Source organism: Ursus maritimus, unplaced genomic scaffold (genome assembly GCF_017311325.1).
Source record: "Ursus maritimus isolate PB19 unplaced genomic scaffold, ASM1731132v1 scaffold_2, whole genome shotgun sequence".
In the NCBI taxonomy this organism is placed as follows: domain Eukaryota; kingdom Metazoa; phylum Chordata; class Mammalia; order Carnivora; family Ursidae; genus Ursus; species Ursus maritimus.
Genome location: NW_024424452.1, coordinates 103578345 through 103650433, shown reverse-complemented (window position 1 = coordinate 103650433; position 72089 = coordinate 103578345). Strand labels below are relative to the sequence as shown.

At 42.0% G+C, this 72089-nt stretch overlaps 1 protein-coding gene and 2 non-coding genes across 7 annotated transcripts; 1 reads left to right on the top strand and 2 right to left on the bottom strand.

Moving 5' to 3' along the window:
* Positions 1-22145: 22145 nt before the first annotated feature.
* Positions 22146-60802, bottom strand: MDM4 (MDM4 regulator of p53). 5 transcript variants are annotated; one of them, XM_040636502.1, is made up of 12 exons: positions 59382-59880; positions 59242-59283; positions 44030-44142; positions 42472-42546; positions 37945-38078; positions 36652-36707; positions 32728-32795; positions 31899-31998; positions 29539-29699; positions 27924-28073; positions 26362-26442; positions 22146-24374 (listed from the first exon to the last, which is right to left on the bottom strand). In XM_040636502.1, exons 3-12 carry the CDS (start codon positions 44105-44107, stop codon positions 23799-23801), a joined length of 1479 nt encoding a protein of 492 aa, XP_040492436.1. In that variant the 5' UTR covers positions 44108-44142; positions 59242-59283; positions 59382-59880; the 3' UTR covers positions 22146-23798. The 5 variants fall into 5 exon arrangements, with proteins under 5 accessions (XP_040492436.1, XP_040492434.1, XP_040492435.1 ...); XM_040636500.1 differs by lacking the exons at positions 59242-59283; positions 59382-59880 and adding an exon at positions 59924-60802; XM_040636501.1 differs by having other exon boundaries at positions 59242-59880.
* A 7062-nt stretch (positions 60803-67864) lies between these two features.
* On the top strand, positions 67865-67937 carry TRNAK-UUU. The gene has a single exon. It is a non-coding gene; the product is annotated as a tRNA-Lys (tRNA).
* A 275-nt stretch (positions 67938-68212) lies between these two features.
* On the bottom strand, positions 68213-68285 carry TRNAK-UUU. The gene has a single exon. It is a non-coding gene; the product is annotated as a tRNA-Lys (tRNA).
* Positions 68286-72089: the final 3804 nt, after the last annotated feature.

Genomic DNA, 72089 nt, shown 5'->3' with positions numbered 1-72089 from the left:
ACTATGAATAAACAGCTACATTCATTGACAGCTTGCTGTGTAAGTACTAGATACCTTACAGTTTGGATCTCGTAATCTCTGCACAACACCTCAAAGAAACATAGTTAAGTCTCGGTCAAGGTCACACGGCTGCGGGCAGTGGCCAAGCTCCAAATCAGACGACCCTAAAAACCACTCCCTGTCTACTCTGCTCCCTGCCTCAGTGGCTGAGGATCTGTGAGCATGAGTAGACATAGGATTCATTCCAGAACCATGTGAAGTGACACATGGGGGTCACCAGGCAAGATTTTAGGGTTGACAGAGCCAGATGGCAGAAAGGGACATGCAGAGGGCAAAGTAGGCCACAGACGGGGCCTCCCACTGGAGGGCTGAGGGTTAGTTGTTTGTAGTTACAGGGAAGGTGGTGGGGTCAGGGGCCAAGGGCACCGTCCCAGTGGTGCTCTGAGCAACCCCTCGGAAGGAAGAACAAGGGAGGAAGAGAAGGAAAAGCAAAGAACACTTCAGAAACTGGAATTCGAAAGAAGAGGACTTTGATACAGGCTGGAATAGCAGCAGCTGCGGCCACAAAGAACATTCCCTCCCCAAAGTAAGTCCATTAGAGAAGGTTCAAAAAAGGGAGAAGAAGATGGAGAGGCCTGTGCTGATACCGCAGACCACAGCCCAGGGAACTGGGAGGATGGAAGGAAATCCTCCCCTGGCCTTCACCAGCCCCTGGGGGGGCCCTCCGCTGCGCATCCTGTGGTTGTCTGTATTTCCAGCTTTTATTTTGTTCTGTCTCTTTCTCAGCCTCTTGCCTTTGCCCAGCAACACCCCCGCCCCACCATGAGCTCCCTGTGCAGACAGGGTGTCTGTCTTTGCACCCCGGATTCCAGGGAAGTCTAGGCCTGTTATTAGAGGCCCAGTAAGCGCGTGTAGTTTGAATGAACGGGCAAATAAGATAATGTACCTGAAATCACTTTCGACAGTCTTCAGAGAGATCACGATTAAGAGCTCATTCCACAAATACTCATTGATCACCGCTCTTCGCAGGGCCTCTGCGAGCTGCCCCCGGCAATGCGTGGTGAAGTCCCTGTCCCCAAGGAGTTCGCAGGGTAATGAGGGAGAAGCCCTGGTGTAACTTCGTCTCCTACAAACTACAAGAACATAAACATTAACACAAAGATATGCTGTCAAAGAGGCCCGGGCGAGGCCCAGGAACTGCTCCCCGGGGGCCTTCGAGAAGGCTTCCTAGAGGAGGGGCTGGCTTCAGATCTGCCTTGTCGAGGGGCCTTGGCAAAGCCTGGGGCAGCTCGCTGCCTTCCCCTTCTCCTCCCCCCGCCCCCGGCCCCAGGGAGCCCTGGCCCCGAGGCCTCCGCAGCGCCCTCTCTGGCAGGGCCGCAAGCCCAGCAGAGTCAGAGGGCGGAGAAGCTGCGGGGAGCCAGGCTTGGGTCGGAGGCCTGACTCTGCCAGTTCCTGGCCAGGTGACTCGACACGCTTCCATTTTCCAAGTCTCAGTGTCCTGGGGTATAAAATGAGGACAAGGGCAGTGACTAACGTTGGTGGTGACACTTCAGTGAACTGACATGCACGGAGAACCAGGAACATAAAGGAAGAAACCTCTCCATGAATGTCAACTCCCTTTACCTCTGGGATCCGTCACACAGCAGCGCCTCTCACATAGGGCGGGGGTACTCCCCGGCCTCACGGCTGCGGCCCTCAGCCAGCCCCTCCCTGTGGTCTTCGGGTCCTGCCTGGTTCCCAGAAAAATGATGGGGGTTTAGTGAAGCCTAGACCTCCGAAACTTTACAGGGAGAGTTCAGAATCTCTCCCAGGGGGCTGGGTGAAGAACGGGTCTGTAATCAAGTCGCAGATGTCTGAAACAAAAGCATGGTCCCATTTGAGCCTCTGACCCCATGAAGCACAAAAGAGCAGGTGTAATTACCCCAGACGAGGAAACCAGGCCTAGAGAAGGGAAAAGATTTGGCCAAGGTCACCTAGGGAACCAGGGGCAGAGCCCAGACCAAGTCTATTCTTGCCTCTGCTGTCTAGAGTTAACATCGAATAGGCTTGATGTCAAGGGCTGGGGGCCCCTGCCATCAGGAGTCACACCCGAGGGGCGCCTGGGTGGCACAGCAGTTAAGCGTCTGCCTTCGGCTCAGGGCATGATCCCGGCGATCTGGGATCGAGCCCCACATCAGGCTCTTCTGCTATGAGCCTGCTTCTTCCTCTCCCACTCCCCCTGCTTGTGTTCCCTCTCTCGCTGGCTGTCTCTATCTCTGTCGAATAAATAAATTTAAAAAAAAATCTTTAAAAAAAAAAAAAAAAAGGAGTCACACCCGAGCCCCCCTACCTTATTCATGGACTGGTTAGGACTGGGGGAGACACTTCCGGGAGATGATCAGAAATGTCTGAACCCCTCAGTGAATAGATGAGCTCTCAGCTCCACAGTCCGGGAGCTCGGGACCTTGAGCAGGGCCTTCTCCCTCTCCTGGTCTGCCCTTCCTCATTGTGCAATGAAGCAGTTGTCCTTGAGGTCTCCAAGACCCATTCTCCCCGATTCTCAGGAGCTCCCAGGCATTCAGCAGAGGAGGTTAAGGCCAAAAGTCAAGCCAAGGCCTCCTTGTCTTTCACAGGACACAGGCCCCACAGATATCCAGCTGATGACACTGCTCTCTGGCCTGCCCCTCCCCTCCGTCTCCTGCTTTCCCGAACAGATCTGTCCCCTGTCCATCTGCCCCTGGTTGTTAGTGCAGCCGCTGGCTAGAGAGAAGGAAGAGGCTGTATTCATAGCATCTTTGTCCATATCTACCAAGTGTGTTGGCCCAGAGCCTCCCCTGACCCAACTTGTTCTGACACTGTATCCTCTCCAGTCTGCGCTCTCCTCCCTGCACCCATGCCCCAACCTCAAAGATGCCAAGTTAAACAGCCAGAAGCTACTCATAGCTGGACTCTTTGCTGGGGCAATGGGAGCCCTCTGACCTGCGTATCCTAGGGGGAAGACGAGCTGGGCCTCTCCTCACTGGCTGTCCCCTCCGTTCCATCTGTCCTGTGGCCACTCCCTGTATGCGAGGTTGGAAGTGGCAGTCACAGATTACCTTGCGTCTCACGTTAGAGCTGCAGAAGCCCGGAAGTTTCAATGGCTTGCTCAAGTTCACGTGCAGGAGCAGGGGAAGGAAGCCACTCACTGTCTGACAGGAGCTTGGCCGGGCCATTAGGCCACCTTGTCCCCTGACCCCCATGGCCACATCCAATATGGCGGTCGGGTAGATAGATATGCAGGAGAAGTGCTCTGTCTTCTAAGCCAGTTCACCGAGGAGATTCAGAGGAAACTCAAACTGTAAAACTGGCAGGGGTGGGAGCGCAAAGGGGAAAAAGATAAATTAAAGACCACAGCCCCTCAAGGAGGCAAGAGGGGGATGGGGTGGGGCAGGGGCTAAGGACATACATTCTGCTACAGCATCGAACAGCGAACGGCAAACAGCATCACGAATGTGTGAACCAGCACAGTCCGTCTCTCCTGCCTGGTTACTCGGTCAATATTTGCTGAATGAATGACTGCTAACAGCATGCGATTCTGTCTTTCCTGCTCTGGTAAGTTATAAAGTCCATGCAGCCAAATCAGCATTCAACCTGGCTTCCCCGCAGTCTTTGTTTTAGGACCCCAGGCCAAGGTGAAAATAATGTTTGAAAAGACGTGAGATGGTCCATTTGGGACCATTCAATTTCTATATTTGGTAGGGGAGGGGCTACGTGGTTTGGTGCTGGGATTGGAGGGCGGGCCCCCCCTCCTCCCCCTGCAGGTCTCCGGTTCCCAGACAAATCGGGGTCAGGCTGCTTTCCTACGTGGAACTGCCTTGGGACCTCACAGGCAGTGCCAGTGAACGACCGCCGTGCGGGAATTCGTGACTTTCTTGCTGAGGCCAAAAACCGTGCAGGGGAAAATGGAGCCAGGCCTGCAGCGTAGATTCTGGCCTCGGCGGGGCGCTGCTTTACCCACTGCAGATACGCAAGTCTCTCGCTAGTGCTGTGATTGGTCTGTCTCTTCTGGTTTTGAATTCTGCAGGGGAATCACACGCAGCCCCTGGTCACCACCTGTACACCCAGCATGCTGAGAGATTCTAATTTCTGAGTAAATTACCTGAGTGCAGAAGGGTCCGCCACAGGAGCTGGGGGAGCATAGAGCAGGGACAGGAGGTGGGAGTAAATGACTTGTGCATTAATCACAAAGCAATCAGTGGATGACAAGGGGCCCTGGAGCCACTGGGTCGGTGCAGCTGGACTCAGCAGAGGGAAAGGTCACCCTTGCCGGGGAACCCCCATCCATCACCAAGACACCCACTTACCTGACTTCCGTGTGCCCAAGCCTCCTGTATGTCAGCTCGGCAGAGAGGCTGTACGGCCTGATTCATTGTCCTTCATCCACAGCGTCAAGGGCCATCCCAGCACCCTCGAGCCCTGCCACCCCTGGCCGGGGCCACGGAGCCTCCTTGGCCCAGCACCCTGCCGAGGAGGAGCCTTGGCTGGTTAACCTTTAGGAAACCACTGACTCGGTTTGGCCAGCTCCCGAGGCCTGCCGACTTCCCTTCCTACGCCCTATATCTTCCCTAGTTACCAGGGTCCAAGGAGAGAGGGACTAAGTGCTCGCTGCTCTCCCATCAGCCTACTTGTTTGACCCTCCCTGGCTTCTTCCTCCTGTCCAATCTACCCTCCACTCCCCACTCCCGCCCACTTCAATCCCCCCTGAACACAGAGGCCCCCGCTGGACCCAGCTCACCTGCCCCTGCCCTTCTCTGCCTGTGCCTTAACCCTGGGATCAATTTGTTTCTGAAAGTAATTTCATTGCACATGCGCTGTGCCTTCCAAGTCATTTCCATTTGAACGGGAGCAATGTCTTGACCCACGAGTAACACTTGGCAGCGGCTTACAGCAGTGGTGATGGGTTTGGGGGAGGGAAAAACATCTTGACCAGACGGACCATTCTCTGGCCCAAATCCATAGCTCTGGATTCCGACCCTGGATTAAAATCCTGGCACGACCTTGGGCAAGTCATTTAACCTCTCCTAGCTCTTCGTCGAGAGCAGGAATAAACGCATCCACCTCACAGATGTGAGGAGAGGATGTAATACATGTATATTTTAAGATCCTGGTTACAAGGTTGAAACTACCCTCCTTAGCATGGTAAGGCTGGTGCTTCCAACACGGGAAAGGGGATGAGGGGCGGAAAATCAAACTGTCCTGAGCAGCCGAACCCCAGCAGGGCAGGTGATTTTAAAGGCATCTGGCCCTGAATATCCACAGCACCTGTGCACCCATCCCTCTGGGTAAAGGATTATTTTCTTTACATTTCTTTACCATTACAGCCATTCCTCTGGGTAAAGCATTATTTTCTCCCCCCCAGGGTCCTCTTTGGACATGTAAAAATCTTTGGGAAGTTAAGGTCACTAATATTGTAATGTGAAAAGTTTATTTTTTTAAAGATTTTATTTATTTATTTGAGAAAGAGAGAGAGCACGTGCGAACGCGAGCAGGGGGAGGGGCAGAGAGAGAGGGAGAAGCAGACTCCTACTGACCAGGTAGCCCAACATAGAACTGGATCCCAGGACCCCAGGATCACAACCTGAGCCAAAGGCAGATGCCCAACCGACTGAGCCACCCAGGCGCCCTGTAATGTCACTAGTCTAAGCAAAAGATTTTGTTTATTTCATCTGTGAAAACGCGGGGTGCCCTGGGGCTCTGAAACCAGGAGGAAGCATGGATTGTGTGAGCTATGAAAGGCCAGGTGTAGGCTTACCCATGACCTCATTCCACCCCTACAACTGGGGTAGTTACTGGTGAAGGACAACTGTTTCAAAGGTCAAATCAAGACCCTTAGGCAAATGTGGAAAGTAACACGTGTCAATGATTTCATCGCACTCGGCAGTTAATGAGGGACCTAGTGAGATGTCACAAGTGCTCAGAGAATCCAGACAGACACATACGCAAGCCATCAGGAAGGCTGCACTAAATTCACTGAACAGAGGCAAACTGGTCAATATCTGCAGGGCAGTGATCAGTTGCATTTCTGCTGGATACAGTTTGTATCGCTAAGGGCAAAATCATTTGCATTCTTATCAGTTTTCTTTCTTTCTTTTTTTTTTTTAAAGATTTTATTTATTTATTCGACAGAGATAGAGACAGCCAGCGAGAGAGGGAACACAAGCAGAGGGAGTGGGAGAGGAAGAAGCAGGCTCATAGCGGAGGAGCCTGACATGGGGCTCGATCCCAGAACGCCGGGATCACACCCTGAGCCGAAGGCAGACGCTTAACCGCTGTGCCACCCAGGCGCCCCTCTTATCAGTTTTCTACAGTTTTGCTCAAAGACAAAGGAAGACAAAGTTAATCCAGAGGGAGACCAGACAGGACAGCCAATAATCATCTTTTCTGCCCATTTCAAAGTCTCTTGCAACTTTTCCTAACATGATGATTATCTTCCTCATGACAAAGCAGAAAAGACGAAGACGGGCACAGCATGCGGGAAGGGGGATTCTATCCAGTGCCGGTCCCTTCTGAGGGCGGAGGAAGTCCGGACAACAACGTCACACCTGGGATGACTTCAGGAAGATAGGAAGGAGGTAACTCTCCCCACAAAGTTCTAGGATGTCCTTCAAAGTCTGTCCTTTATTGGAGATTACATCCTTCATATATTTATGGCATTCAAACATCCTTTCTGAAAATATGGTAATCATAGATAGTACTACCACTATTGTTGTTTAAGATTTTATTTATTTGACAGGGAAAGAGCGAGCACAAGCAGGGGGAGAGGCAGAGGGAGAAGCAGGCTCCCCCATAAGCAGGGAACCCAATGTAGGACTTGATCCCAGGACCCTGAGATCATGACCTGAGCCAAAGGCAGACGCTTAACCGACGGAGCCACCCAGGCGCCCTTACTAGTTGTTTTTAAAATGTACTTATTTGAGGAGATAAAGGCTAGCACCCCTGTTCTGTGTTTTTTTGGTTTTTGTTTTGTTTTGTTTTTTAATTCATCTGTGATAGCCGAAAGTCTAGAAACCCGATCCTGGTAACAATTCTGAAATGTTGTTCCAGGTAAAGTGGCTGAAGGGTAAGTCCTGTGCACCCGGGTCCACGTCCCCTAGCCAGTCAGAGGTCTGCTGGTCCTGGTGCAGGATGGGCAGCCAACCTGGACAGGGCCTCCAGACACGAGGCTGCAGCGAGAAGGGAGAAGAACATGAGACTTACAGACTGACTCCCCGGGGTGCCAGAGGGAGGCTGAGACAGTAGAGCTGGAAAATCACCCTGTCTGGGCCAGGCCTCCAAATTCATCGTGTGCGTTGTGCTACGTGGCTTGTCGACAGCCTTTCCCTACACCATCCTCCCTGTCCATAGCACAGAAGACTCTGAGACCCAGTAAAACCTGGTCTATGCCGGCACCTGGGCCAGAAGGACAAGCAACGGGGCATGGGACAACCTCCCTTCCCGAGAGCCAGCCCCAGTCCCTGGATGTAGGGATGCAAGCAGCAAAGCCAGAAGGAGAGGGGTTACAGACTCAAGACTGATTAGATCTGGAGAACTGGAACAGATGCTTCTAGCATGTTCCATATTAACATTTGCAGCCTGGCTTTTTCAACTCCTCCATAGGAGGAGTGGGGTTGGCAAAACCCTGCCCCCTCCCTCACATCTGACTACCCCCCTGCTGCGAAGGAACTGCTTCTAAAGGCACAGGGCCACCTGGCCCCCCAGAGCAAGACCCCTCCCCAGAGAGCCGGGAGAGCACGGGAGCTGGAGTCGTGTCATTCCAGCGAGATGGCCAGCCCATCCTGGCCCTAAAGGGGCAGGTGGGGTGAGGGCAACGAGGATCTCTGGGCACCAGCATTCTGTGTGTTAAGGGCTGCTCTCCTGAGTACCTGCTTTCTGCCGGATTAACGGGAAAGAAAATGAGCAGCAGGAAGGAGACAGCTCCCGACGGTTTTTCAGAAAAAGTGCGTTTAAACTTAAACTCAGTGTAGCAGAACAGCTGGGCTGGAAAATTGGTTGTTGAGCTCTGCAGTTGGTGTCAGGGACCCACTGACTGAGAGGGAATAAGAGCAGCTTGAATTTGTAAACTACAGGGACTGAGAACCAAGACAAAGGGCCTCTAGGGACTCCGGCGACTTCTCTTCCCCTGTGCCAGCACGTCCGGGGGAACGAAAGGGCTGAGCTAAGAAACCATGGCCAGGGCCCCAGCTGGTCACGCACTATAGGCATTGGCCGGGCTCTAGAGTTTTCGTGTTCCCAGCTCTGCCTTCAAGGAAACAACCCCAGAATCCCAGAATCCCAGGTCTAGAGGGACCAAAGATGGCACAGGAACCCCCTGCCTCAGCTCACCTGTGCCCCCAGGGAATGCCCCCAGTCCTCTGCCCAGCCTGGCCTGCTGTCTGCAGCTAGGATGGGGGGAAATGCCTCCTGGTAGACGCGGAGACCTGAATGTCTTCCGTCACCCAGCATGGTGGGTACAGTCTGTGGCACCTTAGATGGGAATGGCCCCTCAGAGATGACCTGACCCACAGGTCACAGACTACCCCAGTGCACCTGCAGGAGTTTTCTTCTTGGCCTATGTTAGAAGTACTTTTTAAGTCCAATATCTACAACAGAGACATTTCCTCCACAAATCTGGTGTGGTGGATTCTCTGGAAATACTAGAAAGGCTGGCAACAAGAGCCCCCCATGACCACATGAAAACACCCTTTATGGGGGCACCGCTCTCCAGACTATTCCAGTCCCAGCTCTCCCTACTGTCCCCTGACCCTGCTGCCTTCCTGGTCCACGAGACACGACCGGTCTCTGCAGGTATGAGTTTGTGAGGCCAGACTGCGCACACTCCAGGCGTTCGCAGTGACGGTAAGGGAAAATCTCTTGGTCTAGTGCTCATTCCCCTCCTTTGTAATGCAGCCTCTTCCCTTGCAGAGTTAGCTCACCCCCAGGGATTTCCTTCCTCTTGTCCCGTTATCTTCATCTAGTGACCTTCGTTAATATAAAAATAACCAGAGCAGCAGAGCAATTTTGTTTAATCCTCCTTTTCCTGTGGCCACGCATTTAAAGTCGGTGGTTCAGGCCAGTGGCAGGACCCCCTCTACGGTATCTTCCGGGGTTTCTGAAAGGTATGATTAGGACCTTAATGACTGGGCCACTTAGTGCTTGGGGGCCAGAGGTGCTAAATATCCTGCTAGGCAAGGGATCGTCCATAAAACAGAACGAAACAAAATTCGTCCTTGTGGAATGCTTCAAACACTGATTAAAATGGAACACCGGCTAATGTTTTCCTATCTCTCGTTCAGCTTCTCGATGCTTCTGTAAAAGGGCAGTAGTCTCCTTCAGTCACATAACACGACACTTCTCACACGGGATTGTTGTGGAGATGGACAGGACAGAAAACCAAACAGATAGCTGCCACATACTACACACACAGTAAATGTCAGCGATGACAACCAGTTTAGAAAAGGGGACGGGACACAGGAACTAGGGTGTCTGCCCACAGAGCTAAGTTCTAGTCCTGCGAGAAGAGCGAGTCTTCCGGTAACCAGCCAGGGGATCCGGGTCCTGTCGTTTCTCCTCTCCCAACAAGGAGGGGTTGCACGAGATTCTTGGGAGTCCCCTCCACCCACCCCAAATATTTTGTGGTTCTGTGTGCCTAAGATGATGCATGACATACCCTTTTGACTTTCCTTCAGGCTTTCCTGGTCTGGGCCGGCATTCCCAGGTACCAAGTTGGAAGCTGACCTGAGGCTGTATTTCCTCCCCCATCAAATTAAAGAACAAGGTTGACAGGTAAAGAGTACACTGGATATCACTGCTCCCCTAAAACCCGTGACGTTTTGAGGGAGGCTCTCATGACTGGTGGCCTCAGTTTTTCCAAGCTGCTCCCCTTCCTCAGAGGGAGAGGGAGCTTTCTTTCCGCAGAACACAGCCTCTTGTGAGGGGTACCTGCCCATCACTAGACTCTCACCCCAAAGGGATTCAGGGAAACAGCTGAGGCTCAGCAGTAAGGCAGGGGCTCAGAAATAGATCCCACCCAACACCCCCCACAGCTGGAAGGAAGGCGGCCATGATGGGGGAGTGCAGGGGAGAGGCTGCGCCTCAAAGGGAAAAGCAGTTCAGGTCATCGGAATAAACCAGGAAGAAAGGAACCGCAATAGCTTATTACTGAGAGAATAATTTGTAACTAGGTTACAGACAGTCTGAAGAGACGGAATGGAAGGTGGAAATGGAAAAAATTAAAAAAAACGGAAATAGAATTCTCGTGATGGCTGAGGTGGAGGAAGATCACCATTTACTCCAAACTTCTTACTCCAGATTTCCCTCCTGGATTTTAGAGGCATCTTGCAAATGGATCCTTCAAGCACCAGGAGTAAGAATATTTAAATAAAGACTCCTGGGGCGAATCAAGGGTTCTAAGGGCCCTGGAGCCTTCCTCTTCGATTTACGGGGTACTGGCGCCCTCTGGCGGACAATGTGGGTCACACCGGCGGGTTGGAGGCCAGAGACGCGATGGGCACTTCTGCCTGAGGAAGCTGCCGCCGCAGCCAAGACGCCCCCGCAACAGGAAGAGGCGACCTCGGGTGCCGGGCCCCTCACATGCGTTCGCTCATCTGCCCATCACGCTCTGTGTTCCAGACCAGTGAGCTGAGGCTTAGAGACACTAAGTGAACTGCCTGAGGTCACCCAGCAAGCAGCAAACGGGTAGTTCTGATTCAGTGCCGAGGATTCCAGAACTCCTGATGGTTACAAGTGTTTCTCTCTCCTCTCTCTCTCTCTCTCTCTCTCTCTCTCTCACACACACACACACACACGCACAGAGAAAGAAGAAAGCGGATGCAATTTTCACCAAAATGTGTCCCTTATTTAGGTAGCAACTCTACCCAGTTTTGACCAGTATAAAGCTGGAGTTTTTTGAGTTAAAATTTCCCAATTTGGGGCACTAGAAGTTTCACATTTCTTTAACTTGACCCAAATACATGGTTTTGTTTCCCACTAGTGATTCTTTTAACGGTTAACGATGAAGGCAAGAGTCCCAGCACGCGAGGAAGCAAGATGGGGTTCTCCAGACCCCATGCGTTCGTCGGTCAGGCGGGGCTTGATATCACTTCCCCTCTGTGTGTTGAAAATTATCTTTAAAGACATGTTCAGCTAAAAGATTTTTTGTGTGTGTGCACACCTGGCCCTAAACCTGAAATGAGTCCTTGCTCCTTTCTCACTTCTTTTCTCTACCCAAGACGCTTCGCGTGTGTGGCAGAAACATTTCAGTATCTGCTTGAGATCTAGAAGTCCGGTAGAACAAAAACCCGTCCTTAACAATTCCCCACTCTTCCTCTCCCTCCCCCAAATTTCAATCATAGTGTTAAACGATAGCAATGACTCTCAGAATATGGTTCCTAAACCAGCACCACCAGCATCGCCTGGGAACCTGACAGAAACTTGGACCTACTGAACGGAACCTCTGGAGATGGGGCCTAGCAACCTGCTGGCAAAGCCTTCCAGGTGGGTCTGTGCTTGCTGAGGTCTGAGAGCTACTGTTCTAGAACAGGGTTCTTAACCTAGGGTCTGGAGGAAGTTTTAAGGGGTCTAAAACTTCCTTGGGTTTGCATATAAAATTTTATAGATAGATAGATAGATAGATAGATAGATAGATAGATAGATAGATAGATAGATGATAGATAGATATCTATATCTTTTCTCTGAGGAGGAGGTCCAGGGCAGTCACCTCTTGACCCCAAACAAGTTATGAACTTCTACTCTATGAATTGTTTCATGGTAGACATCTCCCTGCCTGCACCCACAAACTCTTCACTTTCCTGTTTCTTTGCCTTAAAAGACACCTGGCTTTCCCCCAAAGAATCTTGTGGTCAGGGGCACCTGGGTGGCTCAGTCGGTTCAGCATCTGCCTTTGGCTCAGGTCATGATCCTGGAGGCCTGGGATTGAGTCTCCACTAGGGTCCCTGCTCAGCTGGGAGTCTGCTTCTCCCTCCCCCTCTGCCCTTCCCCCTGCTTGTGCACCCACTCTCTCTCGCCCTCTGTCAAATAATAAAAATTAAATCTTTAAAAAAGAAGTCCTGTGATCATTTTCACATACCCCATGTACCTTCAGTATAGGAGACGGGCCTCCCCTGTACTGTACCCAGACCATTATCCCTCCACACAGAAATCTCTGCTCTTTTGAGACTCAGACCCCCCCTTTATTGTGTCATCTGCTTACCTTCCAGATATTTCACTCATTCACTATAGACTTTGGATTCCTACAATCCTGCCATCATCCTGGGTGGTATCGATGTCATATGAATGACCCATCCAACACCCCAGCCTCACAGGACCCTCTCTCATTGACCACCTCAGCATCAAGAAATCTCCCGTCCATGACACCTGAATTGCTCACTCTAGGCCATGCTGGGCCTTACCCTCTCACCTAGGATGGCTCCACCTTTGTATCAGTCAGCTCAAACTAAGTCAGTGTGGTAACACACCCCTAACTCTCAGTGGCTTCCTAGAAAATGTTTCTCTGTCCACTGTAGGACAGCCACAGCTCTGCTCCCTGTTCTTGTCAATCCTGGAGCCAGACTGAAGAAGCAGCCCCCATTCTGGGGTGCAATCGCCTCACACTGGCTAACGCCCCCAATGGTCCCTAAGCCTCTGCTCAGAAGTAGTACACTTGGGGCGCCTGGGAGGCTCAGTTGCTTAAGCGTCCGACGCTTATTTCAGCTCAAGTCATGATCTTGGGGTTCTGAGATCGAGCCCCGCGTTGGGCTCCATGCTGGGCATGGAGCCTGCTTAAGTTTCTCTCTCCTTCTTTCTCTGCCCCTCCCCCTCTCTCTCCCTCTGAAAGAGGGAGGGAGGGGAGCGGAGGGAGAAGGAAGAAGGAAGAAAAAAGTAATACACTTCATTCCCACTCATATTTCATTGACAAGCCTGGTGTCATTGGGGCAGGGAGCGTAATCCTCTCCAGAGTGTGGCAGAGAGAAGCGGCAGATGTTTTGACGATTCAATCTACCACGATCTTTGAAGTCTTTATTAGAACACCAATCCGTCTCAGAACCCAGCGGCCTGTCCTTTCTGCTCTCAGCCCACTCCTACCATACCATTCTTTCAACTTCGTTCAGGCTTCCCACTTCCCATGAGTCCCCTCCCAGAAACAACTCGATGATAGATAACCTTTATTGAATGCCACGTAGGTGCTGACTTAACATCTATTATCCCATGACGTATCTGCGACTTAGAGAAGCTAAATAACCAGCGTTCGCTTTCTTCTTCCTGTCCTCCAGGTTAGAACCACCCCTTCAACTATTAGGGGAGAACCAGGTAGAACTGAGAGCCCAGGCTGGGGACATGAATGCATCGTAAGAGCCGTCTGCAGGTTGTATGATTTTTCTCCTGGAACACGAAGCGCCTGGCCTATTGGTTCTCAACCAGGGGGGATTCTCTCCCTACGTGACATTTGGCAGTGGCTGCAGATATTTCTGTCATCTTGAGTAGAGGCCAGGGATGCCACAATGCCCAGGACTCTCCCCCGCCACACACAACAGAAAATTTCCCAGCCCCAAATGTCCATAGTGCTGAGGCTGAGGAGCCCCAGGTCAGGGACGGGGAGTGTCCAGCAATGGCCTCGCAGGTTTCCCTGGTCCGTTCTCTCCTATCCCCCAGAGTTCCCACTTCAGACCTTCTCCATTCTCTTCAAACTCTTACCCCAACTGCCTCCTCCATCAGACTCCACTCTCTCCTTCCCTGCTTTCGACTACACTGAACTGAACTTTCCAGTCTTCCAGATGCCATGAGCTCCTCACCTAAAGCCCCTTGCATGCCTGCTCTTATCTCAACGCTCCCCCCTCTCCCAACTCCCATCCTTCCTTGAGCTCTCAGCTTCTCGTCTCTTCAAGGAGGCTGTTCCTCAACCCTTGACTAGATCGAGCCCCTCCCTCTTCTCCATTTCCCACAGCAGCACGTGTGCTGCTAACAGAACACACATCACACTATGGGTTTAACTGGCCAGTGTCCCTAAGCCACGAGCACGAGGACCACGTTCCTCATCTTCACCACAGAATCCTCGCGGCCTATGAAGTATAAGATACAGAATATTTACAGCCCAGGTCTCTCTAGTTCCATTTGCATCTTCTCATATCCCCAAAGTCAACATATCCAAAACAAACTTGTTTTTTTCCTACCTCACCACCACCACCGTCACAACCTACCCTTTTACCTACAATTTTTACCTCAGTGAATGGCACAGCATCCACCGACTGCCCAAGCCATCCGACTCCTCCGCTTCCCTCACACCCCCAGTGACTCTTTCAGGAAGTGTGTCCCTTCCGCCTGGGTTTCCCTCAAATCCATGCACTTCTTTGGGCTTTTGTCTCAGACACAATAGTTTTAACCAGTGACTGATTCTGTGACTCTGAATTCCCTTGGACAGGTTATTTGGTTCCTCTAAGCCTTAAATACCCCATGGGACAATAAATGCCAGGTCAGCACCTACTGTTTAGTCGATATAATAATAATAAAATAAAAAAAAAATAAATAAATAAAATAAAATAAAAAAATAAATAAAAATAAAAATATATATATTTTATATAAATAAATATATAAATAAATAAAAATAAATAATAAATAAAATAAAATAATAAATGAAATAAATAAAAATAAATAAATAATAAATAAATAAATAATAATAAATAAAATAAAAAAATAAAAAAATAAAAATAATCTACTATTATTTTTTCCAGGCCCACTGCCATCACCTTAGGAATATCGTCATTTCCAGCCCGGATTGCTGCCACAACCTGTCATCCCTGCTTCTAGTCTGGCCAGCACTCTGGGCAATTCTAACAATGCAGCCAGAGTCTCCTAAAAATGCGAATGAGATCCTGTCACACACCTGCTTAAACTCCTTTAATGGCTCTCCGCTGCCTTTAGGATAAGGCTCACACTTCCCGGCTTGGCACAGCACACTGTCATCCGGCCACTCCAACACTCCAGTGCCTTTTCTCGTCACTTCTCCAGCCACAGCCCTTGCTCCAGTCACACGGAACAACGGAACGCTCGCCAACAAGCCTTGCTGTCATGGGCACTTCTTTCACTGCCCTTTCCGTGGCCCACGTGGCAACTGCCAGATGTCCCGAAGTCCATTGCTAGGCTGTAGGCAACTTGAGGGAGCTTCCTAATGCACTGTGCTATTCCCAGTACCAAGCAGGATCTGGCTCATATCAACACCAAGTAAGTAATAAGCTATACTGAATTGATTGAACTGCCATACTTTATTTTGAAGAGGAAAGAAAGCAAGTGAGTTTAGGGTTGGGAAGGTATGTGGTGAGATTATCCCTGTATCCCCAATCTCGTACCGACCTGAAATCTTTCTAACAGTACTAGATTTTAAGATACCTTAGAGAATGGATTGTGCGAATTCCGGCAAACAAGCACCAACTAGGCATTTGTCTGCTAATGACAATTTAAATCAGTTACTAGTTTCAGTTCGCCCTCCTCTGGCCTTAAGACTACATTCAGTAATGATTAATCGGCAGCACCAGGACTCAAGATGAGTAGGATGCAAAACCCAGAAAACAAAACATGTTATGCAGTGGGAATTGTTACAAAGTACCTTGAGAGGTCACAAAATATGGAAAGGGTTGTGTGGACACAGAAACTGGCTTCATCCTTGGCTCTAATGCTCCTCTCGCTTTTTTGTTTTAAAATCCAATCCCTGATGTTTCCATGTCACCCCCACCCCACCCCCAGGAGCTCCTCATACAGGTGCATAGTACTCATCGCTAGATAAGACAGCCTGTGAAGTGCGCCCCCAAAGGTGTGCAGTGTGCACCAATCCACACCTGCTCTGCAGTGGCCCTGAGCTCAGGACAAATGACCAGATGTTTCACTCACCTGAACGGTCTTCACTGTAAGGACATGACCTTTTGAAAATGTGGGCTAGCAAGCTCTTTGTGGGCAGGTTTTCTTCAATATCCCTCCAAAGAACAGAACCCTAGGGCCACAGATCAGTGGCTGCAATGAAGCTCCTCGGCGTGAACATACATTGTGCTTTTGAAGAAGAGATCTGGTGAGTTTCTTTAGCTTCTCAGGGAGGGCTATCACCCACCTCCCAATTTAAGAACCACGGCTAGAGACCTCAGCAGACGGTAGGCAGATACGTGATTAATGTGTACTTTGTGACAAGCCCTCAGTCCCTCTTGAACTAGCCCCAATTCAAAACACAAACTAGAGCCCTGCACCTAGGAGCTCTCGGTCAAATCAACAGAGGCCAATCTGTCATCTCACCATTCGAAAGCTCTCCAGCAGCAAAGAAGGTGAACAAGATGGCAAACCCCGTGGGCTCAGAACACTTAGGTACAGACTGGGCCCAGAGAGAAGGCTTGCCTTCAATCACTCTAGACATGCAGGTACGTACGATAGAGTCTCTCATACTCAAGGGCTCTAGTTGGGGAAATTCCACTTGGCCTAACTAACTAGCTCAAGGTTAAAAAAATACTCTGCAAAATCTTGAGGTTCCCTTTCAGGATTGGGGACCTAAAAATGAAATACAATACTCTAATAGGTGATTGGAGGAAAATATCCAAACTCGCTGTTGATTTTAAGTACGTAACTCCTTTTCCAAGATCTGTTTGTCCCCAAATCAGACTAAAGATTACACATAGAAACAGAAAATGAGATTTTTGCAATATACACATTTCCCCAATAATGACACCACAAAATGGCAAAATGAAAAATATTTAATACTTAAGAAGCACAACAGAATCAAAAGGTATTAAAAAGCATTACGTAGTGCAAAAACCAGAAAGATGCAGAGCCATTAACTTACTGGTGCTTAAAAGGACTAGGCAGAAAGACACACAAACGTCTCCCTTCCTTAATTAGCGAGCTAGCCACTCTTCAAAACGTTACTTGACATTGCTTTTTTCTGTCCACTTTATGAAACAACATTTGCTACACTCCTGTTGATGATGCTTACCTGATCAGACATGTTATTTGGAAACCTGCATGTTTTCTGTACGCTGGCAGTCACTTTAGGCCACCCACTCAAGTGCAAGTAGAAAATCTGTGTCCGTCCGAACCACAGCAGAGCAGTTGTAGCTCCTATCCAAACTTCACACACTCCTCTCAGAACCTAGGGACAGAACTCTTTTCTAGTCAAGAGCTTCCGACCAAGAAAAGGCTATAGGAGTTCCAGGCGTAGGTACAAGGAAGCAACATGGGCTCTGCTAGGCAGGCACAAAGGGGAGCTTGCGTTCAGCTTCCAGGACGTGAGGTATTTTGAATATATACCCCGGATATCGGTATAACCATTTTCAACATCCTCAACTTCCATACCAAACTATGAGGTAGAAAGGGGAGCATGTGTGTTCATTTAACAGGTGAGAAAAATGAGGCTTAAGAAGGTGACAACTGGGACTGCAGATGGTGGAAGGATCTTATTCCTTATCTCTATCCAAAACGCACTGAACAGTGCCTACCTATAGACCAAGGACAGAGTCCTATGCAGAGGCTTACAACTTCTACCTTGCCAAGTACCGAGGAGGCCAGAAACATTTCATTCCCCTTTTAAAACATTTTCTATTATTTTTAAAAGGAGGAAAGAAAAAAACCAAAGGAGATGTTTTGATTATTTTCAAAGGAAGTGAAAAACAAGGCAAATTATCGGGGGGGGGGGGTTTGGAGGAAGAGGGAAGGCTGGCCTCAGCTTCTTAGTGCTGAGACAACAGGGAAGCTCATTCCCGTTCCCCCGTCATGGACACAAAGGAGGCCTAAACTGCAAGCTGTTTTTTATTAGACAGTAGCTCTGGTGTCACAGCTTCCCTTTAGTGCTAGAATCCATCACCCACCCCTGCAAAAGAAACATTCCCCAGGACTGACAGGAAAAGAGGAATCGTATCGAAAGATACTGTAGTTCCAACCACCCAGAGGGTGATACAGAAGGCCTTTGGTATAAAAGCTGTATCTGGAAGCAGATCACTTTGAACTCTAAGGAAAAAAGAGCAATAGTAAGGGAAGAAGAAAGAAGAAAGGTATGACCTCAAAGTAGTTACTGTTTAAAACAAAAATGCCTGGGTTAAGACATTAGCCGCTCTAATAAATTATCAGTGTCACAGTGATGATGTCAATCTTCAAGAAAGCACGTGCCGAATTACAGCAACTGTTCTGAGAAAGGAACTGCTCTGACAGCACTACTGAACCCTCTTTAAGATCACTGATCCATTCTACCGCCAGAAATGAGGACTCTTACTTGCTGTCCTACGCTCCCAGAAGACATGAAGGATCCGGGGTGAAGGAGAACGTCTGCAGCAGCAGCAGCCTGGACTTCAGAGCAGCTACCTCTGTCTGCAGATACACGGATCTGCAACATTTTCAGTCACTCGAAAGGCTCTGATACAGACACAGTAAACCCAAGGGTTTTTACTATCTACCTCTTTTAACAATGCCACATTCGCCAATAATGGCGTTACTTGGGATTGCACATTCCTTCTACCAAAAGAGCTCAGAATGCCTGGGGGACTCGTTCCCACGGGAGAGAAGAGATCCAGTGGCTCCTATAAAGAAGAACGTAGCAATGGCGACCGAGGAAAGCGCTGTCCTCACACAGGACGTCTCAAAGCAATCTGGAGAAACGGTCCCCAAATTAGGTCAGGGAGTCACCTCAACTACTACCTCAGACACTCATTTCCAGTTTAGCTTTAGATCCTCAGTATCTCTCCTCATATGCTCAACTACAACTCCACTAATCACCATCTGGGAGACTCCGGCAAAGTAACCTCAGCATACCCTACGGCAGTGCAAAATCCCAGACATTTGTAAACATTATACATGTTGCTTTTGGCACAGGGGAGAGCCTATAGGTTCTTTATCTTTGCAGTGAAGATTCAAAATACAGCTAGTTCCGATCCTATAGCCATTTTCAGCAAAGGCATTGGCAGTCTTGATAGTATATGGGCGTACATATATAGCCGTGAATGAAGAGAACCATCAAAATAAATTCTTCAGGACACTAATCAACAATTTAAGTAGATGCTTGGCCAAATGGAAAACAATGGCTTCACAGTATCTAAAGACATGTACTTTCAGAAGTTCACACGACTCTCTGTGGGGAAAAAACCCAAGTATCTGGTTAACAAATTTCCTCCTTTCTAAAGAGAACAAAGAGAGAACACTACAATAGTTCTACAGAATCCAAGATCTAACATTCATCAATTCCTCATCAATGACTGTTCAAAGGAGCCAACAATGCACTGAACTGACATTTAAAAAAAAAGTTACAAATCATTGTGACCTTTAAAAATTAATTCTTACAAAATAATGTCCCACAAAGCATTATATACACCTAAATATACAAAAATTATTATTAACACACAACCGCATATTTCAAACGCTTGGCAGTGATTCCATCTTCTATTCCGTCTTCTATTAGAAAAGTTTGTGGCAGTTTGCAGGCTGGCCCGGCTGAGGCTGATCCATCATTCAAGCCTAGGACTGCAAACCTTTGACAGTCCATAGGTGGAGTGGGAGGAAATGGTAATATGCATCTGAAGGCTGGTCTTAAAATTTTTATAAAGTCTGATTTAAGTATTTAATACAAAAGCATAGCAAATATTAAACATATGGTACAAGTAGAGTGAGTTAATGAGACAGGAGACATTTTTAGCTACAAGCTAGAAATTCATTGTTTCTAAGGATGTGCTACTTTTGCTCTGAACTTTCTGCCCAGGATAACATGATCATAAATATTAAATGATAATTAAAATAAGATCTCTGGTGCTTGGGCACCTGGCTGGCTCAGTCAGTAGAGTGTGCGACTCCCGATATCGAGCCCCACGTTGGATGTAGAGATTACTTAAAAAAAAAGAGAAGAGGGGGCGCCTGGGGGGCGCAGTCGTTAAGCGTCTGCCTTCGGCTCAGGGAGTGATCCCGGAGTTCTGGGATCAAGCCCCACATCAGGCTCCTCCGCTGGGAGCCTGCTTCTTCCTCTCCTACTCCCCCTGCTTGTGTTCCCTCTCTCACTGGCTGTCTCTCTCTGTCAAATAAATAAATAAAATCTTTAAAAAAAAAAAAAGAAGAGAATACAAGACAAGCCAAGACAAGACAAGAGCAGAGCAGTCTGGTGCTAATGTGGGATAATTTCATTAACCCTGAATCTATGACATGATACAGCAGAAACAGTCAATTCCGCCGGCACCTACTTTAGAGATCCTTTCCTCACAATCAAGACTTCAACTCAAGCAGCTGAGAGTGAAAGAGGAGAAAAGGAGAGAAATCAGATGGGCCGCTGCGAAAGAGGGGTAAACTGGCACTGTCTCCAGAAAACCAGAGCCCTGGTTCACTCTGACTACAACTAAAAGATAAATGGTAGTATGTAGAAATCAGGAGTTTATCTCAGAGAAGTAAAATTTCTCTGAAGTTTTGTGAAGTATGTGAAGACTTCACATACAAATCACGTATTGCTTTCGTGGCAGTGAGTAAAGTACACATGTACCGCAGTGGCATTAAGAAAAGAACAAAATCAAAGATGAATCAAGATGGTTTAAAGTCTCGCAGGTAAAGAATTGCTCTCATAGCACTATTTGGCTCTTTGTAGGATCCTCGACCCCTTCTACCACAAGAAATGCAGATTCCCCCTTGCTGTCCTACGCTCCCAGAAGACATGAAGCAAAGATCCTGGGGAAAGGAAAACACCTGCAGCAGCAGCAGCAGCAGCACCCTGGACTTCAGGTTAAGCGATCGAGGACTCTCAGCTCTTTCTCTGTAACAGTTCCGGTCACAGCGCTCTTGCTAAAAGGACAATAAACCCAAGTGTAGGTTTATCCTAATACTCACAGCTCAAACACGCAGCTTGGGGTCTTCTAAGCAGAGGGATTTAGCAGTAATAACGGGGACAGTAAAAAACCCAGGTGAGAAAGGAGAAGGAAAGCTGGGTAGCATAAGAGGATCCTGTGCTGGGGAAGGATGTACCAAAATTAGCATCAAATATCTACAAACACAAATACAATTTTTAAATTTTTTCTTAAGTTTTTAAAAAAAAACTGCAGCTTTACCTAAGAGGAATCAGAGGGTGCAAGTGCAGATCCCCTACTCTCCCTGTCCCTCCTTTAAGTTATCACCTGCAAAAGCCCCTAACTGGCAAAAAATCAGACAAAACTGAGGGTTATCAAACTATTCTGAGAGGAGCAGTCGGAAGAAAACAGGGAAGACAGACATTTAACTTGCTGCATTCACCATGGTCTAACGAAACACTGAACTCCGAGGACTTGTTCTGCTTCGAGGGGAAAACCCTCATCCCTGATACCTAGAGAGAGCGAAACCCTTGTCCCTGATACCTAGAGAGAGCGAAACCCTTGTCCCTGATACCTAGAGAGAGCGAAGAGACCTGGGCTTCCTTCCCTAAGAAGGGACAATACTGGAGAAAGTGGTTTGGGTTCCTCTGCACCTTCATCTGTCCTCCCCCTGTGGGAGGAGTAACTTAATCAGTGTAAGAAATTTAGGAGTAACTTAATCTATACAAGAAAGGTTGACATTTACTGGACCTTTTCTCTTTGGGGAGAAAGTGTTAAAAGTCATTCTCTAGAAGTCCTACTTTGGCTGCAAGTCATATTCTGCAAGACTTTAAGATGACGAGCATCTTAAATCCAAGTTCCGTAAGCATCACCCTTTAAATATTTAACAAATAATGAGAAGAAAGTGAGCATGCTGTTGGGATTTACTACAAGTGACTTGGATTCTAGTAACAGCTGCATCACCAGCTATGACTCTTGTCTGTCATTGAACCTTTTAGCCTCAAGTGCAAAATAACAGGGGTTGAGTAGAAGAGTGCATTCTAGTTTTAAACTTCTAGAACTTTTAACAAAACGCCCCCTCAAGAAATTAAATATGATGCTAAAAGCAATCTCGTTTGTTATACTTCTTGTAACTGGGAAAACCTTTCCTTCTAGGGCAGGGCTTCCCAGAGCGTGGTCTGTGGACCATTTACAAGCTTGGAGAACACATGTTCTAATGGAAAGAAACCCCTCAATGGGGAAAATGAAGCTCTTGTGTGAGTTTCACTTTTTTTTTTTCCTTTTTCTTTTCTTTTCTTTTTCTTTTTTTTTTTTTTTTTTTTTTTTTTTTTTTTTTTTTTTTTGACTTGGGCTTTTCTTAACAAGCAACCCAGGTGATTTTTATGATCCATAAATTTGTTAATTCTAGGGCTGTGGTCTTCAAAATCTCATATGCAAACCCCTGGGCCTACATCAAGATTTTTTCCACGGGGAAAGCAAACGGGTATATGTGTAAGGATATCAGCTTAAAGACCTCCAATTTCCATACTGAAGCTCAGATAAGGCTTCTTCAGCTCTAACATTTTTCTTTATTTTGGTTTTCACAACTGCCATACTCCCTATTTCCAAAAGAAAGGCTGACTCACACCCATCAAGAATCTTACTACGGGGCATTGCCTCACAATGTAAAAAACCTCTAGAGGCATCAAACAAAAGAACAACAATAAAACAAAAACAAAACAAAACAAAACAAAACAAAACAAAAAAAAAAAAAACCTCAGAATTCTCAAGGGACAATGAGGACAGAGTAAAGCAAAGAGAGCTTAGGTTAAAAACTCTGCACCTCATCTATCTCAGAACTGTAACTGAGAAGGTTGTACCAGAAATGTGTTAATGCATTTATTTGAATTAAAAATAAAGTCAAACATTTTCTGACTGAAAATGAAATCTGATTTGGCTGGTGAATTTTAAAATGAGAACAGGCTTTGCTACTTTATATGACAGGACTTTTCCTATCAATTTAATCAGCTAAATCTACAGCTCCAAGGCTTTGAGAAAAATATTTTTAAGGCACATATACAATATATTGGATACGGTATCTTTTGTAAGTACTTAAATTTGTTTTTAAGATTTAGCTGTCACATTAAACATGTGCAAAAGAAAAACTAACCTAGAATGAGAGCCATGACATGGAGGAGGAACTGCCTGGAAAGGCGCACAAGGGACAGAAGCCGTCCCCTTAGACTGGCTTGTTCTAGGCTGGCTACTCAGATGCCTACAGCTCACCAGAAGGGAACACTCTGTTTGCTAATCATACCCCAAGGTATAAAATGTGCAAAAGGTTATATATAGTTTTTCAAAATTCTTTCAGGGGTATGTTAGCAACAATGTTCAATACCAGTGTTCTAGGCATACATGAAAGGAATCTCCTGCTTTTCAAGACTTTTCTTTTGGCTTCTCTGAAGTGTGCGGCCTGACTGCAACCATAAAGTGACCTATAGCATTACACAGCTTGACTAATCAAATTACTTATGTTTTTTTCATTGTTAGCTCTAATATTTTTTCTAACAGCTACCTTGGATCTTGATGCCTAAGAACATTCCCTAACAGAAAAAAAGAATAGGGAATAAAATTAATTGAAGAAATAGTAAATCTTCAAGTAACTCGGTAAGTGAATGAATGAAAGTACTTTTGTTTGTACTGGCAGTTGCTTTCTCCCAGATCCTCATCTTTAAAGAAAGAATGAAGTGATTAACATATCTTTTCATGTTAATGGAAGTCCCCCAAACTGATAATATAGTTCTAAAGAACTCATTTTCAAATTCCCTCTAAGTGTAGAAGCAAAAATGTCATGACACACAGATGTTTACATAAATAAATTAACAGATGCAGTGGGTTACGGTGAGGAGAGATGCTCAATACTGACATTTTGATACATACTTAGCCCTGTTAATATTTCCCTGTAAGTCACTGAATCAGCTATGCTATAAAAACCTTAATTACCAACTGAATCCAGCCCTGTTAATATTTCCCTGTAAGTCACTGAATCAGCTATGCTATAAAAACCTTAATTACCAACTGAATCTCCTTCTTGCAAATAGGGCATGAAGCCCCAGCCTTTTTCAATCTTCTGGCACAGTGAAAACAAGTGACAAGATGCCCTGTCCTCCCATGAATAATGTTCCCGTCTCGTGGTCTTTTCTCACACAGACTACATGGCTTCAAGAGATTCTGGCAATCCTCCATGTTTTCTGTATCTGTTCTCTGTTCAAAAAGGTTATCTGATTGTTCTCCCATACTTGATATGGTTTCTTGGCTTTCAGAACTGTGGGCCAAATCCAAGAATTCCACTGAGTTGCAGGGATCAAAAAGTTTGGGGGTTTTTTCTTCCTTTGTATATTCACCTTTAGGTCTAACAACTGGAGCTGATATGGTTCTTCGGCAATCAGGGACATCAATTCCTTCATTTTCCTTCTTTTCAGGTATGGCAGTGATATCAGACGTGGAGAGAGAATGGGTTAACTTAGAACAATCCGAGTACCAATCCTTCCTCAACGCCCAGCAACGAAAACAGTACCTCTTGCTTGGAGAGTTAAATTTCTTGCACTCAGTACACTGCCACTCATCCTACAACAACAAGTGAGACCAATTAATACTCACGCAGTGAACATGAAGCTGAGAAAAACGGAGGGTAGGCCAAATCTCATCACCTCACCAAGCTAGTGAGAGTCCTGACATTCCACATCAGTGGTCTAGCCTCGCATGTGAACAAATTCCACAGCCAGGTGTAAGAAAGTCTTAAGAAGTTTTATAATGACAGTGATACAATCGCCATTTCAAGTCAAAATCTGATATAGCTATCTTTAAGAATGTTAAATTCATTATTCTGGCATTCTGTCTTGTCTGGGTGGAGTTTACACTGCATGCTTTTCCCTGCTGCCTTCTTTGTAGTTAATTTCTCATTGTACAACTTACTCTTTTATTGAGCAAGAGGCTGAAGAATGAAGAAAAGATAACACTTTCATTCCTTCCCACTAATTAAGAAATGTTATAAAACTTGGCAAGAAGGAAGCTAAAATTAAAATGAAGTTTGAAAACCACTACATCACTTATGTTCTCTCACTGCTCTCAGGATTGGAGGTCGCTAACTATATGCCTAAACCCTGCCCTCTGAAAAATGACTGTTCTCGTCCTTGGATGCTGGTAACTTTTTTCCAAGTTCTCCATATTCAAATTAGGAGATACGAGCACTCAGTTAATTTTAAATGCCCTGCTTACTGCAAAGGTAGCTACCTGGAACAAGTCAAAGAGTATTTAATGTGGACAATTGCCTGGCTTTGACAGGATCAATGATTTGACACAGGCAAACTTGATTACTTCCAGAATGAAGGCCGCACACTTCCCGTTTAGAAGGCATAACTCAACTGCCTAGGCCAAGAGGCAGGCCGAACACGACCATTTGTTAAGCTCGGCGGTCTTCAGAGAGCGTCAAAACATTCTTGCAGTTTAAGATCCTCAGATCTCATCTGAAATGCTATACAGAATCTCAAAGGGACTTCATAAAGACTTGGAATTCATAACTGATGGTGTGTCATAGTCTAATTGGCGTCACTTTTTCTTCTTTAGTAGTACATAAAATAATAGGGCTTATTAAATTAAATGGTGTCTTTGATTTGATGAAATACAGTCTATTTGCTTAATAGGTTTTCTGGGCCCAAGTAGCCACAGAAGTCTGATTAAGATGGAAACACTTATCTCTGCTATTTGTATTACGGTCAAGAACATTTAATGAACCAATATATTCCGTTTTATTACTTAGCTATCCACAGACAGATAATTTGCAATGCACTACCATAATGGTCAACAGTGGCAGGCTGGGAGTTGGGGGAGAATCAACACCAGAGACAACCTACAATTTCTCTATCCCCAAGCAGCAAACTGTAAAATCCCCTCCCTTCCCTATTCCCCATCACCCTTCTTCCCAGCAAGTGAGCTGAGGGAAGCGCTAAAAGAAAAATGGGGAACTAGTATGAAAAGAGAAAAGCAAGGTATACGTCTGAGTCTAAATCTCGGTTGTCACACTTGGTGACAAATCCACACCTAATACCTAAGAGCTTAATACTACATCTTCATTTACTAGCCCTAAATTTAAGTAAACCCGTGTGGAGATTAAGCCATTTCCTACTCGGTTTAAGAAAGCAGTGAAAATATGATCTTTATTCTTGACGAAGAATTTGAGCTAGCTTACAGGTCTATCTTTACGATTATGGAGGGCTGTTTAGTGGGGAAAGTAGTGTAGGACTATTTTAAATAACTCTGTGTACCCACTGACTCATGTCCAAAGAATTTTGTTAGCAGGGAGAAAGGCATACAGACAGGCATTTAAGTCACCCCTTTCAGGGTGGGGAGAGGATTAGGTCAACTCATCCTCCTCTTCTCCAAATTCCAATAAAAACCTCTAACAAGATATAAAGAAGCCAACGTGTCTTAACACCAAGGAAAGCAAGACGGGGGGGTGGGGGGAATGGGCTTCTTCAACACAAGTGCACTGCTGGAACATTCACACTGGAAGATACAGGTGGTGCAAAACAGCTCTTTGACTAGCTACTCATACCTCGGAGGTAACTTCCACATCAGTATCATCACTTAGGGACTTTGAGTCCTCAAGGTCATCATTTTTTCCCACTTCAGTCACCTGCGAGGGCAAAGACATCTCATTAGTAAGGTTTACCTACTTTACACGAGGCTATCACCTGAGAGCAAAGGAGACAGAAGATCTTCAATTTAAAGCTCACATTCTGCTTCCATCACTAGCACTTGAAAAGAAAATGGTTCACATGACTCGGTGCATGCCCAGCCGGCAGCTCTACAGTAGAAGAAACGACTGAAAAATACCCAGAAGGGTCACCAAATACAAGAGGGCGCCCAAATGTATGACTTCAATGAAAATAAACAATATCAGAGTAGAAAAGCTACAAATCATTAAATGTGGAAATTTTTTATCTTGGCAATTTAGGCAGGCATTCACAAGAATAAGGACTGCATGAGAAAATGAAGTGAAAAGAACTAAATAAAATAAGGGACTGAGATGTGAAGAACGGAAAAGTATTTTATGAAAAGTAAATTTCGTATTCCAGAGTAAAACGAGTTATGGGATACCCTGGTTGTCCTATAAAAACACGCCTGTGGACCAGGAAACAGAAAGTTATGAAATGTGGGAAGTGTCTTCTAAATTTTCAAATTCAGAATTTAAAATTCTAAAAATTGAAACCCTATTTTGTGAGCTAGTAAATGGAATAAAATCAATTATGATAAAATTAGGAAACTCAGTATGGCAACTTTCTCACACAAGTTCAAGTATTTCAAGTTCCATCTCTCTCAACGGAAGTTTCCAAATGTCACCTTTGTCTTCATTCCAGCCACTTGCAGTCCCTTCTAATGCTACCCATACAACTAGTCTAGCAGGACCCAAGCATCGATCTGCCATAAACATACCAAGATATCCTTCAGGAACCCAAATTACTATGCAAATCCCTCAAATTAAAAGGATGACCCTATTTAGATCTGTGTTTTGTTATATTTACTCAATAGATGTTTACTGAGAATCTTGTCAATGTCAGGCATTGGATCTGCTGTCCAATCTCTCCTGAGTCTTGAGCACATGCTTACATGACTCTTGGTGTGCTCACAGTGTATTCAGAGTTCTCTCTTCTTTCCCCTTATTTAAACTCTAACTTATGTAAGAAGAATTCACCTGTCTATTTCCATTTAGATATGAATGACTGTGGAAGACACTGAGATGTCCAAGAAGTAAGACTTTTTTTTCCCTACTTAGAGGGAAAATGGCCATGGCCATGGCCATTTAAAGCCTGCCTTGTTAGCAAAGCAAGGTGTCCAGGAGAAACAACTCCACAGTAAGAGATCAGACAAGGAAGAAAGGGCAGCTTCTTGCTTCTAAAGAAGGAGGAGTGTTTTACCCATGCAGTCCTATCCTATTTTCAAGACAGTGTTAGTTAATTTAATGAGAACCTGAAAACCAGATATGGGAAAATATTAAAAAGTAAAAGGGGGGGATTAAGTGAGTCATCTGTGGTACAAAGGGTCAGGACACCAGATCTGAACAGAATGTACTATGTGCACATAAATACAACCAACGTGAAATTTTTCCAATCATACCTTTTTGTCTCTTACTTTCCCTACTTCTTCACTTGTTCGTTCAGTGTCTGCAGCTTCAACTTTTATTCCCACACCAAACTGCTCTGATACAGACTCATTCAAAAACCACAAGTCATCTGTGGTGTCTGAAACAATAGCAGTACCTATATCCTAATAGAAAAAAACAAATGTAAGTTTTTGTAGTCAGAGGCTTATCAGTGACACTGAACCAACAGAAATGAACCCAAAACTCAATATCCTCACACACCTCCAAAGAACACCTAGCCTCTCTCTTCAGCGGACATCTATTCATTCAACAGATATCTACTTGGCACCTTTGTATAAACTAATGAATGGATATAGGGAGCCTGGCAAGGAATTTTCTATTTTAACAGTAAATCAGGTATAACACCTGAGAAACAGTACCAACAAGCTTAAAAGCTAAAGACTCATAGTTGCTCAACTAAACAGAATGCATTCCCTAAATTTCCTTTCCAAAGGTGACACTCTGATAACCTAGAAAACATTCTGTTAACTGTGATATATTACTTCCTTTATGGTCAATAATGTTTACTGAGGGGCGCCTGGGTGGCTCAGTCGGTTAAGCATCCAGCTCTCGATTTCAGCTCAGGTCATAAGATCAAGCCCTATTTCAGGCTCTGCACCCAGCACAGAGTCTGCTTGAGAACTCTCTCCCTCTCCCTCTGCTCGCTCGCTCTAACTAAACAAAAAAATAAATAAATAACACCTTTAAAAAAAAAAAACGTTTAGTGAAATATGAGAAATACTGATGGGAACTCAAATCTTCGGTCCTGACTCTGAATTCCTAAACAACTTTAAATATAAGCTGCTTTCTGCATTCAGCTATGGATATTTTATGACATGCTTTTCTACACTATTTCTAAGAGAAAACTTATTATTTTGCTACTATTCTATATCCATTCATTTACTCAGCAAATACTCACTGAACTCTTAGTACGTGTCAGATACTGCTCTAGGTACTCGGTAACAGAATAGAGTGACGAATAATGCGAAAGCCCTGGACTTACATTTCAGGGGTAAATAGGCAAGAGATACATAAACAAAATAGAATAACCGTTTTTCAGAGTGAGAAGTGCAATAGAGAATACAAAATAAGATAAAGGAACAGAACGCCTATGGCTTGAATACGGGTATAACGCTGGAAGTAATGAAAGTCATTAGATTTTGGGTATGTTTTGAATAAAGAGCTGATAACCTGAATGTGGCATATGACAAAGAAAGAAATGAATGCTATCCCTTTAGATTTGGCTGGAATTACTGGATAGAAGGTAGATTTGTGAAAAAGGAAAGGCTATATAGGAATGTTCAGAAAAAATTAAAAATAAAATCAAGAGCTCTGGTTTGAACATGTTAAATGTCAGATCATCTAAGTGGAGGTGTGGAGCAGGCAGCTGAATATAGAAGTTGGGCATTTAGAGAAGAGGTCAGGGCTGCAGACACAGATTTGAGCAGCAGACACACGCAGATGGTACTTAAAGTCATAGCACTGAATGAGAATTCTTACAGAATGCAATGTGTGGTCAAGAGTAACCAAAAATACTACTCTTTCAAAAACAAAAAACACAGAAAGTTCCTGTTCAAATGTGACGTTTACCTGATTTGTCTGTAAATCAGTCGAGCCATTACTTCTAGGTGTATAGTTGTTCCTCAGGTTTCCTAAAAACCACCAAGGCAGCCCAGCTACATCCCACTCCTCAAACCCAAGGTCCAGCTTAGATGTCTCATCTTGGGTTAAGTTTTTTATGAAGTCTTCATCTACAGCAGTCAAATGGAAAGGACAGTAACTATGTACACAACACTAAGAATCAAAACTCACTTTGTAACATTTACAATCTCTTTATGAGACAGGTAAAAAGAAATTTCTATAGCCAGCATGAAAGAAACAGAAATCAAATATCTCAGTCACAGAGCCCAGACCTCCTCTCAAAGTTAGGCCTCATTCATTAGCAAGTAATGATACTAGAAGCAGATGATCATTTACCAAGAAATCTAAACTCTGAAAACATACAATGACATTGTTCTAGAAGGATTTCGAAATGGTCATTTACTGCCACGTTAAACATTCATACCATGGCAATAACAAAGCAATGGCAATAATAAAGAAAGACTTGCTCTAGTACACGACGCCTGATAATGGCTCGATCCATGAATTGCAAATAGTGGTGGCAGGGCGGCCGAACCTGAAGACAGAAGCAAGGCAGTCCAGACCGAATGGGCATTCACAAGGTTGTCGAGGCAGTCTCACTGCTACATATGTAGGGATGTTTCTCACGAATTCATGTTTGGATAGGTAACAGCCATTATAAAACACTGAACTCTAGGTTGTCTAAGTAAATGTATACCTATGTCCCTTCTGGATCAATGGGCTCCTTTGGAGTTATCTAAGGTCTAGAAATACTGCAAACCCAAAACACAAGAAGGTGCCACATATTCCAAGTAGAAGATCTCCTGTTGTACATCCAAATGACATTCAAGGTGGCTACTAACACAAGTCTGCTGCTACCACAATATCCCATCATCCAACCTGTTTTCGTTGTGCTCCCCTCTTTGCCCACTTTCTCACTCTCCTCTACCTCTTCCCAATGCACCAGCCATGCCGATAGCAACCACAGGTGCTTAAATGTGTTGAGGTACAAGTGCTTGAAAACTTCTGCAATAAATGGGTCCCTGTCAGAACAAAATATTACCTTATCTACTTACAAATTATGTTGAACCCCGCCCACTCAGTTTAGGGGAAAGTTCAGCTTTTTACTTATTCATTACTAGAATTATCAAAACCCATATGCCTGAGATGATGCCATATTAAAGTTATCCTCATCTCTTCAAGCTCTCTAACCTCTTGTAAAGGAAACAGAAATATCCTTGCCATGTGTACAAAGTCTATCCTTTCTACTTACACACTTTCCTGAAAATACTAAGCTCTTTATTCTCAAAATTTATAGCACAAACTACATACAGTCTCTTCAATCAGCTATTCTTAGATTTCAAATAGCCTTCTGAGTAGCAAATAAGCAAGGACCTGCATTTAAGGAAAAAAATTACACACTTAATACCATACAGACCAGAATAAGCTCCAAGGTGACTAGCTAGCTCAAAATTCGGTTGCATGATAAACTGATTCAATTTTAAACATTTAAAACAATGACAGCAGCAGCATTTTCTGGGATGTTGCTAGAGGTCTAACCTGCCATTGCTCCAAGTGTGAGCCACTTGGAACTAGAAACTATCATGCCATAAAATACCTGAGTAATTTATGATTTTATATACCTGTACAGAAAAAATTTTGGCAGATACATTATAAAGCAGAGCTTGGGGAAAACTTTCAAAATATGGATTAACTCATTTAACCTGACCAGAGCCTATCCAGTATGGATGGCAAAGATCTGAGGCCTATCATCCAAGGGCAAAGGAACTACTAGGCTTCTGAGGTCTCATTCTTGGCTCTGACAAACTAAGTCTCTATCATCTTTACAAACTCCAAAACTCCACAAAAATTAGCCTTCTCCTCAAGCAGACAAATCAAAATAAAAATCCTAACCAGACTGAATATATACAAGTATGTCAAGATTTAAAAGGCCAAGGAAGCTGATTTACTAGGTGGCAAATTGATAAATCTGTAGCGATCTTCTATTAGCATGCATGCCAAAGGACAGGTCTTGCTCCATCCCAGTAAACACAGGTGGCTAAAAGAGAACTACCATCTTCTTCCTAATTAACAACGGTCACTAGGGTAAAGAAGAAGTTTGCAGAAAAGAATGGGAAGTAAGTATGACATATGCCTCTCCTACTTCATATGCAAAGAAAGCACATTATTATTTTTTGAGTTGTCTACAGAATAGTCTCAATTACAGCCAGTGCTTAATGTGAATAAATGCCATTTCTAGAAGTCATCAACAAAAGAAAGAAAAAAAGAAATAAAAAATTAAAAAATGTATAGCCTTCATCCAAACTTACCTTCTCTAGAATTCCTGCATTTATGTTGTGAGGTAGGCAGTGTAGGAATATTGCCTTCTTCTGTTCTTTTCCTGGAACTGGAACTTTCTTCTGCGCTTTGCTGGAAAAAAAAGGGAAAGATGTCTATTAGTGCAATAAAAATGACAAGACCAGGGGATGTAGCAGTTCCATTCTGGCTCACCAGTTAGTGTGCGGCACAATGGGTTACGCACAAGAAAGAGATCTCTGGAGTTCACAACAGTCATCAAATAAAGGCAACACCTCTCCTTAACTCACTGTGAGCAGAGCTAAGAGAATCCCAAACCTGGGGTGAAAATCATCTCTGCACAAAAGACCATAATCTACTGTTAAAAACAGGCTATCAATATAAAGCTTGTAGACTACAAAATTAGGCGTAATTCAGAAAACATGTGAAACCCTCAGCATATACCAAAATGATCATAAAGTTTTCCCAGGTCTGGAGAAGCTTTAAGAATGGCCTGACATGAACTTAACTGCAAAAAGCCTGTAAAAATCAAATAAAGTAGTTTTCTCAAACACCTATATACATACACCATCACACACACAGGCACACATAAACCCTAAAGAAAACGCAACTGGAGGAACTGAAGATCAGAAGTGCTACATCCCAAAGAAAGATTCAGAGACTGGAACTCTGTTATGGGCAGAACAGAGAAGTTTCACTCTGTCCCTGGTCTGTGCACTCCCAAGAACCTTTCTTATTAAATTCTTACCGCATTCAGAGAAAGGTCTTGGGAGTCCCAGATCCATAGGTACAGAGAAGGGGCCACTCTGTACAACAAAAGAAGTCACCGTGTGGTGATTTTACCTTCAGTTGGTCTTGACCTGGAATATCCATACTGTGATCCTGTGCGAGAGCGAGAGTCTGAGCAGCATCTGGATAGCAAGTAAAACAAAAGGAAAACCTTCCCTGGTAATAACCATTCTTTCCACATAAAAAGGACCTCAGCAAACAACCCTGGAGCCAGGTTTGCTCCCTAAAGATGTACTTCTCCATGTTGGCTGGACAAAGCTCTCACCCAAAAGGGAAAAATAAAAACTGGTAAAAATGGCAAAGACCAAGACAGGCTGTATTCAAAATGTATTACCAAAATGTTATCTGGGAGAAAATGGAAAATAACTAAAACATGTTCATGGCAAACGTTCAAATTTTAATAAGAAAGTGATTCCAACCAAGAAATAATAGACAGTATTTTTTATTATCTCTTCCCACAGGTGTTTATTATCAAATCTGCCTAACTTGTAAACAACAGCAAAAAAAGTCTGGCCTTTAATTTTTATTTTCAACTGTTAGTTAAACAGGTTATGAAATCTGAAAATCTGGAATTCTCCCCACTTGCTTCATAACAATGAGCACCTCGTATAAACTTACATTCTAAAGTGTCAGTCATGATTTCCTGGTTTAAATTCCCATTACCTGAATATAGAGTAGTTTTTTTAATTAACAAGTTTTATTTTTCCCAGTTACGATAAACATTTCTTAAGAAGGAAGGGAAAGCAGATAAAGTTTTTCTCAAAGCCAATGAAAAGCAAAGAAAATAATAACCTGAGAGAAACTCTTAGTCTGAGAGAAATGTATTTCAAGGACGTGGAAATTTTTCAAACGGAACAGAAGATGAAAACTTAGCTACAAGAAAACGACAAACTGCGGAGAATTTAATAACTTAGACTGCTCATTATATGAGGTTATATGTTAACTGAAATGTTCCAAATAAGTCTACCAAGGGTTGGGTTCATTAGCTACTATCAGGTCCAGAGATAAGACACTTACGGAAAACCTCATCCTCACATAATAAAGACTGCCAAGAAAAGAATACAGATCCTACAACTGGTCTGATAATTCAGTTGTTTTGCACAAAGCAAACAATTTCAAAATTGTAATGATACAGAGCATGATTTCTACAAGCATTTTTATAGGTAAATGGAGACTGAGAAGTTCAAGAGACAGCATTTTCTGACCGCAGTGGTCTTCAAAGATCAACTAACAAGACAATGCAGATAAAGCATTTCTTTAATAAAGCAACTTGAGCATTTTATCATTTATAGTTCTAATGCCTTACTATCTTCCTTAGGTTAAAACATTTAGAAGCAGGGGTGCCTGGGTGGCTCAGTCATGATCTCAAGGTCCTGGGATTGAGCCCCACGTCAGCCTCCCTGCTCAGCAGAGAGTCTGCTTCTCCCTCTCCTCCTGTCCTTCCCCCTACCCGTGCACTCTCTCTCTCTCTCTCTCTCTCTTTCTCACGCTCAAATAAGTAAGATCTTTAAAAAAAATAAAACGCTTAGAAGCAAAAAGAAATTATCTGGGAAAACTACAATGTACAAAGGAACTTTAAAATAAAGCTTGTCATATATATTTCATTTTGTTGATATCCATGTGAAGATTTGGACAAATGATTCATAAAGAACCATCTTTACTTTAACAATGACATTTTCTCAACCATCAAAGTAAAAGGTTTAACTCACTTGCAAAGGTGTGCAATAGATGATATAGAAAACATTTTTCTCATTTGTCCTTTCAAATAAAACACATGCAACCCAATTTACTCAGATCAACAGAGATAACCAACCACAAGCACCAATGCAAGTGCAAGTCAAGAGCAGACAATCAAAATTACTTTGGGGCACTACTCTGGTTTTGAACATTGTACTACGGTTACATAAGATGTGACCATTTGGGGAATCTGGGTAAAGAATATTTAGAACTCTTTATTCATACTTTTACTACTTTCCTGTAACTAAAATTATTTCAAAGTGACAAGTTTAAGGACAAAATGTTTTAAGGATTTAATGTTCAGAGAGAAAAATGTGTTAAGAAAAATTAATTGGGGCAAATTCTGTTATGACATCAATGTGTGGCACAAACGGTCAGTCAGAAATATCTGGTCTACCAATTATCAGTGGCAACTAATCTTGGACAAATCACTCATTCTATTAAAAAAGCAAAAAACAAAAACACAAACAAAACAAAACAAAACAAAAAACCCCTCCATTTCATCATCTCCAGACCTTCCTCACGGGGTTGTTGTGAGAATCAACTGAAATGTTATCAAAATGTTCATTTTAATAGATGGCATGTTAAATGCTGCAAGTGCGAGAGAGAGAGAGAGAGAGAGAGAGAGAAGAAAAGTGAGAACTACACCCATTCAAGTTATCCAGAGAACAGATCAGAAGACAAATTCTTCTCAAAGAGTAGATCAGCAAATATAAAATCCTCTGTGTATTTCAAGCCTGCAGTGAGTATCCCAGGAAAGTCCTACAATTTCACCAGTGACTGAATTTCAATAAAGCGCCATATTATTTGCAAGACCTTCCCCCTCAACAGAAATTTACAGTTGGGTGAAGTGGGTGAAGTGGGCAAAGTGGGCAAATGGCTCAATGAAGTCAACAGGCTCCAAAATTCAACCTAAGTTCAAAATCACATTTCAATACGAAAGCACAGTCTCTCTGCTCTCACGTTAAAATCCTAAGTCTTTATTAGGAATGGATTCTTTTCAATTATTTGTTTCACTAAACTCTTGAAAGATAACCAATCTAAAAGGATTACACACTTCTTTAAAGGATACGGAAACCGAAAATCTAATTTGAAGCTCACAAAAGGGCTTCACAGAGGAATGAAGAAAAAAAAAAGTTTCATTATTTGGAAAAGAGTAAAAAAGAGGGTTACATTTCAGTTGTATCCAGTTGATTCACTGATCTCTAACACGCCAGACTCCAGACCCCAAAGCAGCCCACTTCCTGCACATACCTAATAAATTAAACTCCAAGGGCAGTATTTAAAAGACACGCAATCAAGCAAAGGGTGTTAGACAAATTGGCATTCATGTAACAGAAAGCTAAAACCATTAGGTGAAAGGTTCTCGGGGGACCCTGATAACAGATGGATCAGAGTAACACCACGTGAGCCCACGGAATCAACATCACTGAAAGGGACAAGGGACCTTATATGACTCAGATGTGACGCAACAGATGTACAAAGCACCACCTACGACACCTTCTCAGCAAAAATTCAAACTTGAAACTATGCAAGCATTACTAGTTTACCGAAAATAGAAGAAATGGACAAATACGTTAAACAACATCACAAGGATACCACTTGCAACCTCCAGAATGTGGGAATTTCTATAGGACAAAATAATCCATTTCTTCAACAAATAAATGACATAAAAATAAAAGGAGGATTGTTTTATAAAGATACTTAGAGGCATATCAACCAAATGCAACATGTGGACTTTGTCTGGATCTTGATTTCAACAAGCCAAATGTAAAAGACATTTCTGGGATAACTGGGAGTAAACTATACATACACTGGCTATTGGTAGGATTACAGAGTTATTATTTATTTTATTATTATTAATTTTGTTGGGTGTAAGAATGACACTATAGTTATGTTCAAAGGAAAAAGGTCCTTATCTGTTAGAGATTTTAAAAGTATGTCCAAATGAAAAAAATAAATAAAATTAAGAAAAAAAATATGTCCAGATGAAGCAAATGTGGCAAAATATTAAAAATTACTAAGCCTAAGAGATGGGCATTATACTAATATATTTTCTGTACATTTGAAATTTTTCACAATGAAAAGTTAACATCCTAGTAACATTCTGTATGACAGGTATCCCTCCCAGTCATGGCAACACAGCATTTCATTTCCATCTTGATCCTCCTTGTTTTCCCATCATTTGCCCCCTTGAGCTCAAAGCTGTGATACAAACTGAAGAAATAGGATGTGACGTACCTGTAGCAGCAGAGGCTAACGAGACAAGATTCTTTCTTAGCATATCATAAAGAGGGCTATCAGAGACAAAAAAAAAAAAAAAAAAAATTTAATAACGCCACGGTTTTCCATTAAAATGTTACATGTTTACCTGATACGTGATCTTCCAACTTTCTCTATAACACATGGAGAAGCAGAATGTTTTCCCCAGAATAGATTTGTTTGTAATTATTTAAATGTCAAGATATTCATGTCCAAGTGCTTGTGTTACTTTGCCCTCATTAAGAAACTAATTAATTTACATATTATTTAATTAGCTAACAGTAACACAAGCTTTCCTTTGGAGACCATTCCTTCCCACTAGGAATTAAGTTTTACAATTTTAATTGGGGAAGGAGTGGAAGGGAGTCTTACCAAAGTAACACAAATGAGCTCAGAAAAAGAGTCCTCACAAAGCTATAGAAAGAAAACACTGGCTTCTCAATTACTAAATAGTTTGACTCTAAAACAACCATATACACCCCACGCAGCTGGAGAAAGTCACACAACAGATCAGAGAAGCTCTACTGTGATTCTTTTTTTTTTCTTTAATAGAGAGAGAATGAGTGGGGTGAGGGGCAGAGAGAGAAGCAGACTCCCTAAAGAGCAGGGAGCCTGATGCGGGGCTCAATCCCAAGACTCTGAGATCATGACCTGAGCTGAAGGTAGATGCCCAACTGACTGAGCCATCCAGGCGCCCTCTACTGTGATTCTTATGAAGCCCCTCATCAACCCCAAACTGCCCAGCAAGGCACATTTCTCTCATCAGCTCACTCTTCCTCTCTGTAACAGGTGCTTCACAAAATTCTAACCTAGCCCCACCAAGCTCCTCCTCCCCAGGCCTTTGCACATGATGTTCAATCTGCCAGGAGCTCGCCAACCCTCTCCCGGAGCACCTCTCTCCCCTCACTTACCCTGCAGCTCTCAGCTCAAATTATCACTTCCTCAAGGAACCATACCTTAACCCCTAAGACCCTAAATCCCACCCCCAACACAGCATCATGCACCTCCTGTCTGTCACACCCACAGTATAATTTTACCATGTGCTGGTGTGATAACCTGATTAAGAGCATCTACTGTCCCGCTGCTCTTAAGCTCCACAGAATCTGAGACTGTTGCTCAGTAACATGTTCTCAGGGCCTCACAGGCTCCCTGACATGGGCAGGCCTTTCAATATTGATTGACTAAAGGAATAAATAACCATTAATATCCTATGGAGACTGAGTGGTTAGATATAAGCACCCAAAAAGATAAACGAACCCTCACTCTTCTTACCTTGGATCTTTCACGGAGAAGCTCTGACGACCTAGCAGTTCTCCCAAAAGATCTCCACCGCAATACACCATATGCTGCTCCTGCTGATCGTAAAGCTGCTTCACCATTATGTACTGGCCTAGATAGTGCATGACCTGCGGGACAATAAAGGTATGACGAGCGCTGTCCAGTGGCTCCAAAGAACACAAATTAATTATGAGAAGACCCGGTAAGTTCATTTATTAGAAAAAGAGAAAACATACATGAGGATGACTGTCAGTGCTTGTGTAAGGAGTCCTACAACAAGATGGTTGCCCCCAACGACTAGGTTCATCCACTTACTATCATGCTGGCTATCGAGAGACTTTTTTTTAATAGAAATGTAGTGGTCTGACAATGAGAGAAAGTGTTGAATTTACCTAGTATCCCCTTAAAAATTTTTTCACCAGTCCAAATAAAGAGGTCTGTTCTATGACTAGAAGTAATAAACTTAAAATGTGTCTGGGTCATAAAAATATTTTCCAAGTCCAGGGACACATAACTACAAGACGCTTTTGATGCACGTTCATTTAATTCTTTTTTGACATTAGCCAAAAGTAAGAAGCCATCAGCACTGTAAGTGCATAAAACACAGAATCTGGTGTCTATCAAAAATTTAGTCTATCTTGCTTTTTTCAGAGTTCACAAAAACGGAAGGAACTCAGACAAGTTCATGATTCAAAAGTTTTAAATTATCTATTTTTTCCTAATGTTTTCTCTATGCAGATTTTTTTAAACTGCTTAATAATTAAGTTCACTTAATGACAGTAAGAACTTTGTTGTAACAGATTCTAAGCAGACCAAAGCAGCTATCTTTATCTTTAGGCAGCGACTTCTCAGGAATTGTTAGATATCTGCACAGAAGATTTTTTCCAACACTGTTCCCATTATATTGGTACAATAATGCTCCTAAGCTCCCCTCTATACCAAGCAACATTTCACCCCAGCTGGGTAGGGGAAAATTAGATGGGAAAGAGCATCCACTGGAAGAAAAAGGAGGAAATTTTATATCTGTCCAACTTCCAGAAGAAATAAATTCACTCTTAAGTATACAAAGTAAGATCTTCTAAGACAATACAGCGTTTGCAGCCACTGCCGCACCATCACCATCTCTAGCTCCCCGAGCTCCTGCTGAAGAAGGGGGAGTAAGTAAGGTCTCTATTCTATGTCTTATACAAAGCACACCACTCACAAATCAACCAGTGGTAAAGCTCTGAGGAAGTGACTGACTACAAAAAGCCACTTCTAAGAGTGTGCCCTCTTCTGGAGGGGTGAAGAAACCTCATCGTTACAGCCCCAGTACTGCTGCACTCTGTGAAACTAGACGTTATCAGAAGTACACTGAACTGATTCGCAAACTTCCTTTCCAGCATCTGGTGCAAAAAATTGCTCAGGACTTCGAGAGAGATCTGTGCTTCACTGCAGCTACTGGTGCTCTGCAGGAGGCAAGTGAGGCCTAGCTGGTGGGCCTTCTTAAAGACACCAACCTGTATGCTATCCACACCAAACATGTAAAAATTATGCCAGAAGACACCTATCCAGCTAGCACGCCACACACAGAGAATGTGCTTAAGAATCCACTATGATGGAAAACATTTCATTCTTTTAAAAAAAAATTTTTTTTGTCTTCCTGCTGGTAGTTCTGAATGTTAGGTATTTTTTTCCCATGGGGTCAAAAAGTACCTAAGAAAATGATTACAAGCGGAAAAATAGGGAAAAGAAATCAGGGATTGGTAGTTTTTCCATTTTCATTCATGTGTGAATTTCTTAATATAAATGTGGGGACCGAAGGCATTCGTGAATGCAAGGCAAAACGTTTCAGTGAACAAGCCTCAGCAGCTCAACTTCATAACAATTATAAATAAACCTCCTATATTTTTCTGGACAACTTGGAGCTTAAAAATTTTTTTCATTTTATTCATTTACTTGAGAGAGAGAGAGCTCACGTGAGAGAGCAAGCATGAGAGGGAGAGTGGCAGAGGGAGACAGAGAAGCAGACTCCTCGCTGAGCACAGAGCCTGACACAGAGCTCGATCCCAGGACCCTGAGATCATGACCTGAGCCGAAGGCAGACCCTTAACCCACTGAGCCACTCAGGTGCCCCTGGATTTTTTTTTAAACAAGTAAATTTCTTACTGACAGTAACTGCATGGTGTTGGTAGCATTTTTTCACACGGTAGATCCATCCGGTCACTACTCTAAGTTGTCCTACATGCAAGTCCATGTATTTAATGTTGTCTGTCTTCTACGCTGTTCCTGAAAGTCTCCTATTAAAACGCATTAAACAGGGCGCCTGGGTGGCAGTCAGTTAAGCATTTCGGCTCAGGTTGTGATCTCAGGGTTGTGAGAACGAGCCCCACACTGGACTCCGTGCTCAGCACAGAGTCTGCTTAACACTCTCTCCTTTCCTCTTTGCCCCCTCCCACCTACCTGCATGTTCGCCTGCACACTCTAATAAATAAATCAACCTAAATAAATGAACAAATAAATAACACATTAAACTAGGAGAACCTGGCTGGCTCAATCAGTAAAGCATGCAAACCCCCCCCCTTTTTTTTTAAGATTTTATTTATTTCTTTGAGAGAGAGAGAGAGAGCATGAGAGGGGGGAGGGTCAGCGAGAGACACAGACTCCCTGCTGAGTAGGGAGCCCAATGTGGGACTCGATCCTGGGATTCCAGGATCATGACTGAGCTGAAGGCAATTGCTTAACCGACTGAGCCACTCAGGTGCCCAGCATGCAACCCTTGATCTCGGGTTTGTGAGTTTGAGCCCCACATTGGGTGTACAGATTATTTAAAAATAAAATCTTAAAAAAATAATAAAATAAAAATAAATGCAATAATCTAAAAAAATTAAAAATTAATAATGTGTACATAATTACTATTCCTATTATACCGTACTGCCTCAATGCATGTATTAAGAACCAAGATTTAAAAAATAAAAAATTAGGAAATTCTTCTTTATGCACGAGAGAGGGTCAAAATTCATAATAGCCTCATGTAAACAAACTCTGTCCAATTTTTCCCCCCGTAAAACATTCTCTCTGACCAATATGTACTTAATTTCTTCTTAACCCAGGAAAACTCTACCATGTGACTGAAGGAGATAGCATAACTCATTGTAACAACCTTACTGATATAAAATTCCATACTTCAGGGCACCTGGGTGGCTCAGTCGGTTAAGCACCAACTCTTGGTTTTGTCTCAGGTCATGAGATCATGGAGCCCCACAACGGGTCCCACACTCAGCACGGAGGCTGCTTGAAAATTCTCTTCCTCTGACCCTCCCCCCATGCATACGCCAGTGCGCTCTCTCTCCCAAATAAATTTTTTTAATTTTTTAATTGATTTTCTTTTAAGATTTTATTTATTTACTTGACAGAGAGAGCACAGCAGGGGGAGCAGCAGGCAGAAGGAGAGGGAGAAGCAGGCTCCCCGCTGAGCAGGGAACCCGATGCGGGGCTCGATCCCAGGACCCTGGGATCATGACCTGAGCCGAAGGCAGACACTTAACCAACTGAGCCACCCAGGTGCCCCACAAATAAATTTTTTGTTTTTAAATCCATACTTCAGGATGCCTGGGTGGCTCAATGGGTTGGGTGTCTGCTTTTGACTCAGGTCATGATCCCAGGGTCCTAGGAATAAGTCCTACTTGGGGCTCCTTGTTCAGTGGGGAGCCTGCTTCTCCCTCTGCCTGCTGCTCCCTCTGCTTGTTCTCTCTCTGACAAGTAAATAAAATCTTTAAAAATAAAATAAAATAAAAATCCATAATTCAATAATAGTTTCAGAATTCTAGAAATATAGTCCAAAATGATGCACTTCATTTAAAATGATAAAGGAACTATGAATATTCTAGAAAATCTAAAATGCTTCCAATTTGTTTCCTTGAGAGATATAACGGCTCAGGAGTACAATGTTTCTTAAGTTTTGCAGAAAGTTAAAAAAAAAAAAAACGCTTGTTTCTTCCAATTAGAAAAGGTTAGATTTTATCCTACTAAATCCAAGCAGTTCAGAGAGATTAACATTTTAATATAGAGTCTTCTCCATTTAAGGAATTCAATTTGTTTCTGTTAAAAAACAAAACAAAAAACCTTTAGATGCTAAATAAGTTATTTAAATGCATAAGTGTTATTTTAATAAGTGCTCAGAAGAGTATCTGACACATTTATAACGAAAAACTACTGCATTTAATTCCTGCTTGCCAGTACATCCTATAAATCATAGACAGTGTCATTTTTTAATCTTGTACACGCTTTGCATTTTAACTCTGAGATCAATGAATTCACAGTTAAATTTTATGTTTGGCTGACAACATACTTCAAAAGGAAATGTAAAGGATATATGAAGTTCAATTTAGCTGGATGGTCTTTAAAACAAGCAAACGCTGCCTCTCTAGTACCTCAGGAGTAGAATTTCCTTTCTTGGACCTGATTTCAGAACTATATATTATTCATCAGCTTCTACTTCTCAGCTGTTCTTATAACCAAGAATTCTCTTTGATGGCTTACCTCTTTAACAGTGAACATTTCACCTTGTGCACCTGCTGCCTGCAAAATCTTCAAAAGTGGCTGTTTTGGTCGTACCTGATAAAAACATAAAATAAACCTGCTATTTACATTCCAACTAGATTGGTTTCTGAAACCCTACGGAACAAGAAAACCTCCTTAAATATATTTTTTTAAACAAACCCTCATAGACACTTACCATCTAACAACACACAATCTTCCAATACATACAATAATAGCAGATAATCAGACTACTACTTGCTTCCTTCCTGAAAAATCACATTTTCATAAGACAGCACATTCACACCTACTAGGATGGCCATAATAAAAAGAAAAAAGAAAGCAAAAATAAATATTGGCAAGGGTGTGGAGAAACTGGAACCCTTGTGCACTGCTGGTGGGAAGATAAAATGGTTCAGCTGCTGTGAAAAATAGTTTGGCAGTTCCTCAAAAAGTTAAATGCAGAATTACCATATGACCCAGCAGTTCCACTCCTAGGTATATATACCCAAAAGAACTGAAAGTAGAACTCAAACAAGTATTTGTACACCAGTGTTCACAGGAGCATTATTCACAAGAGCCAAAAGATGGAAACAACCCAAATAGCACCGACAGGTGAGCAGATAAACCAGATGTGGTATAAATACACAAGGGATAGTGACTTTGACATCTCTTGCCTCTGACTGTGGAGTCTGTCTTTAGCCACACAATTTTATATTTAAAATGTTTATGGTCAAATTTCTCTCTCTCTCTTCCTCTTATAGCCGCTTTGGTTTTGTCTTAAGGCCCCCCTCATCCTAAAGTTTCCCAAGCATTTTTTAATTTTTCTTCTAATATTATTTCACTTTTTACATTTAAATCTTCATCTATCTGGGATTTGTTTTTGTACAAAGTTTGAGGTCTTCATTTGTTTCCTTCCAGAGATGGAAAATTACATCAAAACCATCTATTATATAAGCCACAGTTTCCCCCATCAAATCCAAATTCCAACTTTATCATATACTAAGGTACATAATACTAGACATTGTACAATGTTTTTATATGTGAGGAAAAGATATGGAACGAGACACACCAAATTAATAATAGTGTTGTCTTAGGGGTAAGGGACTTTGGGGGAAGAAGGGAAAAGATGGTGAAGGAGTCCCTATAGATAAAAACTTTATAGATAAACACATTATAAAATTGAATTTTTTATAAGAATACATTTGCTATATTTACAATTTAAAATTAATTTTTAAAGTAAACAAGCTTGTTAAAATGAAGTGAGATGGAAAACAAACATATAACTTGACCCCAAATTCTCCACTAGCCACCCATACCCTAAAACACAAGTTTTCAAAATGTACCATATTTTAAGCAATTTGTAAGCTCCCCATCTTTATTTAATCAATAATCAATTCAAATTTTTAGCACTGACACCATTTACTAGTTTCCCTAAGATGACATTTAAAAAATAATCCTTTCTGCTCTACATAAAATCCTATCAGTGAAGTCACCTACATGCTCCAACTCAATTTTTTAAAAGCTTACAGAAAACTAGGAATGCCTAAAAATTCTTTACCTGATTGGTTTGTTCTGGAGAGATTCTGCAAGCACTGTCAGAAGTTGAACACTGGGCAGAAGTGGAAAATGATGTCATTTTGGCAGTGAAGAAATTACCGTCTGCTGATAAATCTAAAAGGAAAAAAAAATTATGAAATCTCTTCTAAAGCAGAAAATTCTCACTTTAAGATTTACAAAATAGCAGCCAGCAGAAGTTAAAAAAAAAAAAAAAGACACGTATCAGAGCGCCCTACACAAATGCAATATATCCATATGAGGTTCTTGATAGTCTTCTGATCCCTAATCAGATCCTACAAAAAACTGAAGCACTTAATCAAGAGTCAGAGCCATCTACGCCTTCCCTCAGGTGAAGCCTGAAACAGAAACAGGTTCAGGCATGCTCCAACCTCCACAGTGACGAGAGTGAGTAAACTGTTTTAGCTAAAAGTCAAATTTACAATTATTACCTCCCCAATGGATATCAGGGTTTCAGTAACTCCTCCTCTCTTGAACAGTGCTCAAGAGCACCCCCTGGAAGACAACAGATGTAGAGCTGGGGGAATTACCAAGATTTAGTAATAGATTTAAGGTTCCAAGAGCACATCAAGAAAAACCTCTGCAACATGTTGAAACGTGTCTTGGCAAGGAACCGCAGGAAAGTGAGAGTCAAATTACTCTCTAACAGTTAAAGCAGCTTTTATTTATTTACTTTTAAAGACTTTTTTTCTTTATTTGCCAGAGAGAGAGACAGCCAGCGAGAGAGGGAACACAAGCAGGGGGAGTGGGAGAGGAAGAAGCAGGCTCCCAAAAGAGGAGCCTGATGTGGGACTCGATCCCAGGACTCTGGGATCACCCCCTGAGCCGAAGGCAGACGCTTAACGACTGAGCCACCCAGGCGCCCCAAAGCAGCTTTTAATACCTGCCAAACCCAAAGAGTACAGCAACTAAATACCTACAAAATGGGTTAAGCCAAGGTGGACATTTATCGTCAAGCAGATACAGCATGAAATGAAATAGAAAGTAAGGTTTAGTTAAAAATTTTCACCTTCTACCATCTTCCAAAAAAAAAGCTATAAGAGGGAAAATAAGATTTTAAATAAACTTGAAGTTTACCATCAGGCCTTTTTCTAGTAAAAAGGTGATAAATGATCAGTGAAATTTATGACAAGCCACATCAGGGAAAGGGTGAAAGAGGCCTGGAAAAACTGACAAACAGTCTGGCTAAAAGTAACAAGATTCCTTAATCTTGTGAGAATACTAACTGTAACAAAATACAAATTCCTCCCTCCCCCATCTGCTTCCCTCGCTACAAAATGGGTAGTCAAACAGATACAAGCATAATTTACAATTTTAAAGCAGCTAGCTTTTAATTAGCATTTCAAACCTGATTTCCCCAAACCTGCCAGTCCTGCAGTCTTCCCCATCTCAGCTATCAGCAACTCCATCCTTCCAGTTGCTCAGGTCAATGACCTTGAAGACATCCTTGATTCCTTTTTCTTTCACATCCCACACTCAGTTCATAAACAAACTCTTAAAGCTGTATCTTCAAAACATACCCAAACTCTAACCATTTCTCACCACTTCCATTATTACTGCACTAATCCAAACCACCTACCTCTCAACTACACTACCCTTCTAAGGTTTTCTTGCTCCCACCCTTGCCTCTCCAGCTCCTAACTTCCTCCTTTTGTCTGCTCAAATGTCAGTTTACCCAGGAGGCCTCCCATGACTACCCATTTTTAAAACTGCAACTCCCAACCCCCAGTATTCCCTATCTCCTTCCTTGCCTTATTTTTCTTTACTGGCCTTGTTACCAATCAACATACTATGCATTTTAATTATTTGTCATGTAAAACATAAGCAACAAGTGGGCAGGGACTTGTATTTATTCATTCGTGACTAAATTCCTGGTGCCTAAACTGACAATTACATACACTGTAGAGCAACATGATGGATACAAATACCAGTAACAGGGTGGATGGGGGTGCCTGCCTGGCTTAGTTGGTGGAGGACACGACTTTTGATCTCAGGATTTTAAGTTCAAGCCCCACATTGGGTCTACGCTTACCTACAAATAAAATCTTAAAAAATAAAATAAACAGTGTGGATGGTTTCCAAAATGGTCCCAATGAACAGCACGTCCCAAGCAGCTCTGTGACATTTATCAACAGAATACAGCGAAAGTGTTAAGTGCCAATTCCAAGCCTGGCAGCTTCATTTTTTGTGCTTTTGGAGACCACTAAAATCTGACTACTCTACTGGAGACCACATAAAAGGGCCATGTGGAGAGGATGAGTTGTCCTGTTGAGCCCAGCCTTCCAGCCATTCCCTCCAAAGCACCACATACTACAGGACATCCCAACTGCAGCTGTCACCTGACCACAGCTGCATGACAGACAAGAACCATCCAACTCAGCCCATGGAATCGTAAGAAATAAATAAAATGGCTGTTGTTTTAACTCAGTTGTTGGGTGGTTTATTACATAGCACTAGATAGTCAAAACAAATGGCACAGGCTTATGAACAGCTTACTCTGTACCAGGCACACATATAAACCCATTTAATATTTAAATAACCCTATGGTGTAGGTTAGTATAGTGTAATTATTATTATTATTGTTTTACATCTAAGGCAAGAGAAGCGTACAGATGTTACTTGCCCAAGATAATACAATTCAGTGCACTGCTAGAGTCAAGATTTCAAACTCAAGAGTTCTGAAGTCCACACTTAGTAGTATTTTTCTGCCTGTTAGACCTCAATGTACAGAATTAATCATAATCCTTTCCTTCAACATACTCATTTTTTATCCACACATGGCCCACTTTTCCTTGATTCTTCCTGATGCAATAAGCATCCATAAAGCAGTACTCTTGACAATAACCTATATTTAACTATAATATCCCCTCCCTACCCCATTCCCCTGCTTCTCCCCAACAATTATCCTTATCAACTGTTTTGATTTTCTTCCCTTCCTTTTTATGCATTTTACGGCATCAAAATGGAAAGCTAAAGAGTCAATATTTTTAGTTTAGTTGCTTTTAACTTAAAAAAAGCAGGTATAGTAATTCACTAACATTAATTCCTACTGTCGTCTCACTTTATTTTTATTTTTTAACATGTATGTTTCAGAGACAGAGATCAGTGATTCATCAGTCTTATAGCCAGTGCTCATTACATCACGTGCCCTCTTTAATGTCCATCACCCAGTTACCCCACCCCGACTCCCCTCCCCTCCAGCAATCCTGTTTCCTGTAATTAAGAGTGCTTAGTTTTTTTTCTAATTTTTATTGTAAACTAAATAGAACATAAAATTTACCATTTTTAAGTGTACAATTCAATAACATTAAGTACATTCACAATACTACACACCATCACCACTATCCATCTCCAGAACTTTTTAATCACCCAAACTGAAACTCTGCACCCATTGAACAATAAACTCTCCAATGACCTCCTTTCCCCAGGCCTTGGTAATCACAATCCTACTTTCTGTCTCTATGAATATGTAAGTGAAATCACAGTATTTGTCCTTTTGTGTCTAGCTTATTTCCCTTAGCATAATGTTTTCAAGATTCATCCATGTCATAGCATACTTTTCATTTATTTTGACTACTGTATAATATTCCAGTGTGTGATGAACATCTGGGTCGTCTCTAGGTTTTCACTATTATGAATAGTGCTACTAATATTCTTGTACATGTGCAAAAAAAGTGTCTCTTGGGCATATCTTTAAGAGAAATTGCTGGATCATAGCATATATGACTACTCAACTTTAGGAACCGATACCGAACTGTTTTCAAAGTATTTGCAACAATCCACAATCCCATCAAGAATGTGTTAAAATATCCTGTGAATCCACCTCCTTTCCATTATTTGATGTCATAAAACTTTTTAATTTTTGCCAAACAGGTATGGGCTTGATTTTTTCTGTTCACTAATGATAATGATGATAAATCTCTTCATATGCTTAGCAGCCTTGTGTTTCCTCTTCTATGAAATATCAGTTCATGTCTTCTGGACATTTTTCTAATTGATTTTGTCATACTTATTAATTTATAACAGTTCTTTATATATTTTTAACATTAGCCCTATGTCAATTGGGTGTCCTGCAAATATCTTCTCCTAACTTGTAACATCGTCTCCATTTCCTAGAAGGTGCTTTTACAAAAACTTAATTATAATAAAATCAAACTTATATTTATCAATCTTTTTTATAATAATTTTTATTTTGTTATGTTAGTCGAATCTTCTTTTTTAGTCAATGACCTCTCTGATTTAAGCAATCTTTTATTCCCCAAGGTCTCATATTCACCTATACTTTCTACTAAAATTTGTGAGTGTGTGTGGTGAAAGGATGACATTTTTTTAATGACATTTAAATTCTTAAACCATCTGGAGTTTACTTTTTTCTTTTTAGAGATCAATTTTACTCTTCTTCTCTATAGATAGCCATTTTTTCCAGCTCAGTTTATTGAACATGCATTTCTTTCCTGACTGCCAGCCACCTATTTTGTATACCAAATTTTCCTTAAATACATGGGTATTCATGAGTTCTGTTCTATTCCACTAATCAATCTCCCCCAGCTTTCACATTCCCACTGTTCAATCTATGTTCATTCAATTTAATACTGTCTTAATTCCTATCTTATAATGAATCTTGCTATCCAAAAGCAAGTCTTCTCTTCCCTGTTCTTTTTTAGAAGTGACCAGCTATTCTTAACCCCCTAAGTTTTCAATTTTAATTCCAATTCCAATATAGTTAACATAGTGTTCTATTAGTTTCAGGTGTGCAATATAATGACTCAACAATTCTACACATTACTCAGTGCTCATGATGATAAGGGTACCCTTTAATCCCCATCACCTATTTCACCCAACCCCCACCCACTTTCCCTCTCCTCTGGTAACCATCAGTTTGTTCTCTATGAGTCTGTTTTCTTACTTTGTCTCTTCTTTTCTTCCTTTGCTCTTTGTATTGTTTCTTAAATACCACATGTGTGAAATCATATTTGGCTTTCCTCTGACTTATTTCTCTTAGCATTATACTCTCTAGCTCCAACCATGTTGTTGCAAATGGCAAATACAAATGACTTCTCTTTTATAGCAGAATACTCCAATATATTGCGCATATATACCAATCTTCTTTATCCATTTATCTATTGATAGACACTTGGGCTGCTTCCATAATTTGGCTATTGTAAATAATGCTGCAATGAACATAGGGATGCACGTATCCCTTTGAGTTAGTGTTTTGTATTTTGGGGGTAAATAGTAATACAATTACTGGATCATAGGGTAATTTTATTTGTAACTTTTTGAGGAACCTCCATACCATCTGCCACAGTGGTTGCACCAGTTTGCATTCCCAGCCCCTTATCTCTTCCATATAAATATTAGTATCATCTTTACCCAAAGTTCCATAAAAATCCCTGTTGGGATTTTGAATGAAATTACACTTTACATACAGATCAAACTGTTTTCTAATCATTAACATCATATATTTCTCTATTTATTAAAGACTCATTCCTTTTAGTAAAATTTTGTAATTTTCCCTTTAGAGATTTAACATGTTTGTGTTAGAATAATTTCTAAAGTTGGTATTTTTTTTTTTAAGATTTTATTTATTTGACAGAGAGACAGCCAGCGAGAGAGGGAACACAAGCAGGGGGAGTGGGAGAGGAAGAAGCAGGCTCCCAGCAGAGCAGGGAGCCCGATGGGGGGCTCGATCCCAGGACCCCGGGATCAGGCCCTGAGCCAAAGGCAGATGCTTAACGACTGAGCCACCCAGGCACCCCTCTGAAGTTGACATTCTACTACTACTGTGATGCCTCCCTTTTCATTATGATTTTGCTTTTGCCTATATACAGAAATACAATGACTTTCATTTGTCTTCTATCCAGTCACCTAAGTTATGTAATTATTTCTGTTTGTAGATGCTTCTGTTTTCTATGTAAATGATTATATCGTCAGGAGAAATCTTAACCCCTCCTTTCTAATTCTTACGCTTCTAATTTCTTCTGTCTTACTTTACTGCTTAGGACTATCAACACAATGTCAAATACACCTGATAGTGGGCATCTTTGTCTCTGATTTTAAAAGAAGTGCTCCTAATGTTTCCCTGTATGTTTTTTTGGTAATGTTTGTTGTTCTTTAACAGTTACTCTTTATCAGTTTAGAAGGGTTTCTTTTCAACCTCATTAATTTAAAATATATCATGGAAAAGTAGTTTTTATAAAATATTCTTTCTGAATCTATTGAAATGATCAAGATTTTTTCTTTTAGGGGCGCCCGGGTGGCTCAGTCATTAAGCGTCTGCCTTCGGCTCAGGGCGTGATCCCAGAGGCCTGGGATCGAGCCCCGCATCGGGCTTCTCCACTGGGAGCCTGCTTCTTCCTCTCCCACCCCCCCTGCCTGTGTTCCCTCTCTCGCTGGCTGTCTCTATCTCTGTCAAATAAATAAATAAAATCTTAAAAAAAAAAAAAGATTTTTTTCTTTTAATCTATTAATGTGGTGCCTTTTGAATTTCATTTATGGATTTTCTAAAATTAAATCTTTACACACCTGAGATAAACCAAACCTGGTTTGGGGGTATTATCCTTTTTTGTACACTGTTGGTTCTGATCTGCTACCTTGTTTAGGTTGTAAAGTCTATATTAGGGAGTGAAATGGGTCTACAATTTTCCATGGTCAAGTTTTTGTCTAGTTTGGATGTCAGGGCTAGCAGGCCTAATAGAATAAATTGTTGAATAGTCCCTATTTTTCTACTGCCAGGGGAAAACAAACTACAAAATTGAGATGCTCTGGTCCTTGAAAGATTGGTAGAATTCACCTTTGAAACATAAAACTTGGTGTTTTGTGGGAAGATTTTTAATCACTATTTTAATTTAATAAATATTAGATTATTCAAGCTTTTTATTTCTTCTTCCGTTTGTCTAAGTTTTCAAAATTACTGGCATATAGTTGATAATATTCTTTTAATCTGTGTACAGACGCATCTCCTTTCCATTCATGATACAACATCTTTTCTTATTACCTCTTCTACTTTTAAAAAAATTTATTCTGTTGATCATTACCCAAATTCTTAAGTTGGACATTCAGCTTACCCCTTCTAATCTGAATATTTAAGGTTACAAATTCCTTCCCCCTGCCATCCCTGCAGTATTTTTTAATCTAGCCCACAGGTTTTGCTATATAAAGTTTTTATCATTCAGCTGTAGGTATTTTTCAATTTCCATAATTTTTTAAATCCCTGAGCTTGATAGCGATGTCAATGCATACTGTATTTTCTAAACCTACATTTTTGTGATTAACTCCTAATTTAACAGCACTGTTGGGAGATATCCTCTCTGTAAAACCTGTTCTTTTAAATTTTTAAGGCTTTCACCTGGTCTAGTTGGTGATCAATTCTATAATGTATGCTTGCAAAAGTCTATGTTATTATGTTGAGCCTGTTGGCTTTTTATAATCTTATATATCTACTAATTTGTTAGTCTGACCTATAAATAATTGAGAGATGTAATGAAATCTCCCACTAGAATGGTGGATTTGCCCATTTATCCCAGTGCAGTTCTATCAGTTTTGCATCATTTATTTTAAGGACTTCCAATCAGAGGCATACATGCTTTAAATTGCTATATCTTCTTGCTGAACTGAAATATTATTGTCATTATACTGTCATTATACAGGGATTGTCATTATATAGTGATTCTTTCCATCCAATTAAGATATTCGGTCCTCAAGTGCTTAAATTTAATCTAATATTAGTGAGGTCATGCCAGCTTTTATTAATTCCGGTATGTATTTTCCCAATCTTTTACTTTCTATTTTACATGCCCTTAAACTTTTGGTGTGTCCCTTGTAAAAAACATGTATTGGGACTTTGAATTTTTTAATCCAATTTGTCAGTTTTTATCTTTAGTAAATTTAGTCCATTCACTCTAATTAGTATATATGGATGTTTCCACCACCCTGATATAGCATTCTAGTTTGTTCTATCCTTCCTATGCTTAAGATGTTATTACCTTTCTTATTCTTTCTCCATCTCTCCGCTAGTAAGAGGTTCAGTATGATATCATCTGGACTTTAAATGCTAGGATATATATTTATTTATTTATATTTATATTTATATATATATATATTTTTTTTCTTTTTTTGGCCTTAGCCTTTACAATAAATATCAAGGAATAAGGGCGCCTGGGTGGCTCAGTTGGTTAAGCAATTGCCTTCAGCTTGGGTCATGATCCCGGGGTCCTGGGATCAAGCCCCACTGCTCAGTGGGGAGTCTGCTGCTCCCTCTCCCTCAGCTGCTCCCCCTGCTTGTGCTTTGCTGCTGTCAAATAAAATAAAATCTTTAAAAAAATATATCAAGGAATTACAATCATCTTTACTTCATAGATCTCTTGTAACACTTCCTGGATTTCAATCTCTTAGTACTTCAGGCAGAACTGGGCTCAATGTGGGTCTTTGTATGGCAAGGCTTCCAAGACTTCATACACCTGAGAATATTTTTATCATCCCCTCCTATTTAATTGAATGTGGTTGGGTATAAAATCCTAAGTTTCTCTTCAAAACGCTACAAACACTTTTTTGTTTTCCTGCATTTAGTGATGCTGGTCGAAACTGATGTCAATTTAATGTTTGTTCCTTGTAATCTGTTCTCTCTGAGGCTCCTTTTGCTTTGTTACTCTTAAATTTCACTATAATGTTCCTGGAAGCACGTTTTTCCTGATTTCTCATCTTCAGCATTCTAAGGAAACTTTCCCCCTGAGGACATTCTTTTTTTTAATTCTTTATTTTTTTTTTTAAGATTTATTTATTTTAGAGAAAGCACAAAAGTGTGGGGGGAGGGGCAGAGGGAGGGAGAAAGAATCTCAAGACTCCCCACCCAGCACAAGCCTGAGACCATGACCTAGGCCGAAATCAAGACTCAGATGCTTATCCGACCGAGCCACCCAGGCACCCCCACCCTTTTAATTCTAAAAGAGAATTATTTTTCCCATTATTTCTTCAAGCATGTCCTCCTTTACATTTTTTTTTTTTTTTAAATGCAGGCTCCATGCCCAACGTGGGGCTTGAACTCATGATCAGAAGATCAAGAGTCACATGTTCCACCAACTGAGCCAGTAAGGCGCCCCCTACTTTTCACTTTTAAAACTCCTATTATTTAGGGGTGCCTGGCTGGCTCAGTTGGTGGAGCGTGCAACTTCCAATCTCGGTGTTGTGAGTTCGAGCCCCACACTGGGTGTAGAGATTACTTAAAAATAAAATCTTTAAAAAATAAAAGAAAATGAAATTTAACAAAAAGATTCCTATGATTTAGATGTGAGTACTTCTACATTTATTTTCCTTACCTTTCAGTTTTTCCTTTAGATTTTCTTTTTATCCTTTATTTTTTTATTCTGGGAGATTTTCTCGATCTGGAGTTCTAATTCATTCTTCAATTGTATCCATTCTGCTATTGCATCCATTGCATTTTTCAACCCTACGATTTCGGCTTGGTTCTCTCAGCCCCTGCTTATTCTCATTTCAAGTTCTTAAGATGTTCCCTGTTTCTTTTAGGATAATTATCAGTCTAACTTTAAACTCTAAGTCCATCTGTTTTACTATTTCTGTTCCAAAGAAACTTATACATTATTCTTCTCTTGAAATACCTGTGCTCTTCAACAGTCTTTGTTATTTTTCCCTAGAGGATAGGAGATACTCTGACAGGCAAAGAATATGGGGCAAGACCAGATTCCAGCCCACATTAGCTCAGTAAACTGGAGTTAGGTAGAAAACAAGTAGTAGGGGTGCCTGGCTGGCTCAGCCAGAAGAGCATGTGACTCTTGACCTCAGGGTTATAAATTCAGGCCCCACGGTTAGGTGTGGAAATTACTTAAAAATAAACTCTTAAAAAAAAAAAAAAAAAACAAGAAGTACAAAAGTAGAAAGCCCCAAGCACCAGAAAACCACAATCACTCTCCACCCCACTCAATCACTACCCAGATCAAAAACTCATCCTTTGTTCCCCAAGAAGAAGCACTATGATAAGATCTGGGGAGACTAAGGACTTAGAAGGTAAGAGACAGAGAAGTGATGTTTAAGGTCATCACCTATTTTTCATCAGCTTCTCACAAGTATACGCTTCTGTAATGCCCTGATTCACTCTTGAGGACAGCTGGACTAGGGCTCTGAGTCACAAGCATAGAAAAAGGTAATTCCAAGGTAACGAGGCAGGGGAGAAACTAGAGCAGTATTCCAACAGTTGCCTTCCCCCTGGTTTTATCCTCCTAAAGCCACACCTGGTTGACTTCTGTCCCAGACCAAACACCGCCTCCCCATGCAGACACACACAGGTTCAAAACAGCCCAATCACCCATCTGTTTCTCACACCATTTTCCTATTACCATTCCTGTAGGGATGATTTTGGGAGGGAACCAGCAGTCATGCTAATTCAGCATCTTGGTAGGAACAGGAACTGACCACTTGGGGGGGCCTGAAGAATTTAAACATCAGTAAGGTTTTCCTACTTTGCTCTAACACCTGGTAGAAAGTGTTGTGCTATAAAAATAAATAAAAATAAAAATAAAAAAAACACTGCTTTAAGGGCTATGGAAGTTAAAAGGACACGTTATCTGATTGCAGAGTAGAGGAGGAATGGGAGGGAATGGAGACAGGAGTGGAAGGATTTTAAAATGAGAGAACAGTGAAAAGAATGGGAGGGGAAACATGAGCAAAGGCACTGTTCAAGGATGTATGTGAGAAATGAAGTCAGTTGACAAGCTCCGAATCCAAAGCAAGATCTTGTCCCTTTCCCACTTGTAGTCTCTTTTGAATGCAGCAGGGTTAGGTATTTTACTTGCTCCTTAAAAGAGGAAACTGAGCCTAAAAGAAGTCAAATAACTTGCCCGAGTCTAAAGCTTATTCTTTCCCACTATGCTATCAGTGAGCAGTTACATTCAGTCGCTCAAACCAGAAAGTTGAGGGCACCTGGGTGGCTCAGTCGGTTAAGCCTCTGACTCTTAATTTCAGCTCAGGTCATGATCTCAGGGTTGTGAGGTCGAGCTCCATGTCAGGCTCCACACCGGGCAGGGAGTCTGCTTGGTCTCTCCCTCCACCCATCCACCCCCAACCCCATGAGTGCGCTCTAAATAAATCAGTTTTCTTTATTTGTCGGAGAGACACAGAGCACGCGAGCAAAAGCAGGGGAAGCAGTAGGCAGAGGGAGAAGCAGGCTTCCCACTGAGCAAGCCCAATGCAGAACTCGATCCCAGGATCCTGAGATCATGACCTGAGCCAAAGGCAGATGCTTAACCGACTGAGACACCCAGGCGTCCCAATGAATAAACAAATAAAACCAGAGAGTTAGAGGAGTCATCTTATCTCTCTCTCCCCATTATCACATCATCAAACCTAACCAATTTTAACTTCTAAATCTTTCAAATCCACCTCTTTTCATCTCCATGACTATTTCCCCAAACCAAAAGTATTATTCCCTGCATCACTGAAATAGACTCTGAACTGGTCTCTCTAACCCCCTTCAAACCGAATTCCACACTATAGCTAGGAGGATTAAAAAAACAAAATAAAAAAACAAACCCACTCCTACAGTGCCAAGCCCTGCTCTAAAGCTTGCTACTGCTCTAAAGATAAACACAGAATCTAGCCCCAGTCTTGCCAGTCTTTCCTCTTGCACTTCATGTTCTTCTCCATGCTCCCTGCACCTCACCACACTGATCTTTTAGTTTCTCAGAGCATTTACTTCCTGCTTCAGGGCCTTTGCACACATTGTTCCTTAATTTGTAGCACTATGAGGTCTGCACAAGACTGACTCATCCCAGACCTTCTAGTCTTAGGTTAAATAATCAGTTCAACAATCATTAATAGATGATAAACCATTAAGTGAAAGGCTGGGGGAGGGGGAACTTCAAAACACATGGAGAAGGCTGAGAACACTCGACCACTGACAAAACTCTCTAAAAGGCGGTCATTCGCATCATGTACTTCCTGATGTGAAGCAAGAGGAAGCACCCAGAACCTCCTACCTCCTATGAAGTATTCTTGACAAAAAAAAAAAAAAAAACTAACCAAGCTTCTACATCTAATTGCTAACTACCTGCTCGTAGGAAAAATGGAGGGTAAAGGAATAAATAATACCAAAAGCAAATAATTAGCCAAACCCAGAATGCAGGAAATCCTACAAGATCTCAGATGGGGGGAGGGGGTGGAATATGGTTAAGTGGGGAGACCATTATTGAGGCTTAAAAAAACATACACTTAATACAGCGTGTGGACCTTGTTCATTCAAGTCCTGATTCAAAGAAACCATCTGTAAATGCCATTTTTCTCTTAACAATATAAAAATTGTTTAGAGAAATCTCTAAACAATCATAAAATTTTTAATTATGTACTAGGTAGTAGATATTAAGAAACTGTTAACCATAGTAAAAAGGCACTGTGGTAATTTTTTTAAATCCTGACCTGATAAGAAATACATCCTAACATATTTAAAGGTAAAATGACACATCTGTGATATGCCTTAAAATATCTCATTAAAAAACTGAGAAAAAATTGGGGCGCCTGGGTGGCTCAGTCGTTAAGCGTCTGCCTTCAGCTCAGGTCATGATCCCAGCGTTCTGGGTTTGAGCCCTGCATCTGGCTCCCTGCTCAGTGAGGAGTCTACTTCTCCCTGTGCCTCTGCTCCTCCCCCCTGCACCCATGTCCTCTAGCTCTGCTCTCTCTCAAATAAATATTTTTAAAAAGCTTTAAAAAAAGCTGAAAAGAACTTGACTACTTTTAAATGAATGAGAGAAGAAAGTTCTTTTTGCTTTCAAAAAAACTCTCCCTGGAACAAACTGACGGTTGCCAGAAGGGAGGAGGTGGATGGATAGGCAAAATGGGTGAAGTGGAGTGGGAGATACAAGTTTCTGGTTTGGAATGAGTAAGTCACAAGGATAAAAGGTACAATACAGGGAATACTGTCGATGGTATTATACTAGCGTTGTGTGGTGACAGACAGTAGCTGCACTTGTGGTTAACGTATAGGGCTGTCAAATCACTACATGTACACCTAAAATCAATGTCACATCGGGTGTTAACTGTATTTCAACTTAAAAAAATAATAAATAAAATAACCCAAAGGACTCTTTCTCAAGAGAGATTTGTTTATTGACAGAGAAGCCATGGGGCACCTGGGTAGCTCAGTCAGTCAAGCATCTGCCTTCAGCTCATCATGATCCCAAGACCCTGGGATCAAGCCCCAGGTCTGGCTCCCTGCTCAGTGGGGAGTCGGCTTCGCCCTCTCCCTCTGCCCTTCCCTCTTGGCTCTCTCTCTCAAATAAACAAATAAAATCTTTAATAAGAAAAAAAAAAAAAAAGAAAAGAGAAGCCAATTCCACCACTTCATTCCACAATACAGCAGAACTAGGGATATCCCAGGCAGGGCAGGCCAAAGTACCCTGGTTTTTCAGTGCATTTGAAGAGTGAAGGACTATCACACATGGGCCTGTAGAGCTGACTCAGGAGGCACTTCCACTTCCAGACTCTCACTCCCCTCACTGGGCATGTGTGCATGAGCTTATGTTACTCTTCTCCAAGTTTTCACTTCCACCACTCAATCCCCACCATGACGAATGATGAACTCAGTTTCTTCAATGTGTCAAATCCTCTTACCACTTACCTGCCAGGTGTTTTTAGTACCAAGTTTTTCAAACTATAAGTTGTACCCCAGTGAATCTTAACTGCTCCCCTCCATTAATGAAATAGAACAGAACAGAAAAGAAAATAACAAAGGTAAGTTTTGTTCTGAGGAACCTGTTTCTGTTATTGAAAATAGCCAACACAACACAGTTAAGCACCTTTGTATCAGGCACTCTTTAAAGCAATAATTTTTTTGCAATAACTCATTCAATCCTTACAGAGATCCTATTAGGTAGATATATTATTGTCCTCATTTTCAAAGGGGAAACTGAGGCACAGAGGAAGATAACTTGCCAAAAATCATGGTTTTAGGGTCCAAGCACTCTGGCTGCAGAGCCAAAGTTCTTAACCATTCCCCCCTCCTATGCGTACTGGGTCACAATATAAAACTTATTTTTTACTGGGGGTCATGGTTGAAAAAGTTTGAAATACAATGCCTTTGGATTTCAGACAGTATCAGGCACCTGTCCTTTCTCCTCTTCTGTGATCTACTTTCTACTGAAAATTCTTATTCTTCTACCTAGGTCCAAAGTCACTTCCTTGGTCAAGGCTTTCTGACACCCCAAGGGAAGCTGATGACACCAGAGCCCCTCTATTACCACTTACCACATTATATTTTTTGTGTCCTCTACTGGACTGAAATCAGAGAGCAGTTTATTCATCTGTCAGTGATGATGAAAGACTGGTTTTTACCCTGCACTCAGTCCAAGAGACTCCTACACTTCATCTTCAAATCTCTACCTTTGAAGACAACTGTGAGTGTTAAGACTAATTAAATTAAAATTTCTTGTCAGAATTTAGCAGAACTAATCATTCGTAATTGTTTAAAGCCCTAAGGACCTCTACTAAACACTACTGTCTGATTCTCTTTCAGCTACATACTTGAGAGTAATAAAAACTTAAAAAAAAAAAAAGAAAAGAAAAGAAAACTATTTTACTATTCAGATGTTTAGTTCTTACCAAATCTGTTACACACCTACACAGGTAAGTGTGTAGCAAGAGTATACTCCCAACAGTTTGCAAAACAATGTGGCAGGAAAAACCCACAACTCCATCAGTCGGGAAATGGCTAATGAAACTGCTGTACAGACCTCTAAAGCAGTACTAGGCAAGTGTTTAAAAGAAAGTATATGTATACTTGATGGAAAGCTGTCCCTGATATTATCTAAAAAACTTAAGGTGCATAACAATGCATACAAAATGATCCCACTGTTGTTTAAAAATATAAGTACTGTAGGAAAAAGGAAGGATGTTATCAAGCACTTAATAGTAGCTAGCCTGAGGAGAGAACCGGTTAGAGTTAATGAACAGTTAAACTTTACACACTTCTGTATTATGTGCCTTTTTTTAACTTCAGGCGCACGTCTGTTTCTTTATCAACTACACAAATTTGTGATCCTGACCAGTACTGTGTGAAACAAAATATTGTGAAATAAGTATTTTTAAATTAAATTATCTTTTCGAGTCAGGAAGGTACGAGGAGGGAAGAGACAAAACCTAAATTGAGATGTAGGAACACTTAACACCAGAGTACCAAGTACCTTTGACAGATACCTGTTCGGGGTGGAGGGGCTTCCTAATCAACACAGCGCTTTCCTGGTGACGGAAAAAAGCAACAGCATGTTATACGGGTGTCGCTTTAAAAGAGTGGTTTTCAAAATCCGGGGTGCACAAGAATCAGCTGGAAGGTGTACCGTTTAAAACACACAGTCCCGAGCCCCATCTCCGGATGTTCTGCTTGGGCGGGTCTGGGTGTGGCCCAGAAATGAGCCCTCTTCAAAGAAGCACTCATGTGCCTCTGACACGGATGGTGCGCAGCCCTGAAAGTTACTACCTTCAAATCTTGAAACACATCAATGTCATTCTTCCCCCCTCCCTCTCTGGCCACCTCTTTCCTCCAAAGGGCCTCAGCAGGTTTCCAGGGTTGGGTCCAGTTAAACATCGTCCACCGACCATTTCGACTCCAGGTTTGCAACCTGATGGCCGAACGGCAGCAAGCACGTCACTCCACCTCCATTTTTACCTTCCGCGGGGCCTCACGCATAACCCTTCCCCCACCAGCCCTTCTTCCGCCCGGCGCGACCGTCCCAACGCCGCCACCCATGCCTCAAGCTCCACCCGCCCGCTGCCCCAGCTCGGAGGCCAGCCGAACTGGCCGCGCCACCGCCCGCTCCCCGCTCTCCACCTCCTGCCCCCAGCCGCCGGGGACCCGGCCGCCGAAACGCAAGAGCCACACCTTAAGGCCGCTCCAAGAGTCGCTCCCCCGCCGAGCACGGGGGGGGAGGGGGAGTCAGTCACAGGCCGTAAGGCCTCAGCAGCATTTTGAAACGGCGAGTAGTGAGGGCGCAACTTCCGGCCTCCTGAACCCATCCCGTAGAAGGGCTTCCGGTGAGGCCTCCGGAAACCACGGAGGCTCCACTGGAGGGCTAGAGAGGTGGAAAGGCTGAGCTCTTCCTGCCATAGAGTAGAGCCCAGTCCGGAGAGAGAGTCGCAGGTCCTGGACGACCGAGTTGTGAGGTTTCTAGAGAAAACGTTTCAGGAACTCGTAGGGTCTGATGGTATTTACAGCCGTGTCCTAGGAGATCAAAAAATCGAAGAAGGGAGAAACCTAATGGCATAGCCAGAGGCAGCCTTTTGCTCTTCCGAAAAACGCCCTTACCTTTGTTCCTCAAAGTTAACTTACTCTTAACTCTCCAGAGGTTGTGGCTGGAAAAGGCAAACAGCATGTTACTCTTGTCGTTAATTGAGGGAGAGGACTAGAATATACACGAATAACTCAAGATACGTGGTAAATGAGGAAAGAGGTGCAAAGAACCAGGAGGTGGAGCTTTTTGGATCAAACAAGCTGATGTCCCAATTTAAAAGCACCTGCAACAAATCAGCTTGGCCGAGTTCCACCTCTGCCGGTGCCAGATGGTATTTATCCCTCCCAAGTACCTCATCTTATTTCAGAACGATTCTAAATGTTAGAGGATTTTCTGAGCTGAAGTATGTTACTTTGCAATTTCTAGTGGTTTCAGTTATACACTTGGGGGAACAGAATAAGAAGTCATTCTTCGTAATATGAATACTATTCAGTCATTTGAAGACAGTTCCCATGTTCCATCCCTAACCCTGCCCCTTGTTTTTCTGCAAACTAAAAATCCCCACACAGCCTTCAACTGTTTCTTACTTGACGTGGCTTCAAGCCACCCTGGTCACCATGTTCTGAACAAGTACTTGTTTAACTTGTTTAAAATGTGGCTGCCAGGACCGGGTACAGACCCATGTTAAATAAAATGGGGCGATGACCTCCCTTAATTTGCACATTGCACCTTGCTCTATTTCTGGCATATCCTTCCGCATAGCTGAGAGATCTAGATTCTGTAAATGAGCTGAAGAATTAATTCCTTTTTCACAGTTGCTCTGAAAGGGCCTGAAGTCAGCAACCACCTCTCTCAAAAAATAGAGGGGAGGGGCTTTTTTAGGTGAACCACTCTCAACTGTTTCTCCTCTCTTTTTTGTGCAATTAATTTTGGTGTAGTTTTTTAAAATTCCCCAATAGTGATTTGTACCTTTAAAATAGTATCCAGTTAGTTTAGGCCTCTTCCTCCTGTCTTCCGGACTCTTGGAATTATGATCCTCTCCAGCAACTCATTTTAAGATCAACAAACATTTGTTGAACACCTACTGTGTGCCAAGCATCAACCTAGAAGACTCCAAAGCAAACTCCTGGAATGTGTCTAGTGGAAAAGTCAGTCCAGATAAAGAGAGTGTGGTAAGTGCAATTAACCTTGCCTGGAAGGTTGAGAGAGATTAGCTCGTTTACTTTTGCATTTTGCAAAATTTTGATCAACATATTTAATTTGTCTTTATCGAAAGTCTTGATAAATATGTTGAATAGGACATGGTTAAGAATAGAGTTTTTCCCCTCATGGTTGACACTGATTCGTGATTAATCATTCATCTTCAAATGTTGTTCTTAAACCTCTAATGATCCTACCTAATATCTGGCAACATTTCACTATCCTTCCCCAAGGAGTTCATAAAACTTCATCAAATGACTTGCTCTAATGAAAATAAAACATAACTAGAACATTTCTTCTCCTCATCAAGTAAACTTACCAAAAAAGAAAATGAAATTAGCTTAACAAGCTCATAACTCAGTGATCACCACTTCCTTCTCTAGGAACTGTACTCAAAAATCGTTTAATAAAGAGACAGGAAATCTGGGTTTAGTCTAGCTATTTCTAGAAACCAGAAAGTTACACAGTTCTTCAGTTTCCCAGTCTGTAAATAAAATGGCTAAATCAGATGATTTTTCTAGAGCCCCTTGGAGTTCTAAAGGAACTAGAAGTCAATGTTATTGATCTATAGCCTTTCTTAAAAAATCATAATGAACTACTTCACACATACAAAAAGGTATAAAGAAGAATATGATCTCCTTTTCCCCACCACTCTTCCTAAAAGCAATACTTTACCTATTACAAAAAAAGTTTCCTATAGTCCATTCTCCTATGGCATCTCCCTCCTTCAACTCTAAAGGGAACTCTTCTATATTTGGTATTTACCTCTGCTGTGCACCTCTTTAGATTTTAGGATTTATATATGTGTATATTCCTTAAAAATATTTTGTGCTTTTAAGATTTTTATAAATGGCATCAAACTGTGTGTATTCTACTGCAACTTGCATGTTTGCTGATCATTGTGAAGTTCCACAATGTCAAATCATGTATAGTTAATTTTCAATATTGTTCAGTAGTGTTGTATAGTAATATATTGAATTGTGTAATTAATTGTTATATAGTAATTACGCTTTTCTAGGGCTGCCATCACAAGATACCACAGACTGGGTCACTTAAACAATAGAATTTGTTTTCTCACAGTTCTGGGTGCTAGAAGTACAAGATCAAAGTATTGGCAAATTTGGTTTCTTCTGATATCTCTCCTTGGCTTGCACATGGCTGCCTTCTTGTTTTGTCCTCACCCCTTGGCTGGTAAGTTGTCTGTGTCCTAATCTCTTCTTATAAGGACACCAGCCATAATGGATTAGGGTCCATCTGTATGACTTCATTTTATCTTAATCACCCCTGTAAAAGGCCTGCCTCCAAATAGAGTCACGTTCTAAGGTGCTCAGGGGTTAGGACTTCAACATTGTAATCTGGAGATGGGGGGGCACACAATTCAGCACTTAACGGTAATGAATGCGCCACAATTTTTTATTCATCTCCTTTGATAAATACTTAGGTGTTTCCAATTGTTTCCTGCTACAAACAGTGCTGCTATAGACACTTTTGTACTTTGTGCACTCTAGGGAGTAGAATTAGTGGGTCCAAAACATCGTCAGCACTATCAGATCATAGCACAGTGCTCTCCAACGTGGTCGTAGAAGTAGACACTCCTGGTGGATGTGTATAAGATGCTATTGCTCACATTCTCGACAATAGCCAAACTATGGAAAGAGCCCAAATGTCCGTCAACTGACGGATGGATAAAGAAGATGTGATCCTACACACACAGACACACACACAGACACACACACACACACACACACACGGGAATGCTATTCGCCCATCAAAAATAATGAGATCTTGCCATTTGCAACAAATTGGATGAAGCTAGAGTGTATTATGCTAAGTGAAATAAGTTGGTCAGAGAAAGACAAATATCGTATGATTTCACTCATGTGGAATTTAAGAAAGAAAACAGATGAACATATGGGAAGGGGGAAAAGGAAAAGAACGAGAGAGGAAAATAAGCCATAAGAGACTCTTAATGTTAGAGAACAAACTGAGGGTTGATGGGGGGTAGGTAGGCTAGATGGTGATGGGTTAAAGAGGGCACGTGATGTGATGAGCACTGGGTGTTGTATGTAAGTAATGGACCACTGAATTCTACTCCTGAAACCAATATTATACTATATGTTAACTAACAAATTTTAAATTTAAAAAAATGAATAAAGTAGAAGTGCAGCAATAAAAAGAAAAAGATTCTGTGGCTCCACATCTTTGCCAATCCTTGTTATTGTCAGATTATTTAAAAAAAAACCAATCTGATACACGTGAGAATTTCTCATGGTGGTTTGATTTACATGGTGGTCCATGATTATTAGTAAGGTTGAGCATTTTTCCATATTCATTGACCATGGTTACTCACCTGTGAATTGCCTGTCCATATCTTTTGCCCACTTTTCTATTGGTTTGTCTTTTCCTCAGTGATTTGTAGGAGTTCTGTATGGGATATTAATCCTTCTTGATTATATGTATCACAGATCTTCAAATCTATAACTTGTTTTCACTTTTTTAATGTCTTTTGATGAACAGTTTTTAAAATGAAGTCAGATTTATTAATTATTTTATGTTTCACTTTCTTTTCTTTTTCATTTAGAAGATTCTCCCTGTTTTGAGGTCATAAAGTTACTCTCATATACTTTCTCCTAAAAGTTCTAAAGATTCACTTTTCTCATTTAGGCCTTTAATTCATCTGCAATTGATTTTTGTGCATGTGACAACATGGAGATCCAATTTTATTTTTTCCATTTGAAAAATAAATGTATGGCTCTATTACTGAATCTATAAGCTGAATGTGAGCCTATCTATAGTCTCTTGAATTAATCTTTCCTTCCTATTTAACATAATCATTGAAGGTTTTGTAGAAAAAGAATCATTTGAGTGGGACCTTAAAAAATGAATAGGATTTCAAGAGGCAGAAATGGGAGAAGTTCATTTGAAGAAACATGACACAAATAATGGGGAGAGGAAAGAGATGAGGAATTTAGAAGAGACGGTCTTAAAACTGAAAAGAATCTACTTTGATCAAAGTGTTGGTTACTGAGTAAAAGATTGGCACGGTATTGAATGCACTGTCCAATATAATATCCACCTGCCACACGTGGCTTGAAATGTGGCTAGTCCAAATTGAGATTCGAAAACTTAGGAGGGCTTTTTTCCAGTTAATGCGGCTCGAGGAACCATGAGCAGCAGATCCCCGAGATACCCCGTACGAGGCAGGGCGGGAAGTCCTGCAGGGGAACCAGGGCAAGCGCCGGAAGTTTCTGGAGCCGGTGGAGCTGCAGATCAGCCTAAAGAACGATGACCGTTACAAGAACAAGTGCTTCTCGGGCACCGTCAGGCTGAAGGCCACTCCCCACCCCAAGTTCTCCGTATGTGTTTTGAGGGACCAGCCGCACTGTGATGAGTCCTAGGCTGTGTATTCCCCACATGGACATTGAGGTGCTGAAGAAACTCAACAAGAATAGAAAATTAGTCAAGAAGCTGGCCAAGAGGGCGCCTGCGTAGTGCAGTCGTTAGGCGGCTGCCTTCAGCTTAGGGCGTGATCCTGGCATTCCAGGATGGAGTCCCACATTGGGCTCCTCCGCTGGGAGCCTGCTTCTTCCTCTACCACTCCCCTGCTTGTGTTCCCTCTCTCGCTGGCTGTCTCTCTCTGTCAAAATAAATAAATAAAATCTTTAAAAAAAAAAAAAAAAGAAGAAGAAGCTGGCCAAGAAGTATGATGCCTTTTTGGCTTCAGAATCTCTGATCAAGCAGATCCCATGCATCCTGGGCCAGGCCTGAGTAAGGCTAGCAAGTTCTCCTGCTTACTGACCCACAACGAGAACATGGTGGCCAAAGTGGATGAAGTGAAGTCCACCATCAAATTCCAGATGAGGAAGGTGCTGTGTCTGGCAGGGACCATTGGCCACATGAAGATGACAGATGATGAGCTCATGTACAACATGCACTTAGCATCATTGTTCAAGAAGAATTGGCAGAACATCCAGGCTTTATACATCAGGAGCACTGTGGGCAAGCCGCAGGGCCTATACTAAGGCACGGTTTAATAAGCCCTAGTGCCACCATTAAAAAAAAAAAAAAGACTTAGGAAAAAAAATACTGTAAAGTATCTCATTAATAATGTTTTATATTGATTACATATCAAAAGGATGACATTTTGGATATATTGGGTTGAATAAAATATATAATTAAAAATAATTCCTTCTGTTTCTTTTTACTTTTTTTGTTGTGGCTACTAGAAAATTTTAAATAACAACTGTGGTTTGCATTATATTTTTATTGGGATGGGTATGGGATGCCAGCAAAGTCAGCCGGGGCCAGATTGTGGAGGATTTTGAATGCTGTTATAAAAAGTTCCATGTGTCACTGAATAAAGTAGTAGGGGAGAATCAAAGAGTTTTGAGCAAAGGAAAGGCATTCTAATATGCCTAACTTAATGACTAAGCATCCTGTCTGCACATCTGCTAATTTTAGAAACCATTTTACCATTAGCTCTGGACAGATGATTAATTCTGGAAATGTGATTCTTACAGAGAATATTTGATGTGGTGGTCCTTGTCATTGTTTTTATTGTAGCACGAATGAAACAAATCTAATGTGTGCCCCTTTGAGTGAGAAATCGAAACATAAATGAGCCAAACTTTTAATAATTCCCCGTTACTCAGGGGATAAAGTGATTCTTTTTGTCTGGAATTTACTCAATATGGTCAGCTTTCAAAATTCTCTGCATCTCCCCCCAGTCCAGTCAAATATGTTAAGCCTTATATACAGCACGGTCACTATAGTTAATAATGCTATAATGCATATTTGAAAGTTGCTAAGAGAGTAGATCTTGAAAATTCTCAACATAAGAAAAAAAACTTGTTACCGTGTGTGGCGACACATTTACTAGACTTATTGTAGTGATCATTTTGCAATGTATACAAATGTGGAATCGTTATGCTGTGCACCTGAAACTAATGTTATATGTCAATTATACCTCGATAAGAAAATAATTGTTAAAACTATTTGAAGTGTTGAAGTGTAGATAGTGTTAGAATGCTAGAAAGAGCAGAATCTGTAGTCTGTGCTTGTTACGTCTTTGCCATTGTCTTTCTGTGACTTCATGATTGCTTATTTCTTGTCAGACACCATTCTAAACAATTTATATAAACTATCTTAGGAACTCTCACAGTTTCTCTTGTCCGGAGACACGGAGAAGTAGCCTGCTCAAGAACACACGGTGGAAGTGAGGTTGTTTTTTGTTTGTCTGTTTTTGGAAGTAAGGTTTCAAACAGGGGCACCTAAATTCAGAACCCAGGCTTTATGTAGAAACATTCATCCTTTCAGTTTTTCAATGTACATATATGCACCTTTTTTAAAAATTGCTTTGAAATATGTCCTAACTTAACAATAGTTTGCAATTTTTCCCAAGTTGTATTCTTCTATAACGTGATTATTAATTAGCTACATAATATTCCACGTGTTAAGGCTGTACCATAATTTGTATAGCCATTATGTCAACTGCAGTATTTTCCAGTTAAAATGCCACGACGATCTTTCCTGTAATCAAATCTTTTTATACATCCCTGATTATTTCTTTAGGACAAATTCCTGCAAGTGAAATTTCTGGGCCAGAACAATCATTCCTAAAGCGTTGGAGTTAAGCAGATGGAATGAAGGGAGAGCAACATCAGCTAACAGAAATTCTTTAAAGTCCCACCCTAAGCCCCATGGTGCGTGACTCTCAAGGCCAGCTCTGTAGCAGAAGGCAGCGCTCAGGTTGCTGATGGCTGTGGAAGAGAAGAGCCTCCAGTGCTCTGATCAATGAAATCTCTGCCGGCACATTTAACTTTCCTGACTCTCTGGCTTGCAGGGCTTCTGCCCCCGGGGGTCACGGCTGGTGACTTCCTCCAGGGTTTGCGTCACTTAAAAATTACTTGGATGTCTTCAAGGGGCATACAGGACAATCACACCGTCCCTCTGCAGGGTCCTTTCTCCCACTCCAAACTACGCAGTTCAATCCAGCAGTTTCCGAGCAGTTTATTTATATTCTCTCTTAAACTCTTTTTGTTGGGTCGGTTTTAGAACTGATAGCCACCCTATTATCAATAGTAAAATAGATCTGATGCCACTATGCTTCAAAAGTGGTATACCTCGCGTCCTCTTAATCCTGGAGAGAGATTACAAATCAAAGAAGCCTACGTAATAATGGTTATTGGGCATATAAATACCTCGCAATTCTGAAGTAGCTGCTAACGCTAGAGAAAAGTGCACGATTTAGTTTTTCTGTTTCTCTTTGTTGCAGGGATCCTGAGCTTTCTCGGGTCTAAAACAGTTTCACAAAATACAGGTGAAAGAAATCGATTACACAAGGTTCTTTATTCTTATGTAAGGTATTATAGTAGAAGCTGTCTCTTGTGAGAGCCCGGATAGCTCAGTCGGTAGAGCATCAGACTTTTAATCTGAGGGTCCAGGGTTCAAGTCCCTGTTCGGGCGCTTTGCTTTAACTTTCACGTTTATTTTTTTCTTCAATTATTAACAAGCTGAGAAACAAATTCCGTCTCAATGGGAAACCACAGTGCAAAAACCTCCATATTTGCCAAGAAATTGAGTGATTTTGCGCAGTTTTTTTTCTTCCCTGAGAACACATTTACCTTGCATATTCTAAAAGCAATGAAAAAATGAATTTAATTTGAAGTGGAAGCACGTTTCATGACAAGAATTTCGTATGGTGATACTTAGTAATGTAAGTAAGGGGCAAAAGCCACACACGCCCGAACGGGGACTCGAACCCTGGACCCTCAGATTAAAAGTCTGATGCTCTACCGACTGAGCTATCCGGGCGCTCTTAGAATGGGTTGCTCTTCTATTTACTTGATATAATTCTAATAAGTTACTTCTCCGGTGAAATACATTTAAAGTACATTTTCTGACACGATAAAGAAAAACGTTCGCTTTTCTATCTTTTTCTCCATTTACTTAAGATACGTGTTCTTCAAGTTGTCTCATATTTCATGTTTGCTCAATTGCCAATATCTACAAAACTGAAACGAAACAGTAATAGCTTACAAGACAAGGCAACCAACATCAAACTTCCAGACATAGAGTTACGACCTCTTTTTCTTACAATTCTTCTGTCTCCTATCTATCACTTCGCTGGTAGGACCTCTTAATTTTAGTTACTCTGCAGAACCAGATTACAGTATCTTTCCCCTTAATGAAAAATACATTTCCATTCACTAGATGATGTAGCTGTTAGATAAGCATTCCTCAGCACAAAAGAAGGAAAGACGCATTTGATTCATGAATAGAGGAGCTAATATAAGACGATAAAAAGTAATGGTGGGAAGGTGGGTCCAAGTATTAGATAGAGAGAAAATGAGCTTAGACTTTTAATTTAGGTTTTGATCGAAGTTTTGCCTTTCCCCGCCTACCAGGCAAGTTGCAGTTTTCCGGTCAGGCTCACAAGAGTAGCCCTCTTCAAGCAGTATTAGTGTGCACCCGTGGGAGCAACATGAAGAATTTAGAACAAAAGCCTCCAGATTGGCCTCGTCTTTGCTAAAATCAGTTTCATCAACCCTGACGCAGAGGGTGGGGAACACAGGATTATGAAATTTCGAAAACTGATAAGGGAATTCATTTTTTATTTCTGGGAACTTGAGGTTTCTGAACACAATGAACAACAAAACAGCTCAGCCTCAGTTGGAGGGATTTCTTTCCTACAATTGTCTGATTCTTTTAGAACAAAGACCAACAAATTATGTGATCCTGAGCAGGCCTGGGTTTCCACATCTATAAAATGAGGGAATCGATTGGTTGTCCTGTAAGATACCTTCTAAATCTAAAGTCTTACCGCGCCATTACTTTCCCCACTGCGAATAAGATTAGAAGGAACAGACTCAAAATGCAACAGGAAGGAATGATTTAACTGAACAAACATTTATTGATCATCTATTATGGCTTAGGTCCTGGGCTAGCTCTAGAGGAGAAGATAAATAGGACACGATCTCCCTTGCAGCCTAGGAAAGAAGGCAGACGCTTAAGCAAACCACTTTAACAAAGTAATGAATGCAGTCATAAGAATCAAGGACAGCATGGCAGGAGATGAGCCTGGACTGAAAGGCCGTGGTTATAAAATGAGGATGGGGGCCCTCGAGCTTTCAGCAAGAAAAACGCATGGTCAGAGTTGAATTTATAAAAGTGACTGTCAGAGGTGTACAGAGTAAATTGTAACGAGCCACCAGACATTTGTCATTTGCTTATTCAGACATTTCTTGAGCACCCACTGTGTTAAGGAAAATTTCTTGCTCTGTTTTTATGAAATACATTATACCTAACTTTCTTTTAAGGAAGGGAAATGGTATCTGTCCAGACTCCCTGAAGGGGAAAGAACAGAGGGGCCTTGACGGGTTTTTTTCCCCCGCCCAGTGGTTGTCTTACATGGTATTGCCTTTCCTTCAGGATAATAAACCTGCTGTTTAAAGTTGAACAGACTGAATGAGATTGACCCCTCAACTTGCTTATTGAGTACCTACTCTTTCCACAACAGTAAACTAGGCACAGTGGGAAGGAAAACAGTAAGCCCAGAAGAAAAGTGGGGAGGGTAAATTGGCTCTGAAGGATGGTGAATAGGCTAGTGTGGCTTGGGTCGAGGGAGGTAGACACAGGACGTGCCAGACTGGAGACAGCTGACCAGTATCTCAGGCCAAGGAGAACAATTATATCATATAGGCAACGGCAAAATTTGAAAGTTGAATCGAAAGTTTGGCTTGTTAACATTGCAAAGTTCCCACCTGAGGTAGCAGGAACTGAATCCGCTTTTCCTCACGTTGCATTACACACACCAGCGGGGAAGGCTATCTTGTACCGTATTTAGTGCTAACCCTGGAGTGCTGCTTCAAGCTTCTCACTTCCCGTAGACTGTCTAACTTAATTCTCCCGCTAGAGGGCAGTCTAAACTCACAGATTCTATATTGGGGACCCCGCCCCACATTTCTTAAGCGTCATTTCCCCCACTAATTGATCCCTTTTAAATTGTTTTTATTTTAATTTAGTGTAGCTAACATATGGTGTTATATTAGTCTCAGGTGTTCCCCCACTAATTTGTAAAGGGATACTTTTTACACCCCCCACACACACACACCCCTTCGCAAGACTCCTCTGTCTTTGAAGATCACCATTGATTCTGTATCAGAGCTGGGAAAGTTGTGGAGCAAGAGAGGTCTTGCCGTTCTCCCACCTTCTTGCCCCCTTAGTGACACCATTTGTTACCTGGACCCTGACTTAGTCCTCTGCTTACAGCTGGAAAGCACTAGCTTAAGCAGTTACACCTTGGAGTGCAAACTGTTTCCACGAGGACCTGGGGGCACCTACTTGCATGGTGAGGTCTTGTCTTCCTCATCCTGAGAGTCCCACAGTGGTGCATGGCAGGGAAAGCACGTGGATAGTTGTGAATTGGATACAATTGTATTGAAGAGCCAGATAGCACATCTCTAATGGTGGAATTTAATTTAAGCCAGCAGGAAAGGTTTAATTTGGGGAGGCTTTCCCAGGGCTTCCCAAACCAATGCCAAGTGTAGCTGCCTATGCAAGGACCCAGTCTTCCATCATCGCTGTATAGAGTCTTTGGAGTTGAGACCATTATGAGGCAGCAGGGAGATGCATGGTACAGAGAAGTTGTTTGGAGAAGTCTCCTCTGGTGTTTTGGCCCTAATAACTCCAAACTGAGAGCAGCCTGGGTTCTGGTAGGTGCTCCCACCCCTCTCCTCTCTGAGAATACAGGGAAGGTAGCAGCCCAACAGTCTTGGACAGCATCAAGAGCTCAGACACTGGCATAAATATTCCCTGAACCAGGTAGCCCTCAAATGTCCTGGGTCATTGAAAAGGTATAAGAGAAGGACTGTGTCAAGGCCAGTGGGATTCAATGAGATTGAAGAAGTCAATCTGACCACCAAATATTTACAGAGCTCCCCTACCCGACTTCCAACATCTATTCACCTTTCAAAAATATTTGGATTTTTTTTTAGGAAAGTCTACTGAAGGATTTTTAAATGAAAATAGTGCAAGCATTGCCTTTTGCAATTTTAGCTTAAAGTTGTTTTACAGATAAACCCTAGCCCAGAGCAGAGCCCTGAGAGAACACAGATTTACTCACCCTCTCCTCTCATTCATTTCAACCGCCTGCTCCCTAATAACCAGGTCCTCATTCATTCACACAATTCACCAATATTTACTGAACACCAGCTTTGGATTAGGCAATGAATTAGTTCTAGAAATTCAAAGGTAAACCCAACACAGATTGCCTTGTCTCGAAGGAGCTTATAGTCTAATTACCCTCCTCTTCTGTCCTTTCCCCCAATCCAGGAAAAAAATCAAACAAGTAATTTCAACACTCTGTGATTAGTGTTACAACCCAGGCATCTCTCAAGTGTGTTTAGACATCCTCAGGAGGCACTCTAGGGAAGCTTCCTAGAAAGCTAATTGTAGGGTGTATTAGTCTACTATTGCTGCTGTAACAATTTACCACACATTTGGTGGATTAAAAGTTTACTACTATCTTACGGTTCTGTAATCAGAAGCCTAACATGGATTGGGCTGAAATCAGTGTATCAACAGGGCCGTGTTCCTTTCTGAAGGCTCCAGGAGAGG

Bases quoted from the DNA above. Each gene is read 5' to 3' on its own strand.
- MDM4 (XM_040636500.1), bottom strand. From the start codon at position 44,107: ATGACATCATTTTCCACTTCTGCCCAGTGTTCAACTTCTGACAGTGCT. The intron at 29,700-31,898 runs GTAAGTTTGGAT...TGACTGCTGTAG, and splicing joins ATGCAGGAATTCTAGAGAAG to ATGAAGACTTCATAAAAAAC. The intron at 24,375-26,361 runs GTATGAGTAGCT...TTGTTGTTGTAG, and splicing joins ATGTGGAAGTTACCTCCGAG to GATGAGTGGCAGTGTACTGA.